This window comes from Papaver somniferum, chromosome 8, assembly GCF_003573695.1.
Source record: "Papaver somniferum cultivar HN1 chromosome 8, ASM357369v1, whole genome shotgun sequence".
NCBI lineage: Eukaryota > Viridiplantae > Streptophyta > Magnoliopsida > Ranunculales > Papaveraceae > Papaver > Papaver somniferum.
This window is the reverse complement of record NC_039365.1, coordinates 169863204-169935292: the sequence shown is the minus strand read 5'-3', so window position 1 is coordinate 169935292 and position 72089 is coordinate 169863204. Positions and strand designations below refer to the sequence as shown.

Below are 72089 nucleotides of genomic sequence, written 5' to 3'. Positions count from 1 at the left end.
TAAACCTGATTGACTTAGAGGATCCTCAGTTATTTAGGTTATTATTATTTTGTGATTCTAAGTTCTTATTTGAGTTTTTCCAGACTCTAGGACCTAATAATTTGGATCCAACCTATGAGGAAATGCATCTGAGGAAAATATTTTATTTAGACCTTTTCATAGAACCTGAACCTAAACCGCAATTAGCGATAGTTTTCAGGAAACTAGGTAAGGGCATGCTATTCTTGTCCATTTTCTTGGTTCACTGTAGTTTCCTATGGTCATCTCTATTTGGTTTTGAAGACCCACAGTTATTTCGACTGTTACTTTATGGTTCGAGTTGACCAATCCTTTTCTAAGTCTGGCTGAAGACTTTAAACTTAGCACTTCTTGGGAGGTATCCCATGCTCATGCAACACGGTAATATCTTTCCTTAACTCTTTCACTCTTTCGCTTCAAATGGTAACAGTTTCTCCTTGTTCATGCTTTTAGTTTCATCTTTAGAACATTGAGGACAATGTTAGATTTAAGTTTGAGGGTATGGGAGAAACTTTTTAGTTGCAATAAATAAACTCCAGAGCCTAGAAATTTATGCGTATTGAGGTAGGCACTAACTAATCTAAGTGGATGGAAGCATGTTGGTTGTAGGAGTTGAGGAACCAATTTGATTATATGGAAACATCTAGAAGAGTCTATTCATAAAAGCACAGAGCTCAGGTGTTAGAAATAACATGATAGTTTCACCATATCTCGTTGAGTCCTTTTCACTTCTGTTTTTATTTTTTCTTTTTAAATATGTTTCTAAGTGATTTGGTGGGTCTCACGATTCAAGTTGTTACCAATGCTAGGGTGAATTAGAGTGATTGAGATACCATGAAAAAAAAAAAAAAAAAGTTGAAAAAAATAAAATAAAAATTGAGACCAGACCATTTGACCAAAAGGAATAAATTCAATAAAGTCGACCACTGGTACCCTTGTATATGCCAGTTGTGTTGACCTAGAGTTAGGTTATCGACCACTGGTACCCTTGTATATGCCAGTGTGTTGATATTAGTCAGACTAGTATCTCAATCCATTAGGATAGGTTCATTTTGGCGGAGGCCTTCAGACAGATATGGGAAACGTCGTTCACTTAGTAAACATCAAAACCATCTATGTTTTTTTATATCCATCTTCTTGATCTATCCATATGATTAGTTTGACTCCGAATATGATGTCCATAGTGCAACTATCTGAGTAGAGCTCTGTCACTTATATATGAATTTTAGTATGCTTGAGTGCAAACTCGTGTACATCAATTGGAATTTCGCATCAGGGTACTTCCTCTTGTAGTCAATAAGTATGCAAACCAAGGAGATTCTTTAGTGCCTTCCAAGGTTCGTTGTAGATAGTTAGGGTCTGGAGTAAAGGTTTTGTGGGTACACCTCTGGTAAACCCTCCGGAGACAACACTCCGCCACTAGGGCCACCTAGGGGTTCAAATGATTTTCCTTTCTAGCATAAATTTGCTCGAGGACTAGAAAATAATAAGTTTGGGGGTATTTGATAGACGCATTTATGTGTCTATTTTGTTCTCAATGTTCTGTATTGTTAGACTCGATTAAGTACTTATTGTGTTATTTTGTGTTTTTGTAGATGTTTTTAGAGAAATAAGCCTTTGCGGCGAAATGAGCTCGAAAAGTAGTGTTTTACACCCCAGGATAATGTACCGGAGGCACCTCAGAAATGCACCGGAAGCGTCCCAGAAATGTACCGGAGGAACCAAGAAAAATTACTATTTCCACCCCAAAATTACTATTTCCACCCCAATTGCTAAAGGGACACCCGTACAGGATTAGGGGGAGGACACTTTTCTTCTCATAATTCAAATTTCATTTTTGGCGGGAAAATATATTCTCTCCCTGGCAGATTTTCAAATTGATTTTCGATGGATTTGTGGAGAGACTAAATGGCTGGAATTAATTGGGTCATATCTATTGAGTATAACAAGATTGTTCTGAGCGTTGGAATGAGTTAAATTTGGCTAGAATCCGCTAACTTTCAATCGAGAGTTAAACAGGGAAGATACGCTCGAGTTCTCTGTGTGAGGAATTTTTGGGAAGTTTTGTGGACTAAATGGGGAAGATATCTGATCTTCTTAAGTGGTTATGCAACTATGGAAGTATTACAGATCATATGCGCAGGCAGAGGGGATGGAGAAGATCATATCTCGGCTGACAGTGAAGAAAATGGAAAAAAATATTTTCCGAGTAATGGAGAATTATATGGAGTGAATGAGCGAGATTCGATGGGTCTGTTGGCTATAAATAGGTTGCTGGGGTTGAGAAGAGGGGGTGTCGAGAGTTTGGGGAAGTTTTGGAGGCTACAGAATGAAGAACTCACGAGTTGCAGAGCTGTCATTTTTCTGCTGCTGCTGCTGATGAAGAACACCAAGAACACGAAGAACGGACCTGCACCAGCAGTCGTTTATCGTGGGTCGTAGGTGTGGGTCTTAGAACTACAGTAACAATAGCACTTCTTCTGTGTCGTTCATTTTGGACGCTTTCTGTGGGTCGCACATTCACTGTTTTATTATTTCATCTCCATTTTCATCCTTGTAAACACCCTTTGAGCAATAAATAAATATTTTGAGCGTGTTTTTATCATGATGAGCTAAACCCAACACTGGGACGACGGAGGAGGTCGAATTTCATCCATGTGGTAATTTCATTAATTCTTTTATTTACTTTTTGCACAAATTTTAATTGAATTAAGATTTTAAATAATTACTTGTGATTTCATTTGATGGAGTATGCTTAGTCCTAGGGATTTTTGATATGCCATGCTTAAGAAATACAAGTAATATTTTATAAAATCTATCTTGGCAATAAACTAGAGTTAATATTTGTTTTGTTTTTGAACTATAATTGCTAGAATTAATTTATGAACCATTTGAAGAAAAAAAAACGGCCGAATCTTTAGTCCCAGTACTCTTGCGCATATTGTTAATATTTTTTGTATATATTTTTATTTTTAAATCTTTACAAGTCCGAGCAACGAACTTTTACTACCACTTTCAACACTATAACAACCGGATTAGTTGGGATGATCCTCAACTTTTTAGACTCTATATATATGATTGGATGTCTACTTTGGGGTACCAACCTCACCTTGTTTGAGACTACATGCTATTGGCAAGTAGGGAAACAAATACATTTCGCTTCATGGGAGTCAACCCATCAGATTTGTTCCCTCTACTCTATCTCTTATTTTTATTATTTATTTTTGTATTTCCCATCTTAATTTCTACGTTTGATGACTCAATTACATTGAGGACAATGTAATATTTAAGTGCGGGGGAGTGGGTAATTATCCATATTTTTGCAGGTTTTCACTTTTCTTAGAATTAAAAAAAAAAATCAATTGCATAATATTTCTGTTTTGCTCGAGGACTAGCAAAATATAAGTGTGGGGGTGTTGATAAGCATGTATATGCTACATTTTATACCCATATTTATATTAGCTATGATACAATATTTTAGTTACTAATACTATTTTAGTGCTTTTGTAGAAAGTACAAGTGAATTCGATCATCCAGCGAATAAACAGCAAAATGTGAGACTTAATGGTGTTTGCGACGAAAATGGAAAAATGTGGTTGGCCTGGTACTTCCATATATCAGCAACCACAATGATGAAATGTGGTTGGCCTGGTATTTCCATGTACCATCAACCACAATGATCAATTATGCTGGCCTGGTATTTCTATATATCAGCAACACTTATTATGCTGGCCTGGTATTTCCATGTATCAGCAGCCGGGTTGGCATGGTGTTTCCATGTATCAGCAACCACAATGATGAAATGGGGTTGGCCTGGTATTTCCATATATCAACAACCACAATGATGAAATGAGGTTGGACTGGTATTTCCATATATCAGCAACCACAATGAAAAAAATGACAAAATATTGCTGGCCTGGTATCTCCATATATATCAGCAGCATAAAATTGTTTCATAGGCGAGGCACAAACGCAGCAAATGATTGAAATCAAAATGGGGTTGGCACATGCAAACTGAAAACGCGAGTATTTTATATTTCTTACTTTATTACAAATATATTCCACAGGGAAAGATAATTTATTTTCCATGTGAAGAATTAATTGAGGAATATTTACACGTGAGATTATTTTGGAAATAAAGTAAATCTTTCTTCATTTGGGAGATTTTGGAAATAAGGAGAGATTATTATTTCATTGGAAGAACGAGGTGGCAATACTATTTGGGGAAAGATACTGATGACGACATCAACTTGCATGCAAGATATTTTCATAGAATAATTTATTTTGATTCTTTGATTAATGAAATAAAAGAACGGTAAGGTTATAATAAGGGGTGTCGACTATTTGAGAGGAGATCCCGGCCACAGGGCCGTAAGTAGAGAAGGGTTTTGAAGTTTTGTTTTCGATTCTTCATTTTTCATTAGCTAGAGTTTGATTTTAATATGTTTATGGCTTTTGAGAAAGCCATGTCTAGCTAGAGTCATTTTAGGGTTTAGGTAGAAACCAATTTAATTATGTAAACTCTACATTTATATGCTCAATAATGATTTGAATGACTAGTAGTTTTTCTTCATATGGCTTGGTATTTTATTGTTCATGTGATTTTCTTGATTATTTATGCTTTTCAATTGATATGGCGTGCTTTGGTTAAGTTTTTTGACGTGATATGCTTTAGGATTGATAGTTAATGCTTTAGAATCACTACCTATGAAGCGAAGAAAATTACAGCGGAGAAACAATATTTGAAAATGCATGGAATATATTTTTAATGACTAGTAGAATTTGCATAATTAATTGGTGGAAACCGAAAATACTAATAACCCGCTCTCATTTTGTTTATTGTTAGAATTATTATTATTTCATTTTGTTCCAAATTTCTGAAAATCGTTCAAACATCATCTTGTCGATTAGTTAGTTTTGATATTGATTAGTAGTAGTATTTCACACTCCTCGTGGGAACGACCTGTACTTGCCATTGTTCTGCTAGTTAGACATTGTGCACTTGCAGTATTTTATTGTAGGTTTCCCAACCTACCATGTACCATGCAGGATTTCAAGCACTCTAAGAATTATACTACAAGTTCTGGCTCCACATAAGAAACTTATGTCTTCTTCTTGCATACATAATTAATAATAGTTAATAGTGATAGTGACAATGTAATAACTCTTCTAGTGGGATGTTAAGAGAAAACCGTCTGAACCTTTTGGTTTACTCTTAGGCATTTAAAATTGCTATTGATTTTTTTGTGTGCAGAATTCTTTTAGATTTTACCTATTGAAGATGGTTTACACTTCTCGTATCTTCTCAGCTGCTCAATGACATGTTTTGCGAATATCAGTAGTTTGAATAGTTCTTAATGTCTTTTTTAAAAGTCCATAAATTAATAGTAAAGCTATTTTAAATGGTCAATGTGGCAAAACTATTTTATGCTCACTGTTATTTTCTCGTTACCCTTGTTTTTCTATTTTATTTCTCTTATATTTTCTTTCATCCCATCTTGCTTGTCATGATTTCTGACATTTTGTTTCTGTAGGTAGCAATATGAAACCGAGCCGCATCTCAAAATAGTAAATTTGGCAAGGTAAAATCTTCACATGTAGATTCCCTAACCATTTATTCCTTGTGAAATCTTTGAAGATAATCTTTTGAAAGGTTAAACACTGGTAAACTATTTATATGCATTAGTTTTCTTGTACTTTCTATACGAGGTGTACTTATTTGTACACCAGTTGTAGGCGGTGTACTTTTTAGTGCACCAGTTTTATCAGACTAGTTATAAGTCGTGCACTTTGTTTCTGCATTGATTATGAACCTGAAACTGTCAAACTTGTATCTTACTCTGTAAGCAGAATGAAACATTTAAAAGGTATTGATTAAGGATCTCCTGGGTTCAGCTTTTGTAGATACATGGTTAATAATTTGAACATTCATGTCATAAAAAATTTTGTTTAGTACAAATAGGATAATGAAGCTTGACACAAATTTCCTCCGACCTCTCGTGTGTCAGTGGAAGCATAGTTTTACACCCGTTGATTGTTAGTGTACACATATTGATTCTTAATGTGTACATAATTATACCCCTGTTGATTTTCAATGTGCACAAAGTTGTACACCTGTCATATAAGTGCACATAGGTATACACCTATTGATCGTAAATGTGTACATAATTGTACACCTATAGATTTTTAATAAACATGGTCGATATGAATTTGATGTATGGGTTGTTTTGTATCCTATTATGGGGAAGTTAGTTGGGAAAATCTACGTGTAATTTGTTCCCCATCTTCTTAAAGGGATTTGTGGTATTGTTATTTGACTCTTTTAGTCAGGAATGATTTGTTTGACGGCTTTGTAGGACTGTGTCAGATTTATCTTTGATTGTTCAAGGGATACAGAATTGGGTGATTAATGGTTGTTTAAGTGATACGGAATTGGGTGATTAATGACTTAGTTAGGAAGATGCAGTTAGATATGTTTAATAAGCTTGTGTTTATGATTATAAATCATTATTGTTTTTGTACGTTTTTATTTAAGATTGATTGTGGTTAAAAGTTTTGTAATTCGACTTTGGGCATTTTATGTGTAGGATAGACTTTACCTAAATTCTATGCCAAGATGTTTTACGGTGTCTCATGTGCAATTCATTTTCATATTATGAGGGTTAATTCTAGAGAGAAGAGAATAGAAGAGAAGGAACCGTGACCCACCTCAATGTTTCAGACGTCGGGTATGCGCTCTGCCCTTACTTCAAAAGTAGCTCATTAGGACTAACTAATTTGATGATGTTTATACCTCTTTATATGTATATTTTTGTGTTAATAACAACGAGTTTGTCATCATACAACAAAGAATTTCTTAGTGTTGCATCATTTAACCAATTGTTATCCATTTTTGTGAGGAGTGGGGTAATCCTTTTTTTTTATGTATAATCTCCATTTTGGTTTCTAGTATCATGCAATATAATGTGCCGTTAATTTTGCTGCAGTGGAATCATTATACCAATTTTATTATTGGTATTCTAAGTTTTAACTGCCAAAGAGTTACATTATTTCAGGCATCCTTGTAACCATTCCTCCGTGGTGTTCATTTTATCCCAATTAACATAAACTGTCGTTATTTATTATACGTGTTTGAAGTAGGTGGCGTCCTATAAATGAAATAACATTTAGTTATCCATGGAGTAGTTTGTGTTACTAGTATTCTAAAGTTGAGTTCATTCATGCTATTATATTCATGTCTGTTTGGTTGATTGATGGTTGAGGGAGACATGGAAAGATGGGATCATTTGTGTATATCTCTTTTGGTTATACATGTGTACATATTTTTACACAAGCTGATTCTTAATATATACATAATTGTACACCTGTTGAACATGTGTATATAGTTGTATACAAGCTGATTCTTAATGTGTTCATAATTGTACACATGTTGATCGTGAATATGCACATAATTATATATACCTGTTGATTGCTAATGAGTGCATATATTGATTCCTAGATTGAATTTTTTTTTTGTAAGCTGAATATTCCATTGTGTGTTTTATGTTTAACATGATTTTTTCATCACATTGGTTGGTATTGATGTTTGTCGTCTTGTTTTCTTTGAAAAGTTACCTCCAAAAGCTTGCAATAATATCCAAGAAGGTGTTTTCAAGGGAAAGGAGAAAGTGGTGCGGATTAAAAACAGTTTTTGATGCAAGGAAGGATTGTACAGAAGTTTCTCGTACAAGGTGAACAAGATGGAAAGATTTGGATGTGGCACGGTGCTTCTTGTGTCCTCGTCTAAATGGGTTCCCACCAGCAATTCATAGACTAGTAATATCTGAAACTGCCCGAGGAAGATATCTTAACTTCAACTAATCAAGTAGTTCCAACAGTTGTTGATGACAGTTTGGAAGCTTGGCAAGAAGGTGAATATAGTAAATATATTTAGGTTCCATCTACTGTGTTTGTGTTATGTTGCCGAGCACTATTCTTGTTAATTTTTTGTTGTGGAACCATCTACTCATACTTGTTTAAATTTTTGATGTACTTTCTTCAAAAAGGTGTGCCTACAATATTGAAATATTTCATAGGCAGTCGGCAGCGACTACAATCATCATTCGTCTTCTAGCTGACCATATAGTCATATGGGTATTCTTTTTGGATTCTCTAGATATAATCAAGTTAGTAAGGGAATGGAAAGACATGCTCCTAGCTGAATATTTCATTGTCTATGGAATTTCTGGATTTTTGTAGATGTGTACATGTTTGTACACCAATGTAAACTAAGTTTTTTAAAAAAATGAGAATTATATAGTCATATAGGTACTCTTTTTGTAGCTCTCGGAAAGAGCTTTCCGAATATACAAAGTTTGCGAATTTTGGACAAACGCTTCGAAAGATAAATTGATTTTAATTTCTTTTTTATATTATTTAAAACTGGTGACGTATCATGAGTCACTTTGGACTAAATTGCAAATATTTAGACTAAAATGTAAATCAGGAAAGTTATTTATGTACTTTCCATAAAAAAGGACTAATTTGTACCTACTTGAATGGGTTAGGACTAACTAGTATATTTGGAGGGGATTTTGGATTAAATCATATTTTCCCAAAAAAAAAACTATTGCCCCTCTAACCATTTGACCACGAGTACAAAAAAAGTTTACACCCTAATCATTTTTGACTTACTAATCAGGTAGGTACATTCTCAATTACTACTGATTGCAACTGCTAGCTGGATCCCTGTAGTATCTAGCTACTCAACATGATTTTTGATCAGAGATCGTTTTAGTAAACTCAAGTTCAAATTTGATGCAGCTACTAATGTCCCTGCTGCTGAGTTATATGGAACTTAGTTGCTCTCATGGAAACTGTGAAACTCCAACCGTCACATGTTATTTTGTATAGTGATGTTCGTGCCTTAGTTGAAATAATCTCGTTGCAAAACTTTGATGATTATTCTCTCACTAATGCACGGTGGATCAAGGATGTCAAATTTGTACTTCTTTCTCCAAACATTGTGTGTCTTAATAAATTAGAATGTATAATTATTTTTCTCATTTTTATTGAGCTAGAACTAACTCTAGATCGATCCATTTTTTAGTCTCTCCCTCCGTTATGGTCGTTTAAATGGTCACTTCGCATTCATTGTAGAATCGAGTAAGGAATTTGGTGTATGGATAAGGAGGATGCAGACCGATCAAGTGGTGAGGGTGGTGCAGTGATTTAGGTGCAACATGAGAAACTAGTTTCATCAAATACCACATACATATCGTGAAATAAAAGCTTTTTTAGTGGAGTTCGTGTACCCCTTATCTATTGGTCTATAACCAAGAAAGATGCATTTGAAAGATTTGGGACTCAACTTGCCATTTCTATATGGACCAAGAAATGGATGACAAGTATATCCAAACAAATTGAGAATTGAAAAATCAGGTTGTTTTTTTTTTAAATAGTACCTCATATGAAGTCTTTTATCCAAGAAAATATGGGTGGAGTTCTATGGACCAAAAAATGTTGCAACTTGAAAAGAGTCATACCAGAAATATTTGGGCATGCAAGCTTGAAAATACATGGTGTTTCCTACCTTAGTAATGTGCATGTATTTCCTCTAAGCAATACCATTAGAAAAGATACACAGACAACAATGCTAGATTGATCCAAGACGTCCTTGAGTTTCCCTTTTACTAGCTCATACTCTCCATCTACTTTAAAAATCTTGATGGGATAAGAAAGAATTTTTTCATTTAGGGTCTTGAAATGCTGAAAAAACACTAGATGATCTCATCTCTTGTTGTGATTGGGAGGATCCAATGAAATTTGGTAAAATCATCTACAAACAAGATGTAAAATTTATGACCCAAAGAAGAAATAGTTGGAGCTGGTCCCCAGATATAACAGTGAATAAACTCAAGAGGTGAACTTGTTGAAGGCTGAAGGAAGCCTTTTGATTTTATCAAGTTTACAAGGTTCACACAGATAATCAGATGTAGCATTTGTAAGCTGGTATTTGAGAGATAGAACATAGCTTCTGAAGTATTATGTTGAAGTGTAACCAAGTCTGCAGTGCCAAGTGGTGGGTGAGGCCTGAAGAGAGACATGAACTTGGACATCTAAATTAGTAAAAGTGATGATAAGATACAAGTTTTTGTCCATTTTACCTTCAACTGGAATTTATTTTGTGTCCAAATCATGAATATGGTAATCCCACAGTAGAAACTCAAACGAACAAGAGTGCTCCTTAGTAAATTTTTCTAAAAAATGAGATTCTTATGCAGAGAAGGAACGCGCATGACATTTAGTAAGAAAAATAAACTAGCATCAATTTGTACATTTGAATTTCCTACCATAGAAATAGGTAAATGAGCACCACTACCTACTCAGACATCGTCGTTACTAGTATAAGGAGATGTACTTTGAAGAACAGAGAAATCATTGTTCATGTGTAAGAAGACTCTTCAGAAATAAGTGAACTATGAACTTGAATACACGTATCTGATTGGGGGGTAATTCTCTTTCTAAGTGGTATATCAGTAGAAGAATTTGTTGGCAGTGTGATCATTCTTCTTACAGATTTGACAAGAATGTTGCTAAAATCAGTGATTTTGAGAGGCACAGAAGTATCCTTGGTAGGTTTATAAGATGTATTAACAGAAGTATCTTTGTTGAATATGAGAAATATCTTCAGAAGATGGTGGGTGAAAAGTGTTATTAATGAAGAATGCAGAGTTCATAAGGAAATCAAGATTCCAAGAAACATCAGTATTTTGAGCAGTTAACCATTGTCCATGTCTGATTAATCTAGATCTAAGAGCACCAAAGGTAAAAGGTAGATTCCCTATTCTGAGTGGAGATAAAAAAGTTATCATATTCTCGACCAAACATATTCAAAGTATACATTATTAAGTCAGATTCAGGGACATGTTCATTGATAGTTGTTAGAGCATTGCTCGGTCGAACTCACAAGTGTTGCTATCTCAAGATCGTTGTCAAATTTAGGTGTCCAAACTATATCTTGATTTCTAGTCTACAATTAATTAAGTCTCGGATTAGGATATAAAATGTAGTTGAGAATCGGACATCACTACGTTCTACCTTTTGAAGTCGAAGATCAATCGAAGCTTTTGGAGAACTTCTTCAACAAAAGGTAAGTGAAGACTGAACCATCTATTTCTCAAGTTATATTCATATTTCTATTTATGAGACGTTGTCGCATAACTAATTAGACTATCATAAGCATATCAAGAATTTCGATTCGAGTTTATCTTGGTAATTAATTCTCGAAATATATATGACTAAGCTTAATGAATACTTGTTCATACTTGATGAATTTAGGTTAAGAACAATTTATTGTTCGTAATATAAATTATGATTCAAGATTATCATTCGAAAATATCCAGGAACAATGATATGTGTCATTGATGTTGTTTGGGAATGTTTCGAAATGATCTAGATAGAAATATAGAACTACTGAAAATCTGGATACAGGAAAGTATGCAAACCAATTTCACAAAATGGGACAACTGTTATAGGTCCGGAGCCGTAATATATGTACCCAGTACACGTACCGGCGTAGCTATAGTTCGGCAGCGACGTAGTGGTACGCATACCCGGTATCCATACCAAAAAAAGCCTGTGAACCTGGAATGGTATGCAAACCTAGTATGCATACCTAAAAAAAACTGTTGGTTTTGAAATTGTGTGGTATCTATTATCCATAACCGATACGCAAACCTGAAAATCCATGTATTTTCCGGAACTTATATTCATCTTAAGGTTACACATACCCGGTACATATACCATAACAAATATAGTCACGAACAAGGTTGAGTACACGTACCTGGTAAACGTACTTGCCTTGTCAAATATTTTCAGATGCACATAAAATTATTTCTGTGAGATAATTAGCATTTGAGTAAATCTCTAAGAACACTATAGAGGCATGATTGATCACATTAGTTGTGATTCAGACTTAAAGGCTTAAGTGTTTATAAATGATTAAGCTTATAGTTCAATCGGCTAGTTTGTGCTAACCGTTTATGAACAATATATTTGTACATTTTTCGGTGACGATTCATCCTAACTGGAGTGTATATCTTGATATGTCAATCACATTCCAAAGATGCATCCAACAGTGGATATTGTTTGCTTGGTTCCAAAGCTATCTTAGCTTAATACTTGTGAGGTGAATAATAATCTAGGCTGCTCTTCTGGAAGCATAAGTACAAATTTTGAGGTTAGCTACACTTTGTCTATTGCTATCGATTTCCAGTCTCACCTTGATCCACGATCAAAAAGAAAATCACCTTATAAGCTTATCTGTGGGAGGAATATTGGTTTACAGTCTTCAATTGAGTTGAAGCAACTCTTAGGCTGTAAAGTACGTCAGCTAAGGGAATCAATTGCGCGGAGTCCTGCTGGTATTCAAGAGGCGTAAGGAAAACGAATGTATCTGAATTGTTGTGAGGGTTTAATTCGATCTCAACTACATTCCAGTCCGAAGTTGATTGGTAGTAGGCTAGTGTCTGTAGTGACTTAATACAGTTTGGTGTTTAATCTGGACTGGGTCCCGAGGTTTTTCTACATTTGTGCGGTTTCCTCGTTAACAAAATTTATGGTGTCTCTGTTATTTCTTTTCCGCATTATATTGTTTATATTTATAATTGAAATATCACAGGTTATACGTTAATCAATCAAAGTAGATACACCCATCCTTGTTTGTCGGATACGACTTGATTGATTCTTGGATATTGATCTTTGGAATCGTCAAAGTACTCTCACACGTAAATCAGGTTCACAGACTTATCTTTGTAAACTTTCTGATTGTGGGAGAAAGTGACATAACTTTAAATATTATTCCTTTATTGAGATTCATTAAGTTGAACTCTCAAAATTATATTTAAGTTTGTCCATATAGGTTTCCTAAGAAAAACATTATGGTGTATTTTGGTACCCCCACATTTTCAATAGCATTCAAAGAATCAGTGATTTCCTTAATACGGTGCAAATATTAGGACAAAAAAGGAGAGTCTCTTTTAATGTTATATATAGTTGGTTCCTAAGCATTGTTTTTCTAGCCGCAAACTGATCTGAGAAGTTTTTGTAGAGAGACCAAGAAAAATAGAAGAAACTTAAGGAGAAAAGGAACCATTGAGGAAACTCATGATATTTCTATCCCATTTTCTCCATTTGATATATGTAGGATTAAAAACCTCTGTTTCTCCAACGCGGATAGATGGTAAAGGAGGTGCAAAACTTCCATTTATAAACCCAAATAGATCCGCATTAATCAAGATAGACTTCATATGGTTTTTCCATAATAAGTAGTTGGTCTCATACAACTTTATATAGTTGGTCTCATCCAGCTTTACAGAGACAAAGTAATGTAATGACCCATCCCTCCAGCGATAATGTCCCCACTTAGCCACTGCGGTTATCCAGCAGTGTGGGGTTTTCAACAGGCATCGCTGAGGTAATCCAGTAGTAACTTCCTAAATGGTCACCCGTCCCTGGATTACTCTCATCCGATCACACTTAACTGCTGAGTTTTCTTCCAACTCTGAAGCCAATTGTGCTGAAAAGGCCTCGGTTTTAGGAAAGGACAAATCATTACTTATATTCCATTTAGCCAGCCACTTCCGAATATCGGGGTATTACAATACCACCACCTTAAATTGGAGCTGTCCTTGGATCCAGAACATATATTCCAGCCTAGATCTCCGTCGTTCCCTCGATTTTTCCCACTGCCGAAAATCGATTTTGATTCACTCGAATCAATTCATGAATATTATAGCCACTATTTGCAAAAGATTGCATTTCTTATTATATAATTGTATTTTTTTCATGAAAAAACCAATTTTAGAACTTAAACCACTCAAGTATGAAAACGGGTACGCATACTATCGTACATGACCAAACTCAGTTGAATTCCCGGACTTGAAATTTTAAGCCGGTACGCATACGGGTATGCATACTAAGTTCCCGGACTTCAATTATCAAACCATTACGCATACGGGTATGCATACTATGGTTCCCGTACTTGGAATAACTTGCAAAAATTAGCATACAAGAACGCATACTGTGTTATATCCAATCAATGGTTAATCGTTCTAAACTCCATGTTAATCATTGAAACATTCTTGGAAGACGGGAATAGCTGTCTCACACAAACTTTTAGCTTCAAAGCAATTTTCAAGTGATCAATAGATCAATATGAAACATTCCGAGTCTACATAAAATGATTGTCTCACACAAATCATGTAAGATGTTAGCATGCAATTTTCTCATGATCATCTTTTGACTTTCGTCAAGAATAAAGATGAAATTGGTTAAATCGAAAGCTTACCAACATTGATGAAGTTCCACAAGCTCCCCCTAGTAGTTCTTCGTCTTCAATCGATGAACGTCGTGAAGTCTAAAGATCAACTAAACATTCTATCCTAATCCGAGACGTAGCTATAAGTAAACTAGAAATCAAGACTTATAGTTTTGGAAACTAAACTTGACAAACAATCTTGAGATAGCAACGCTTGCGAGTTCGACCGATCAGTGCTCTAAAAATCTCCTCATTTGTCAAAATGACAAAACTATCAATACATATGGATAAAAAAATAAATAAATAAATTAGCTTCTCATCCAAATGCCTGATTTCCTTGGTTCTTCAACATTACTCGAAATCTTCGTCACTTCCAAGTACTCTAGTGATTCCGTACGTGTTCAACTCAGCATCATAGTTGTTGAACATCCGTAGCCATAACAATAAGAAAACCATTGTTCTTAATTATTGTTGTACATTGTCATAATATTATTACACAACATCAAAGTTCAATTGTATCACAACTTTGACAATAACACTATGGTGATATGTATCACTTCTCCTTAGTCAATACTTCATCTCACAATGAAAACCACTCCACTTTACATAATGATCTGTAAACCATATGTATTTTTAGTGTACACTACATATTAATTCTCTTCCTTTTTGTCAATATAAATTGGCAAAGTTACGAGTGGGATTATAATGAAATTCTCATATAAATACTTCATGACTAAAAGAGAACATATCAACTTTGTTTTGATGATTTCACATAGTCGAAACTTAGTGTATTCATCAAGGAGTTTATAAAGATACAAGAAAACTACTACAATATTCCACAGCTGCACTCCCCACAACGATTTGACAATTAAGCACAAGTTTAATTAAGAACTCTCCTCCATAAAATGTCATTCCCGAAAGAACAACAAGAGCGACCTTACTTCTGCACGAAAAAAAGGATTTCTTTGGACATTAACAAATTACATGAAAACATGAATTTGTATCCAGAAAACTCAATTAAACTAACCACAAAGGAACCTTACTGATTAATTAAATCGGAAATGCTCAATATAAGAAAACTTACGGAGCCGTACAGTACTTTCACATAGAAGTGGATCAGGAAAAGATCAATACTGCGGAATATTCAAAGATTCATTCTATTTTTCATCAATATTTGCATAATGATATAATAAACTTAATATTTGCAATCCAAAAGTTTATTATATTTTCCATCAATATTTGCATAATGACATAATAGACTTAATTTTTTACATATATGGGACAATCACAGTTCATGGACGTAAACACACATATCCCATAACATTATTTGCAATAAAGATTAATACTGCAAAATCATCTTCCAAATAAACTTTAGAATTTAAATAAATAAATCTAAAAACATTGCAAGATGAAAATCGTTGGCAATAGCTATGTGAAATCACAATAAATGCTATTCCAAACCCTAGTTATCCTTCTTAAAAACACAAGAATAAATTCTCATAAGAAGTTTCCTAGACATCAAGACAAACCCATAATGCACATACAAGCTGATTTGTCCTTAGAGAGTAGAATCAATCTTTTTCGCACGAATTTACACCAAGAATAGCTACCAAAGGCGTATAAAAAGATTTTCTTAACAAAGAAGAACATACAAAGTCATTAAAGACCATACATTCACATAAGATGATTATGAACATTCAAAAATCATATAGCAATGCGTGCTACTGCCCATTCTTGAACTTCCTTTTTTTTGTGATTCACCAACATCATTCTTGTAAAATCTACAAATGATCTTAGAAGAAAATTACTCCAAGAATCCATGTGCCCAAGTCCAAGAGAAGTAGAACAAGTGCGACGAAACGGAGCAAACGACTCAAAATAAGAGACGGGACAAATAACAACCTTAACTCATCCAAATTCAGGAATTACTATCACCATTTTAAATATAATTCAAAGAGTAAGAGAATGCAAAAAGAATTAGGTCATTCCGAGTTCGGATGAAGAAGTTACGTCCAAAACAAGCTTTTTATCAAATACCGAAGACATAAAAAGTTTGCATACGGGTTTGAAAACGGGATTTCGTGAACTGGAGAAGTTTGCAAACTAGTATGCGAACTGAAGTCCCTGGATTTTAATTTTAAATGATGGTATGCATACCTGGTATGTGTACCATGAAGGCCAAATATCCCGAACTACTAATTTTCAAGCCTAAACATTTAAGAACCTTAAACACAAATCAAGTTAGGTAGACATGAACGATACACAAGGTACATGGATCATTATAAGTACTTTAAGAAAATAATAAACGAAAATAAATCTTTCTTAAGTTTATAGACATACATTTTTAGAGGAATTCAATCGGATTCTATGGCCTTACCAAATATTCAAAATCATACTAAACACAATATGTGCGCCCCAATTCTCGTGCTTCCCTCACCATATACATAACAGGGCATTCCTTGGTGAGGATGCACTTACAACACAATAAAGTTGTGTTGAGGTGAACAAGGTCTTGCTCACCACAAGTGACTGAAACAAACTTTTTCGCAACTATGGATTTTTCACCATCAGTAGGTTTTGGCTTATTCCGTTTCACTTTTGGATTATCATGAAAGAGATCGCTTTTAGAACCTTTCACATCCAAATCCATCTTTCCAAAGAAATTTCTAAGTTCCAACATCATGGATATTGCCTTCTCCATAGTCATGGAATTTTCTCGGAGATCATTCCTGTTCACACTCAAAGCATCATTGACTTCCTTTGGTATCCACTTCTGAGTGTGTTTAGGAACAACCGTACCCTTTTTCCGATTACTCTCTTCTAGAATTCTCGGAAGAGAATTGGATTGACTATTCTTTTGCAATTTAGTCTTTCTCCAATTTGGAGCATCAGATCTTGTCTTTGTCTTTACAAAGTTATCCTTTTGATAACTATTACAATTGTGAAAAGGATTCGTATGACGTTTATAGGAAAATCTAGGTTTATCACAGTACTGATTCCTTTGCCTAAAGGTTGGATTACAACCTGTAATGTTAAGAGGATTAGCCTTATCATAAGATCTTGGTTTCACAACTTCTTGTGATGCAAAAACAAGAACATCATGAAATTTCTCATTCCTTATACGAAAACGACATCTCCTTTCCAGGTGACCTTTGTTTCCGCAATAATGACAAATATAAGGAACGTTCTTACCCAGATTCATCTGTGCTGTTTTTGGATGTTGATATACTTTTGTTTTTCGAACCTTAACTGCCAGTGAAGAAATTTCACTTTTGCCATCAGTGAAAACCTTTTGTTGATAAGAAACACTAGCCTTGACAAATTTTACCTCTTTGCTAGTACTTGGAGCATCCATTCCCTTATAGCCCAATACTCGTGTATCACGATGATTTTTACTTGCTCGTTGCATAATGTTAATTTGCTTGAACTAGTATTGAACTTTTTCAAGTCATCTTCCAACATCTTTATTTTACCAAGAGCATCAGCTAAATCAGCCTCAGGGTATTTTTCTCGAGCGAGATAAGCGTTTTCCCTGTCATCAAAACTTGCTTGCTGAGAGTTAATCCTTGTTTCAGTTTTAACAAGTTTCTCCTCCAACAAGAAGTATTTTTGATAAATATTATCACATTCAAGTGACAATATACTCAGGTTTTCCTCAGAATCTTTAAGGATCGATTCGCAAGAGCGATTCAAAACACAAAAACCTCCGTAAATCCTTTTTAATTTCTTGTTTTATCGACAGAGAAGTGTCAGAAGAGGTGTGACATGAAAAGTTCTCATCTTCTTCTTTTCCAACGAATTCAAAACCTTAAAATATTCTGAGACTTCCTCATCAACATCTCTATCAATATCCGAATCACCTTCATCAGAATGTTCATCCAACTGTTCTTCTAGGCGTGTTTCCCAACAACAGTTTCTATATCAAGAGAATGTTTAAATATTGACTTAGATATGAACGTTCTCTCAGGTGAATCCAAGATTTGAAATACATCTGGTAATTTCTGAACCGGTACATTATTAGAGATAGACTCGTCCATAATAATCAGATTCCTACAAACACAGACTTATGAGGTCTTAGCGTGTTTGCCTGCTCTGATATCAATTGAAAAAGCGGGGGGTCTAACAAACACAACCAATATTTCGTTTAGAAAATCTGTATGGATTAACTCCAATATATTTTCTAGAGAATCAACTAGACAGTCAGAATCAATCAAGGAAAATACATCCAAGAGTTACATCTCTATTTCTCAAATCAATCTGCAATCGAACAGATAGGAATGCGTAAGCCGGATCAATATGATAAATAGCTTGAACGGTACCAAAGACCAATTTTCAAGTGTCAATCAATTTATATTAAAAACCAAAGGTTGGATTATCTCATTGATTGAACTACGCACAACCTGTAATATTTCAATTATATAAAAATATAATGCGGAATAAATAACACAGACACCAAAAATTTTGTTAACGAGGAAACCGTAAATGCAGAAAAAACCCGAGACCTAGTCCAGATTTTAACACCAAACTATATTAAGTCGTTACAGACTCTAGCCTACTACAAGTTAACTTCAGACTGGAATGTAGTTGATCCCTAACCAATCTCACGCTGATTAAGGTACAGTCGCGTTCCTTACGCTTCTTGAACCACGCCGGATTCTATGCACTTGATTCCCTTAGCTGATCTCACCCACAACTAAGAGTTTCTACGATCCAAAGTGGAATATTTGATAAAAAAATCTGTCTCACACAGAAAAGTCTATTGAATAGACAACTCTGTCTCCCACAGAAATACCTACAAGTTTTTGTTCCGTCTTTTGATAAATCAAGGTGAACAAGAACCAATTGATACACCGGACTTATATTCCCAAAGAACATCCTAATAATATCAATCGCCTCACAATGATCTTAATCGTATGGTAGCGAAACAAGATATTGTGGAATCACAAATAATGAGACGAAGATGTTTGTGAATACTTTTTATCTTACCTATCGGAGATTAAATCTCGAGCAAATCTTAGAGAAGATAGTACTCAATACGATAGAACAAAGTAATATCAGAACACGCAACTACAGAGAAAATAGTTGAGTCTGGATTCAGAATCCCAATGAAGTCTTCAAGTCGTTAGCCTATAATGGTTTTAGGAAAAATCTAGGTTAAAGGAGAATCGACTCTAGTCGCAACTAGTATCACACAGGAGGTGTCGGGGCTTAGGTTTCCCAGTTGCTAGAGTTCTCCCTTATATAGTCTTCAAATCAAGGTTTGCAATCAATGTTACCTTGGTAACAAAGCATTCAATATTCACCGTTAGATGAAAACCTGATTAGAGTCAAACTAATATGTTTCAAACGTTAGATTGAACTTAGCTTGTTATACACAAATGAAATGTGACTTCATTTAGATATGAGTAACTGTACCTAAACGTGTACACATAGTTGCCTCAACAACAGTTAACCAAAGTTAGCCATATGAACACTTTCATATCAACCTTGTTTATTTTAATCACAACTAGTTCAAATGACTCAAATTAAACTAGTTATATAGTTGTTCAATTGTTTATATTCTCATTGAAGTATACACGACACAATTGAAGCAAAATCGATTTTGATTCACTCGAATCAATTCATGAACATTATAGCCACTATTTTCAAAAGATTGCATTCTTTATTATATAAATGTATTTGTTCATGAACAAACCGATTTTAGAACTTAACTCACTCAAGTATGCAAACGAGTACGCATACCTAAGTATCCTTACTTGGCCTGGGTTCGCCAGTATGCGAACGAGTACGCATACTGTCGTACATGACTAAACTCAGTTAAATTCCCGGACTTGAATTTTAAAGCCGGTACGCATACGGGTATGCATACTAAGTTCCCGGACTTCAACTATCAAACCAGATATACTTGAAAGGCACTCTAGGTTATTGCCTGCAGCTCAAATACTCTAGTATTCTACAACTCCAATTATGTGCACGAATAATAATCTGAGTATTAATGTGAAAACCACAAATTTTAGACTTTTGTGCAGAAGTCTCTTTCATGTATCCAATTATAAAAACATAATCTTATTGGAACGTTCATAATTGTACTTGCTCAATAATATGATAGATATTTCATTATCTTAAATTATCTCTGCTAACAAAAGGATGGCATTTCATCTGAAACGACAGCTTAAGCGAAGCCGCCAATTCAGAAGAATGCTTTTGAAGAAGAAATGTGAGATTCTAAAGGCGGCAAACATAAATGAGCTCCGAAATGCTGAACTCCTACGCCGAATTGAGCTGGATAGACGTCAGATTGAGCTGTTAAAACATCAAATTGAGCTGAAAAAGTGTATTTGCAAGGAACTACGCAATGCTGAACCCCGACGGCAAATCGAGCTGAAAAGAAGATCGAGTGCAAATCATCAAATTGAGCTGAAAAGAAGATACGCGAAGAACAATGTACGAGCAAATAAAGCTAACATTTCCATCTTATCTGAAAACGTTGGCAATTGGTTTCAGATTCTGTTAAAATTTCTAATGTTGTTTTTCATCAGCTTAATTTGGGGTGTTAAGAATAACCAGTGATCCTTCTGGATCAAATAGGTAAGTAGTAACTACTAATTGTAGTAATTATACATATAAATATTATGGCCATGACTAATGGCTTATGTAGTGCAGAGGTTCTTGTTGGAATATCTGTCGACTGCTTATTTAGGTGAACCAAGTCCAAGAATGTAAGAAGTACTAAAATATGAATAATAGTTGAACTGATTCATATGATTAATGTGTTCTTAAACATTTCGTTACAACCCAAAAAACTTGAAAAGTTGCTAGAAGTTTACTGAAAAGAGAGGTTGATAACTCTCTTGTAAATTGTAATGGTTGTTTTATTCATAAGCATTACTTGGTGTAATGGGGTCAGTTTCAAGGACTACCCCGAATATTCTGAGAGGAAAAACAATACAAACTTGCGTTGCGTAAGCCCGAATACAAAAAATTATACGCAATTGTCTTTCTGAATGAAGTATATTCAGTACATTGTGCACAGGCCTATATATGTATCATGAGCATTACTTGATTTTATACAGATAACCAATGCGCTTAGGCTACAAAACACAGTATAACTCGTTACGATAAGTTCATTAGTATCCTATATTCTATGTCAAACTAGCCTTAAAGCAAACCATCTATACCAACTAATCAAATCTATACAACCATGCCTGCTGTGACTTTAGCCAACACGAATTTTTACTAGATTTTTAACAAGGAAATGTTAGAAGTCCTCAGGGTTCATACCTTGTCCCTTTCCTGCAATATCCCTTCACATCAAGCTCAAAGTAATGATGGTATTCCATCTGAAACGACAGCTTAAGCCAAACCACCGCCAATTTCGAAGTATGTTTTCGAAGAAGAAATGTGAGATTCTAAAGGCAAAGATCAAGAAGCTTTGAAATGCTGAACTCCGGCGCCAAATTGAGCAGGCAGAAGAAAAAAATTGAGCTCTTAAAAAGTCAAATTGAGCTGAAAAGATGTATTTGCGAGGAACTACGCAATGCTGAACCCCGATGCCAATTGATCTGAAAAGAAAATTGAGCACATAACGTCATATTGAGCTAAAAACACGATTTGCAAGGAGAAATGATTCTGTTGAGAATTCTAATGTTGTTTTCATCTTAATTTGTAGTTTTGAGAATAACCAGTGATCCTTCTGTGTTCATTACCACTAAAAAACTATGAAAGTTGCTAGAAATTTACTGAAAAGATGTTGATACCCTCCTGTAAATTGTTTTTACTATAAGCAACACCGTAACAGAATGAAAACTCATGTGGTTGTGGGAACTCACACAGTGCATGAATGACCCACTTTTTGTGACTGCATGCTGTTATTTCAATACAAGCAAAATAGATTGCCAAAGTAAAATTGAGATTATCGATCAGTATGCTAATGCCAAACTAAGAAGATACTAATTTGAGGTTTTATTCAATTTTCTTTTTTGCCCAAAAATTTCTGTGACAGCAGAAATAACAATTCCTTGAATCTTATCCATGAAGATCAAAAGTAACCCTCCCAAGGACGTCAGCGGAAATGAAACATGAACAGCATGGCACACTTTTGAATATGTAAGTGATTTTGCTTCATCATAAAGCAAGCAACTTTCATTTACTTGGTGTAATTTCAGTAGTCTATTAGAGAATCAGTTTCAAGGATTAACCCTAAAATTCAGAGAGAAAAGACAATACAAACTAATAACATGTAAGCCAGAATAACAAAAAATCATACGCAAACCACATTGTCCATCAACTAATCCTTCAGAATGAAGTATTTTCAGTGCATTGTGTGTAAGGCTGGAAATGTGTACCATGAGCATTACTTGATTTCTGTAAAGATAACTAATGTGCTTAGGCTACAAATACAATATAACCCGTTACAACATGTTCTTAATATCATATATTCTAGGTCAAACTAGCCTAAAGCAAACCAATTTTCCAACTAATTAAATCTACACAAATATGCCAACAGTGACTTACCCAACACAATTTAAACTTGGTTTTTTAACAAGGAACTATAAGAAGTTCTCAAGGTTCGTACCTTCGTCCCTTTGCTGCAATTTTCAAATTGACCTCAAAGTAACCGTGGAGAACAAAAGTATGTAACCTGATCAAACAAAAGCAAGTGTCTCAATGTACTGATAAGAACTATCCTGGGAAATCTTTTCCCAAGTCAGTGGTGCAAATTTATAAAGATCCTTGAAGCTCATTTCACGTAGATTACAAGAAATAACTTGATCTCGTATCCTCAATACCAACATAAATGATTCTCCTACTTCTTCAACATGCAACACACAAAATCCACCCGACACCACTGGATATGGGAACTCTCGGACATTAACACGAAATTTCTTTATCCATCCCGTGTAGTCAGTCTTCATCTCCAAAATATCATAAATAGATTCCAAAACACAATCTGAAATAAGATGTAATCGACCCCTACACTCCCCAAAGTATTCAACATTCGATCTCTTTTCTGAATAAAGAAGAGAACGGTATGGTGGCATACCAGTTCTTAATTCTTGATCGATGTTGAAACAAATATGATTCTCCAGTTTCGAAGAATCGATCCAGTGCAATGAACCATTACAATACACTCCACTTTTATTCGTAATACTATAAGATACAAAGAAAACATCTCCAGACAGCTTCCAAGAATCAGTTTCAGACGAGTATATCTCAATTTGACAAGCACGAAGCCGAGGAGTAGATTGTTCCAGTGGCATCATCCAAACGCAAATAACTTTGTAATGACGAGACTTGAGCGGTTCATAAGCCAAACTAACACTCAAAGGCATTACGAAACCTTTTTCTTTTGCCATATCAAATCCAAAATCAACAATTCTGCGATATTGCTTCGTCGATGGATTGCAGATGTAATAGGTGCAGTTTCCGTAATCCTCATAGCTAAAGCAACACAACAGACCATTGCAAGATTGTTTTATCTTTATAATAAGATCACTGAAAAAATCTAGGGTTTCAAAGGGGACAAACGATGATGATCCATCTAGGGATACGAATTCGAATTTTGGGTTATTTGTTTCTGTCTCCACCATTACTGAATGTGGGTATTGTCTTTGAGTATGTTTTTTAATAAAAATTGGATCAGATATAACCGAATACCATTGTTTCGATACGGATTTAAATACGAGCAGTGGTTTTACTGATAAACACAACAAAATCTGAGTAAAGATATCAATATCGTTACCTATAACAGTAGACGATGATGAAGAAGAACGAAATAGTGATTTCATCTTGAAATTAATCAGCTCTGTTTCATCATTACCTGAAATTGGATTCAGCTTGCAATTACACAACTCTGTTTCATCACTACCTGAAATCGAATTGAAGCTAATGGATCTCCAAATGAAAAAACTTCTTGATGTTTGGTGAGTACTGAGAAACCCCTATACCTTCATTTTCTCTAAGCCCCAATTTTAAATTTTCTGATTCTATAAATTTTAGCCTGGTTTCATTTTATAAAATGAAGATGTTATGCTCACCCACCCCTGTTGACAATTCCCTAGTCAAAAAGATGCGGAAATGCTATTCCACGCCCTGATGTACTCCCCCTCTGCTCCCTATCTATGACCGGCCTGCATAGTGGCGCACAATTACGTCGCGTTACGGAATTTGTAACCTGGAAGATGGAGCTGCATGATCCGATAATGTAACGCCAAGCATGGCCGAGACAAGAAAGGTTACTTGACATATGCAACATTATGCGATAGTGTTGTATATCCTTATTCAGAGTTAGCCAAGCTCAAGGAAGGAATAAAGGATGAGATGTAAAGTCATGGAATGACTTTGGCATGATCCTAAGCTTTGGCCAAGGCTTGGACTGTGCATGTGCATCAATGGCGATGCCAAACACGCCATTGGTGATTATTGCTCGCCAAACGAGATGCAAGTGATGCTTATGAAGCATGAAGCTGAACTAAGCAAGTCAAGACTCAAGTGGCATGGTATTTGGATGTTGGCATCCAAATAAGCTAAGTATGCAAGTGGCATGTACTTGGCAGACATGGTAGCATGTTGCATTACCAATGCCAAATGCTTGGCAGAGGCCAAGAGTGAGTGAAGCGTAATCAATGTTGAAGGTATGGCAAGAGTGCAAGCTGAGTTGCACGAGCATGCCAAACATTAGCATAGCCAGAGTTGCACGTTGTGATGTTGCGGAACTTGAGCTTAAGTGCCATATGCGAGTGTGGGTGCATCACAAGCATGCCAAAGCGTGTGATCAAGTGTGATAAAGTTAGAGACGGCTACAAAGAGGCTTTGTAACCGAGTTTGGCATGTCCTAACCGTCCAAGACATGTGTGGCGCGTTTTCAGAGTTCCAGGAAAAAAGTTAGCAGTTACCAACTAATCAAATCTGCACAACCATGCCTACTGTGACTTACCCCAACACAATTTGAAGTTTTAAACTAGATTTTTAATAATGAAATGTTAGAAGTCATCAGGGTTCATACCTTGTTCAAAGTAATGATGGGGAACAAAAATAACATAATCAAACAGAAGCGAGTGTCTCAATGTACTGATAAGAACTATCCCGCCGAGGAATCTTTTCCCAAGTCTTTGATGCAAATTTATAAAAATCCGCGAAGCTCCTTTCACGTAGATCATAAGAGATAACTTGATCTTGTATCTTCAATACCAACCTAAATGAGTCTCCAACTTCTTCCGTATGCAATACACAAAATCCACTTAGCAGCACTGGATATGGGAATTCTGGGGTATTAACACGGAAGTTCTTTATCCATCCCGTGTAGTCAGTCTTCATCTCTAAGATGTCAAATAATACATGCAACCTGCGGATGCCCATACCTTGAAATATGATGTAACCGACCTCTACACTCCCCAAAGTATTCGACAACCGAATACGCCGTTGAGTATACAAGAGAACTACACGGCGGCATTCCACTTCTTAATTCTTGATCAACATTGAAACAAATATGATTCTCGTGATCCCAAGTGTCGACCCAATGCAATGAACCATTCCAATATACTCCACTTGTATTGATAATACAAGGAGGTAGGAAAAAAACATCTCCACAGAGCTTCCAAGAATCAGTCTCAGATGAGTATATCTCAATTCGGTACGACCAACGAATACATTGTTCAGGTGACATCTTCCAAACACAAATAGCTTTGTAATTAGGTGATTTGAGCGGATCATAAGCCAAACTGACACTCACAAGCATTTCGAAACCTTTTCCTTTGGCCATATCAACTGTAAAATCAACAATTCTGCGATATTTCTTCGTCGCTGGATTGCAGATGTAATAGGTGAAGATTTCGTTATCTTTATTATGGCTACTGCAACACAACAGGCCATTGCAAGATTGCTGAATCCTTGCTCTAAGAAAATCTAGGGTTCCGAAGGAGACAGATGACGATGATGATCCATCTAGAGATATGAACTCGAATGTTGGGATTTTTGATGCTGTCTGCATCATTAATGAACGTAGGTTCTGTTTTTGAGTATGTTGTTTAATGAAAAGTGGATAAGATATACCCGAAAACCATTGTTTCGATACGGATTTAAATACGAGCAAAGGTTTTACTGGTAAACACAACAGAACCCGTGTAAAGAGATCAACATTGTTGCCTATAATATCCGATGACGATGAAGAAGAACGAGATATTGAATTCATCGTGAAAATTATGCAGCTCTGTTTTAAGTTTTTAACCCCGGTTTCGTTTTGGGGAATATATGTACACCGGTACACGGAAGAAAGTCAAGTGAGTCAACTCAGTAGTCTTCATCCGAGTCATGTAAGGTCAATTACACCCTGATATAAATATACTTATTAGTTTTTGGTCCTCTTAAATGATTTTTGGGGTTTTTAATTCTTCTTCGTCTTAAACCCTTTCTGTAGTGAAACAAAAAAGAAAAAGAAAATGGCTGCTTCAAGGATTTTTCTCTCGAGATTATCACTTCGATCTCCGTCACTCTCATCCAAACTCCAAAATAAACCTTCAATTTCATCATCACCACTGAAAACGGCTTTTTCTTCTGCTTCTAAGTCTCAAATTTCTGATTCCATGAATCGCATCTCTAGAAATTCAAGGTCAAATTTTTATTTATATAGATTTTTTTCAATTTTTTTTCCTCTTTTTTTGGGGCTGTTAAATTTACTTAAATTTGTATTTTATGTAGGTTACCAGTATTAGGGAGCTTAATGTCAATGATGCCATTGCATAGTGCAATTGCTTCAGCTAGATTACAATCAATACTTTCAAGCGAATCTCAGAGCTGGGGGTTGATTCCTCAAGGTATGTTTTATCTTATTTTCTTGAATTTTTTTTTTGATTTTATTGGTCGATTCATGAATGCGGGTAATGGGTTTAAGTGGGATGGGGGTATGTTTATTGGGTTTAGCTTAAAGCACAATAACACACTGTCACACACACTTTGACATCGAGAAAAAGAGGTCTAGTAAGCGTAATTGCCCTGCATGATGTTCATCTTTGCTCCTAAGTCCCGGGGTCTGAAAAATGATATTAGAATAGGTGAATGCCGGTGTCAAACATGCTTCATACTTCAGCAACATAGGTACAAGGAAACGGAGCTGCAGCAAGTAAGGGAAGCTCTGTAGTACATTAGATACATTAGGCTCAGAAACATTATGTTTAGAACTGTATGAATTGTTGACTTTTTTTCGTAATCAAGGACAAGTAGCAAACCTGAAATGCTTCTTTACAGTTTATCTACCAGTTCCTCCTCGATATCAAATGTAGGTTATAGGTTATGTGTAGATCAGACTAGTTTAACAGTATAATGCCTCTGCGTTTCTTCGTCTTTAGTTTGTTGCAAAACTCTATTGTTAGAGGTGGTTTTTGGGTATCAGTAATCGACCTGGACATCTGATTTGTATGAAAGTCTACCAAATGAGAAATGAAGACAAATACCTTACTGTTGTAGGATTAGGAAGCTAAGCTAAGGTTTGATTGCAATTATCATTTTGGGTGCTTTTGCATTGCATGAACAAATGAACTATGTTGCAACCAATTTGCCTTGTGTAGGCTCAACGCAAACAACATTACATTAGTTGGTGGCTAAAAACAACTTTTGATGTGTTTGTATTGCTTGGTCGATGACTCGGATACTGCCTTTTTAAAGCATCTCCATGATAGCTCTTTTCTAGAGAATCTTTGTGTTTAAAGAGCTTTATTCGTTTTCTGATGTCTAAGAGACTAAACGCTAATTGGCCATTTTTTGACTTTTTTATAATTAAGTGTTGATAAACAAATGAATCATTGTTTTAGAAGGATTTCACCTTCCAAATATATTTCAAAAAATTCTATATGAACCGTGGCTTTGGACTACCCCAAAACCGCCCATTCACAAAGATTGGGCCCCAAAGACCCCGCCCCTTTGCAGATCCTGGGAAGCGGGGCCCACTCTTAGTGAGTGGACGGTTTTGGGGTGGTCCAAAACCCCTGTTCATATAGAATTACACAGTATATATTAAAGGAAATAGTTACTGAGATTGACTCTTTATATGTGGACAGACAAGTCCTACTGGCTATTGTATTGAGCCACAGTAATGGCTCTCTTGGAGATCTATTTTCCCCTGTTGACTCTCTACAACGGGTAAGTAACCTATGTAGTGAATCTCTTGGAAATGTTTGTGGGATGGCAAATCTGAAGTTGATTTCCTAGAGATTTTCTACTATGGCTCAATTCAGTAGTGAGTGGGTTTTGTACATGTAGAGACCGGACCTCACTAGCATTCCTAGAGAAGTGTGTGTGAGAGTTGAGAATTTTTCTAAATTTACTTCAATGATTTATCCATTGAACAATGAGAGTGTCGAATGCATATTTGTGTCAAGTATAATAGTTAGTGGGCTCTTAGAAAACAAACAAATTTGCAAACGAAGACAAATAGCTTAACGTTGTATGAACTAGTAAGCTAAGCTTTGATTGCAGTTCTCATTTTGGGTGCTTTTGCATTCCATGAACAAATGAAGCATATAGCACCTGTCTTGCCTTGCCTTGTATTTGTAGGCTCAATGCAAACTACATGTGTTTGTATCGATTACTTGGATCCTGACTTCTAAGAGCATCGCCATGATGTCTCCTTTCTAGAGTATCTTTGTTTCTCAAGAGCTTTATTCATTTTTTTAGGTCCAGGAGACTATTTAGGTCTAAGAGCTTTATCCATAAAACGATAACTAGCATTTCTGACTTTTTCTATAATAAAATCCTGATAATCCCTTGGATGATTGATTACGAAGGTTTTCACCTTCCAAATATACATTCAAGAAATAAAAAATAATTACTGAGATTGATTCTCCATATGTGGAGAGACAAGTCCTACTGGCTATTCCATTCAGCCACGGTAGAGGGTCTCTTGGAGATCCATTTTTCCTTGTTGACTATCTACAAGGGGTAAGTACCCAATCAATTGAATCTCTTGGAAATGTTTGTGGATGGTAAACCCGGAGTTGATTTCCTAAAGACTTTTTGGCTTTTTAATTTTTACATGTAGAGAGCCGATATCACTAGCTATTCCTTGAGAAGTGTCTGTGGAAAGTTACTAAACATTCATCACTTCAATGATTTACCCTGTAATTATAAAAATTGCAAAAAAATAATACTTAATATCAATTGCATATTTGTGTCAAGTAGAATAGCTTGCGAGCTCTTAGACAACAAACAAACTTGCTCACTACCAATGCTGTCTACTCTAGAAAGACACTATCTAGATTACACAGCTTTCCTGGAGATGTTCTTGGTAAGCAATACCCTGGTCCTTGCTTTTTTAAGGCATAGCATCGATGTTGTACTTGTACATGAATATTCAACGTTCTTCTGGAATAGATGCACATACTGCTATATGTTCCCGTGAATTAGTGATTAGTGGGTTTTTCTTGACATGTTAGATCATTAGTAGTGAAGGGCAGTGGTCCAGTTCGATCCTGTATCCATAAAATGAGGGTCTGAAATTCTGAATACCGTTTCTTATAAGAGTCATAACATGCTTAGTAAAAACTGGTTTATTTTGTTGTAGGCTGTTAATTGTTGTTATTGGCTATTGCATTTGAAACATTTAAAGAGAAAACCCCAAAAAGGTGACTAGTTGAGTATGAGCTATCTGTTGCTATAATTTTATGCTATCTTCTAATCTATGTCTCTTTACCCTGTTGCAGGCAACTCAATGCCTTTATGACGGCATTACATATCTATTGGTCTCGAACCTCGCAGACTTTTCTGTTTCCGCGAAAGACTTTCAGTTTAGGACCCTGGCTGACTTTTGTCTTGATGGATGTTTTTTAATACTTTTGAATGCAAAGTTTTCATAAATTTTTACTGGGAGTCTGTGATTCCTTCCAAGTATTTCTGTATTTGTTTTGAATCTGCCAGTGACAAGAGGTTCTAGATTTTTTTGTGGCACAGTATGTGAAAGCTGCTTCAGAATGAAATCTATTAACAATCAGGTAAATCATTTTTATGATGCAAAATAATAAAAAATAACAAATGACAAGCTCCACTATCCATCAAACAATCCTGAAATATTGAACTAGATAAAAATCTCTTCTACTGAATTTAGAGAATCATAAAAAGAAAACACTGCCGACTTATTTGGTGGTGTTTCTTTAAATAAGTACGGTATATTACGAAGAGAAGGCGACTTCTTATATTCCTTGATCAATCCATCTCTTGTATTTCTATCGATAGTCGACGCCATTGCTAAGGTTTTTAAAGAATTCTTTTGTGAGTACATTGTATAATAGCATAACATGATTGTTTTGTTCATTACGCAACCTCCAATCAAGAATTACCTGGTCAGAAAAACACATAATATTACGACACCCAGCAATGATAGTAGTACTGCCAAATTCTGAAGAAATATTGAAGTTGACGGTTTCCCTGAACCAAACATGTTTAATTGCGTCTTTAAGTATATGTAGATCAACCTTACCATTAAAAGGATCGAACTGCTTCATGATTGCACAACAGAAACATCCTTTATACTCCAAATGATAGAAATCGCCCTCATCCAAATACCCAACAAATTCTTCACTTGGAGGTTTAATCTCTTGAAACTGCTCATCAGTAAGATCAAACGATACCAAAACACGGGTTTTTTCCTCCACATTTTCTTCTTTTATCATACAATAAAAGAGAGTTCCATTACAGGAGATGGGCCGGCACGCCCACTCGCCACTCAAAACATCATAAATCGGACGATGTTTTAGCCATGGGTTTTTAATCTTTCTCCATGGTTGAGTACTTCCCACTGTATAGATTAAGTACTCATATTCATCCTTATAATTCGCGATACACATCACCTTATACTCACTGTTCAATATGTTGTATCCAAACTGAAACCCACATATATCATAATGAACTTGAATACGAGACGCAATGATTAATTTTTCTAGCCTACTAGGGTTACAAATCTCTAGTGAAAAATAAGTCCACGGAGAAGATGGAGTATAAGTAAATAAATCCTTGCCTCGAAGGTAACAAACTAAACCATTAGAATGCCCAATGGTATGATTACATCGCATGTTTTCTAGAGTTGTTATTTTTCGTAGGCAACCATGTTGTTTCTCCAAGAAGTACTTGGTACCACAGGGGTCTAGAAAATTAAAAACAAGAATTGGTTTCTTCTGTGATTCAACAAAGTGAAATTTGTAGAATTGTTGATCTTTATTGATTAAATTAAACCATACCTTAGATACACAGCTGAACTTGATCAAAGACTTAACGGGTAGTCTGTAGAGTATCCGTAGATCTTAGAATCTAGATATGGTTATGAATAGTCTCACAATTGTGTAGACTCTATGATCTTTCATTGAGTATTTACAATAACAATTTTACAGAGAATGAGGAAGAATGCAACAGAAACAAACTAGATTACAGGGTTGTTTATCGTAAGACTCGATCCTAGCTGAAGACTGGCAACAATATAGACGACTGTGTCTTGGTCACAGCTTTATTGGTGACTTTGTCTTGGTCACGGCTGTACCACTGGCGTGGTACATTGTGTGGATCCGTCATATCATGGATACATATCCAATACCCCCACTCAAGTTAGAGCGGGAGGAGTGTGAGGCCGAATGCCTAATTTGCCTGCAAGACATTTAAAATGATCCACTCCAAGTGGTTTCGTGAAGAGGTCAGCTAATTGAGCTGCTGATGGAATATGAGTTGGTTTGATGAGACCAGAGAGAAGATTTTCTCGAACAAAATAGCAGTCAATTTCGATGTGTTTAGTCCGTTCATGAAACACTGGATTTTCAGAAATGTGAATCGCAGCCTGATTATCACAATAAACTGGAATGGGCTGAGGAAGACAAATACGAAGATCAGTAAATAAGTAATGGAGCCATTGTAGCTCAGAAGTTAGTCTGGCTAATGCTCTGTATTCTGCTTCAGCAGAGGAAAGTGAGATTGTGGGTTGTTTCTTGGATTTCCAAGAGATAGGACTATCTCCAAGCATTGTGAAATAGCCAGTCGTGGAACGCCGAGTAGTTGGGCAACCTTCCCAATCCGAGTCAGTATAACCAACAAGAGTGAGAGAGCTACTGGCGGAGAGAAAAATACCATGACTGACGGTGCCCTTAAGATAACGGACAACGCGATGTGCAGCTTCCAAATGAGTAGAACGGGGTTGCTGCATAAACTGGCATAGATAATTCACAGAGTAAGTGATATCAGGTCGAGTGACCTGTAGGTAGAGAAGCCGGACAATAAGGCGACGATAGACACTAGGATCAGGGAGAAGATCACCTGAAGTTGGCAGAAGCTTAAGATGTTGTTCCATTGGAGAAGGATAAACCTTAGCACCTAAAAGGCCAGAATCATTAACAATATCAAGAATGTATTTGCGTTGACAAAGAAAGAGACCCTTGGGAGAACGGGAAACTTCAATGCCTAAAAAATATTGCAGACGACCAAGATCTTTAAGTGAAAATTGAGATGCAAGCTTTTGCTTCATGTTGTGAATAGCAGAATCATTATTACCTGTGATGATAATATCATCAACGTAGACTAAAACATAAACAGAAGTGGTAACTGAATGATAGGTGAAGAGGGAGTAATCAGCTCGAGATTGAATAAAACCTTCATGAAGTAAGAATGTAGAGAACTTAGCAAACCACTGACGAGATGCTTGCTTAAGTCCGTAAAGAGATTTATTGAGCTTATAGACATGAGTATCTCCCTTTTTCTGAAATCCAGGAGGGAGTTTCATGTAGATGTCTTCATTAAGATCACCTTGTAAGAAGGCATTATTGACATCCAGTTGATGCAAATACCAATGGTGAATAACAGCAATAGATAATAAGACACGTACTGTGACGAGTTTAGCAACAGGAGCAAAAGTATCATGGAAATCAATGCCCTCCTGTTGTGTGTACCCTTTAGCAACAAGTCGTGCTTTATGACGTTTGATTGTGCCATCTGGACGATATTTGAGTTTAAAAACCCATTTACAGCCGATGGCATATTTTCCAGGCGGAAGAGTAGTGATGGTGAAAGTGTTAGTATCCAAGAGCGCAGTGTGTTCTTTAACGATGGCATCACGCCATTCTGGAAGTTTGATGGCCTCCGTAAATGTACGTGGTTCCTCATTGGTAATGACAGATGAGAGGAAAGCACGATGTTGCGGGGTGAATTTGTCAAAAGAAATATAATTGGTAATAGGATAAAGCGTATTGGAAATACCTGGTTTAACTGAGCAAATATAATCTCGCAGATGAGCTGGAGGGTGAGATTGTCTAGTGGATCGTCGTGGTAAGTGCTCTGCATCAGACACAGTAGGGGGTACAAAATCTGTATGACTAGAAGGCGGGATGGAGGATGAACTGGAAGGAGAACTGGTAGAAGATATGGGAGTAGCAGCATTAGTATGAGGAGAATGAGTTGATATAGGGGGAAATCCCGTCGTGGTAGGAGATGTTGTGGGTAAATCATCATAGTAAACCTCTTATGGTGGAGAAGATTGTAAAAAATCATTAGAAGGAAGCTGTGCATCTTTAAAAGGAAAATATTGTTCATGAAAAACGACATCTCTGGAAACAAAAAGAGATTTGGTTTCAAGGTTTAAGAGAATGTAGCCTTTATGGTTACGTGGGTAACCCATAAATACACCAGGAATTGCCCTGGGATCAAATTTGGAGGAAACGTTTGTATTCCTGGAAAAACACAAGCAACCAAATACTCTCAAGTGACGATAAGTGGGTAACTTGCCAAGTAGAATTTCGTAAGGATTTTTGTGTGAAAGAATTGGAGTAGGCATTTTGTTAATCAAATAGGCAGCCGTTAAAACACATTCTCCCCAATAATCAATGGGAAGATGTGCTTGAAAACGAAGGGCTCTAGCCACATTGAGTAAATGGCGATGTTTACGTTCAACAACTCCATTTTGTTGAGGAGTGGACACACAACTGCGTTGGAGATGAATGCCCCGATCAGCAAACCAAGTCTGGATAGCCTGAGATAAAAACTCAGTCCCATTGTCTGACTGGAAACGTTGCAACAGAGGCAAGTAGGGTACTGTGGTACCAGTGGAGATGTGGGAAATATGATGTGCATATTGGGTTGCAACAAAGTTAGTAAATAATTTGATGAAAGTAAGAGTTTCAGACTTTGTTTGCATGAGAAAAACCGATGTGCAACGAGAAAAATCATCTACAATGGTTAAGAAATAACGTGCACCATTAGAATAGGGTGTCGAAAAAGGTCCCCAGATATCACAATGAATTAACTCAAAACAACGTTTGGAAGAAATTTTATTCTTAGGAAAAGATAATCGACTTTGTTTGGCCATGGGAAAAACATCACATAAGGAAGAATTACTTGAATGAATATAATCAAAATTACGACAAAGAAATTTAAAACGTTCTAGGCTAGGATGACCTAGCCGACAGTGCCAGACATCTAAGGTGGCTTTATTACATAAGGCAGTAGGCGATGTTTGCTGCTGTTGATGAAATTGAAGATGATATAATCCAGAGATGAGACTAGCCCGACCAATCACTCTCAGTGTGACTCGGTCCTGAAATAAACAAATGTGTTCAAAGAAATAAGCAACACAGTTGGATTGACGAGTCAATTGACTGATAGAAATAAGATTAAACTTGAAACTTGGAATATGGTGCACATTGGAAAGTTTTAGCGTAGGGGAAAAACCACCTCACCAATGTGCTTAACCACAGAGAAGGAACCATCTGGTAATTGCATTTGAATTAAGGAAGTGACAGGCATATAAGAAGTAAAAAACTTTAAAGAATTGCAAATATGGTGTGTAGCACCACTGTCTACAAACCAGGGATCAAGAAAAGATTTTGTCAGAATTGTACCTGCAAAATTGGCACGATGCTCCAGCTGAGAAAGATCCGTTGGAGGATTGATGAGTGCTAAGAGCCTAGCATATTGATCAGCAGATAAGGATGGAAGAGCTGGGTGAATAGTAGTCGAGTCAGACGGCATGGCTGCAGCAGCAGCAACTGGAGGATTAGGGATCGAAGCAGGAAAACCATGCAGCTTATAGCATTTGTCTCTAACATGACCATGTCTGTTACAATAATCACAATGGGGCCTCTGGCGCTTGTGCTGACTAGTAGGGAGACGAGAGGAAGAAGGAAAATGTCGATTGGTGTTGAAGGCAGCAGATTCGACAACAGGCATAGGAAGGGAAGTGATATTTTGTTGTTCCTCCTCCTGCTGGACGAGATTAAAAATCCTCAAGGCAGTAGGGAATGGTTCCATTGTCAGAATCTGGCTGCGAAGATTGGAGAATCTGTCATGGAGGCCTTGGAGAAACTCCATTGCACGATCTCGTTCCAATCGTTCAAGCATGGATTTGCCAGAACCACAGATGCAAGCTTCTGTGCTGGGTACCAATGAGTCATACTGATCCCAGAGAGTTTTTATTTTCGTGTAATAAAATGAGACTGGCATTGATTCCTGACGAATGCTAGCAATGGCAGATTTAAGACGAAAAAGGATTGGTGCATTGGAAATACAGAACCTTACTTGTAAGTCTTTCCAGATTGCATGGGAGGATGCAGCATACAGGCAACTGGCTCGAATGTCTGGATGCACAGAGTTAAGTAACCAGCTGCCTACCAAGTCATCACATCGTTTCCAACATCGGTGAGTTAGATCATCAGTAGGTGGAGGTAACGATCCATCAACAAAGCCTAATTTTCCTTTAGCATTCAGTGCTTTGGTAATACCTCGTACCCATGAACCATAGTTATCTCCTTGAAGAAGTGGAGAAAACAAAACAGTGGCAGGGTTATCACTGGGGTGAATAATGTAAGGGTCTAGGACAAGTCTAGTGTTTCCATTGGATTGATTATCCAGAGGTTGATGAGTTGGAGAAACAGGAGGAGATTCAACCATGATGAAGGTTGCAGAGATTGAGCGGAAGTAAAAAAAAAAACTAGGGTTCCTAGGATCTTTTACAAGGAAGATACCATCTTAGAATCTAGATATGGTTATGAATAGTCTCACAATTGTGTAGACTCTATGATCTTTCATTGAGTATTTATAATAACAATTTTACAGAGAATGAGGAAGAATGCAACAGAAACAAACTAGATTACAGGGTTGTTTATCGTAAGACTCGATCCTACCTGAAGACTGACAACAATATAGACGACTGTGTCTTGGTCACAGCTTTATTGGTGACTTTGTCTTGGTCACGGCTGTACCACTGGCGTGGTACATTGTGTGGATCCGTCGTATCATGGATACATATCCAATAGTAGAAGTACGTCATCAGGAACATAATAAAAAACCGTACTACTAAACTTCACTTTCTTCCGATGATTATCATCACAAGCACTAGATTTCACCTTCTTCTTCTTTTTTGCTATTCGGTCCGGATAGTTTCACCATCTTTTACTTCTTCCTTTATACCTACACCTTAAACTGCATGCTTTCGCGGGTGATCAAATAAAAAGTAGGGTTTATGATATTTATTCAACTAGCCTTGCGCTTTATTTTTATTTTTTTTCTAAGGGTCGTGGGTTTGGTACCCATCAGACTTATAGGGTAAGTTGTCGGTTCATGATTATATGTAAAGAGTAGAACGCTAAAGTAGCTCCAAACATACCAATTTGGGTTAGCTCCATTGACCAGACAAACTAAATTTTTGGGTGGATGAAGTCAAAGGTTTGACTTATCATTTAAATTTAAATTTGCTCATCTTTTTTGATAAACCTAAACGCTATTCCTTGAGAAGTGTGTACAAAGTTAAGAACTTCCTAAACATTCATCACGATTGAACATAAGTTGCATTTGATACGTAGACATTTGATGAGAGTAATCCCCAAGAGGGTGATTAGTTGTGTATGAGCAATCTATTGGTATGAATTAGCTCGCTTATATTAGACATATCTTCTAGTCTTTGTCTCTTTACCATGTTGCAGGAAACTTAATGCCTTTACGGCACTATGTATCTCTTGGTCTCGAACACTATTATGTTTCGGTTTTAGACTTCCAGTTTAGGACCCTTGCTGACATAAAATGCCTTATACTAGACTTGCATGATTTTGTGAACAGCAATCTGGGAAGCTCGAGTCTAAATTGGTCTCTAGTGACTGGGTGCAAATTAAGGTTTTGTTGGACCCCCAAGTGAATTATGCGCCACTGGTGTTAATAAAACTTGGTGTGCAGTTTGAAATCTGCAATTCAGGAGCAGGCTCACAAATGCCATGATGGATATTCAAGTTCGTTGACCATGAATGGGAACTTTACAGTCAACTCTACCTATAACAAACTATTAGAACCTTCATTTCAGTATAACCTTCCTGAACAGCGGCAATGGCTAAAGATGTGGCATTTGAACATTCCTCCAAAACTTAAGATCTTTTTGTGGAAATTCCTTCACCAGATTTTATCCATTAAACCTTACTTAGCAAGATTCATGTATACTGAAAATCTACTCTGCCCGTTGTGTGCTTCTGGTCCAGAAACTATGGACCATCTTTTCATGCAATGCCCTTATGCACGAGCAATATGGTTCGCTGTTGCTCCAGAAGCTATCCAACTTTATCAGTATTACAATGATCTCAAATCATGGATTCTCGCGTGGTTCAACTCCTCATCATCCGCCCGTTCAGATTCATATCTCAAATTCTCTGCCATTCTTTGGCATTTGTGGAAAGTTAGATGTACTGCACATTTTGAACAAATGGTTCAGACACCCTAGTCTCTTATCACCCAAATACATGTCTTCCTTAGCTCCACATCTTCTTCCCAAAGAACTCATCAGACATTATCTAATCACCCGCTTGTAGCATCAGCCACTTTAACTCATTTATCCAATTTCCATAACTATGATGATTACCATATAATATTTGTAGATGCGGCTTTGCCTAAACGTTCGAGCTTTGCAGGTGGAGGAGCGGTTATCTATGACAGGTCAAGAACTTTTGCAGGAGCCAACTGCTGGACTTACTCAGCCACTTCCATAATTCAAGCAGAAGCAGTAGCTCTAATATTAGCCATTCAATGGAGCTTGCAACTAAATCTTCAAAAGGTTCTTTTTGTGTCAGATAATTTAAACCTAGTGAATGCAATTAATGGCCATATGGATGGCTGTAGATGGGAAGATCACAACCTTATACAAGACTGTACTTTGCTCTTAGCTAGACTTTCCATGTCGGCTTGTAAGTATGTAAAAAGAAATGTAAATATGCCTCTAAGCATCACGTTTGTAAGTGCTGGATGTACCAGCCTCCAAGTTTTCTCTTGAGAAAACTTAATTTTGGTTGTACTGTGTAAGTTTCCTTTGTTTTAAATAAATTGCTATGTTCAAAAAAAAAGGTAAGGAAAACTTTGCTGCATAGACAATTAACAATCAAGTAAATCAATTAACAATCAAGTAAATCATTTTTAAATAATAACTAACAAAAATAACAAATGACAATTTCCACCATCGTAAATCAATCAGTCTTTTGAACTCGCAACTAAGTAAAAATCTCTTCGACGGAATTTAGAGAATCATAAAAGGAAAACACTGCCAAATTGTTTGGTGGTGTTTCTGTAAACGAATACGGTAGAGAAAGCCACTTCTACTTATGTTCATTGATCAACGCATCTCTTGTATTTTCATCCATAGTCGACGTTGTTGCTAAGGTTTTCAAAGAAAAAAATTCTCGACGTGACTAGAAATATAGCAATATGTATCATCAACTTCACTAGGAAGTGTTACTAACTTCAATTCTTCCTTGAGTACATTGTATAGTCTAGTAACGTGACTGTTTTCTTCAACACATAAAGTACTCCAGTAAAGAAACAGCTGGTCGGAAAAACACATAATACGAGTACCAGTAGTAGCAATAGCAATAAGATTGCCTAGTTGTGTCGAACGATGAAAGTTGATAGTTTCCTTAACCCAAACATGTTTAACTGTGTCTTTAAGTATATGTAGATCAACCTTACCGTCACTACGAGGATCCAATTTCTCCATGCTTGCAATACAGAAACATCCTTTATACTCCAAATAGTAAAACTTATCCTTGTTCAAGTTACGAACAAATTCGTCATTTGGAGGTTTAATCTCTTGAAACTGCTCATCGCTAAGATCAAACGCTACCAAAATGCGGGTGTTTTTCCCTACACGATAAAAGAAAGTCCCATTACAAGAAATGGATCGGTTCCCGCAAATCGTGTCACGGTTAAAAGTCATCCGACGCTCTTTCGGTCATGGGTTTTTAAGCTTTCTCCATGGCTTAGGACTGCCCACTGTATAGATTAGGTATTCATATTCACCCTTATAAGTTGTGACACACATCACCTTATACTCACTGTTCAAGATATTGTATCCAAATAAGAATCCCCGTATACCATCATGAACTTGAATACAAGATGCAATGACTAACTTTTCAAGCCTACTAGGGTTACAAATCTCTAGTGAAAAATAAGCCCATTGATGCAAAGAAACCCAAGACGAAAATAATTCGGTATCACGTATATAACAAGGGGAAATTAGGCTCAGGCCCAACCCACGGATAACCCATAATATGAGGCCCTTAATTAAAAAAAGTTTAAATCTAGGCCCCGAGTTTTTAAAAGACTTTGATACCCTTATGCATATTGTCAAGCCCATAATTAAATAAAATTTAAATCTAGGCCCAAGATTATTAAATCTAGGCCCGAAATTATTAAAATACAGTGCGAAGGTGTAAACAGAAGTTACACATGCATATGGCATGTGTAACCAGAAGTTACACATCCTTATGATATGTGTAATGCAAAGTTACACTTGTATATATATGCAAAAAAAATAGACATCAAAAAAAACACACACAAAAAAAAAATACAGTTATTACTTTAATATTCATTTACAATAATTTCTTAGCATGTGTAACTAGAAGTTACACACACATCTGTTTAGTGTAATTGAGAGTTACATATGTGTCTATCTAGTGTAACTGAGAGTTACACATGCATCTGACTTGTGTATTCAGCGTCAACTCCAGTTCCAGCGAGACCATTACCACGTTTAAGCAATTATCTTTTATGAAGTTATCTAAAACCTGAAATATAACAACAAGCAATCAGTATTTATACGATTAAAATGAACAGTACATAAAACAATGTATATTTCAGTTTCACAAGCATTTGACTAGTGTAGCTAGCGGTTACATATGCATCTGAATTGTGTAACTAAGAGTTACACATGCATATAACATGTGTAACTAGGAGATACACATTCATCTGGCTAGTGTAGCTAGAAGTTATACATGCATATGACTAGTGTAACTAGGAGTTACATATGCATATTGGTATGTGTACCCAAAATCAGTATGTGTAAGTAAAAGTTACACATCTAATTAGCATGTGTAACTTGCAGATACACATGCATCTGAATTATGTAATTAGGAGTTACACATGCATCAGACTTGGATATGTCAACATAAAATCAGCAAATCCATCTCTAAATGAATAACACTAGCAAAAACGAGAGGTGACTATCAAGCAATTACCAGTCATAAATAATACAGTTAACCTTGCAAGTGAATGAGAAGCTCTTAATTAAGATACGACTGCTTCAGCAGAAAGACGTTGTTAGCACTGTATTAACAGAAAGACGTTTTACAACGCTAGTCTAGATGTACCTAAGCCATTTTCATATTATCGATGACGACGGACATTTTAAGAAACAGAAAGTAAAACGTCAGAGTTACACGTGCATATATCATGTGTAATTAACAGCTGCACATGCTTATGACTCGTGTACCCGACATGTACACTATGTTAAAATCACTAATGAAAAAAGGCTACAACTATTCAGAAATTATTGTCATAAAAATATTTAAGTTGTCATAGGCTAAACATTCCAGAAAACAAAACATGTGTAATCAGCTGGTATACTACAAAACGCATGTGTAATTGGGAGTTACACATGCATATGGCATGTGTAACTTGGAGTTACACATGCATATGGCATGTGTAACTTGGAGTTACATATGCATATGGTATGTGTAATTGTGAGTTACACATCCACCCGTAATAGTTCGAAATATTGAAATATATGATGGAATTCAGCAATTACCCGTTCAAACAAGAAATCGTTTTTTGCTGGAGCGTCACCTGCACAAAAACAAGGGGAAACAAATAAAAATCTTGATTCAGTGCAGAAAACATAAATCCTATACTGAATAATCTGGTGGTCAGCTTTACAGGTCTCATTTTTTCTCTAAATATGTGGGGTAAAAGTTAACAAGAAAAAAAAACTTTTCAAGGTCTGGATAATTAAGCACACAAGAGATTGTATCCACCATAATACGGTACCTTTTAAGTCACTGAAGTGGAACCATAAGCCATTACCCTGTAGAATTTAGAAAACAATGACAGAAATCATCAAATTGCAAATGAACAATCATCAAATTATTATCATTGAATGCAATAGCTTACTGAGGTCCTCCATGTTTGGAATAGTAGCTGAAACAGCAATGAACCGAACATGAGCCAGAGCACCTGATTCCATTTTGGGGATGTGAGCAAGCATTTTAAAAGAAGTAAAAACAGCTAAAAAACTGGAAAAAGTTCATACACAAGCAAACTGTACTACAAGAATTGGCAGTATAACTCAAGCATATGTAACTAGCATTCAATTAACTACAAAAAGTATATAACGAAGGCATATGGAGGCGGTCAAACTTCAAAATCCGTTACCAATTAGAATATGTAACTAGCAGTTACACATCCAATTGGCATGTATACATCGCAGTTACACATCCAATTGGCATGTGTAACTAGTAGCTGCATACCCAATTAGCTTGCATACTTTGAGTTACACATGCATATGTCATGTGTAACTTGGAGTTACACATGCACCCGTAATAGTTCGAAATATGGAAATATATGTGTAATTGTGAGTTACACAAAAATCAAGCTTCAACGGCAATAAATGAATTTAATGCTCTAACCAAGTGTATTAGAGAGGGAATACAAACCTCAAGAGCCTTTGATGAGCAGAATGGACACCTTCTTGTTGATATTTTTACACATTAATAAGGGAATATCAACAAGTGTATTAGAAAGTTATATTTTTACACAATAACAATATACTTCTTGCATACGTACTATGAGTATCTCAGTATCCAGCTTCTCAACAGATTGCTTTGCATGGTGATGTCCGAAATGCTGCTCATCCTGCTGCCTTACTAGATTGCACCTGAACTTTGTAACTGCAACCTAAGCATACATCTAATATCACCACCAAGTTCATTCTGCAGCTTCAATTGCAGCAGCAATGTTAAAGTAATATGTCGATTGAAACTATTTCAATCAACTAATAACGGATAGAAGTTTCATATTAGGTTACATATGCATATCCCAACAAATTAGCATAGTTACACATCTATTTTGCATGTGTAACTAATATATACACATCAATTTAGCTTGTGTAACTAGAAGTTACACATCTAATTAGCATGTGTAACTACTAGTTACACATCCATAGTCTACCAATACTATGCTGGTAAAAAAGCCTTACACTGTGAAGTGGGAAACCTGGTAAAAGTTCATACACAAGAAAACTGTACTACATGTAATCGGCAGTTACACATTCATATATCATGTGTAATTCGCAGTTACATATATCATAAGCATATGTAATAGGAAGTTACACATGCATATGGCATGTGTAAGCCGCAGTTACACTTCGGTGTTTTTTAAAGCCATCTTACCATTGGGAGAATAGATACTGAGATGAATTGGATCGGTAGAGATAGATTTGGAGCGTCATGTCCCTTTATTTGTTTCATCTGTGATCTCCTATCTCAGAGCAGCTACATAAATATAACAGATAAGCATGTTAGATGAAATTTATCAAATTGGGTCAGTTGTACAAATTATACTTAAATTTCAGAGAATCAAATGCTTAACGAGGACACCTTTGTATATCAAACAACAAAATTAGTTACAATGATGACCAAAATTTGCAGAGTAACCAAAACAGACCTAGGACCACGTAAAAAACAGATTAAACATACTTCCAACATTTGCATAGTAACCAAAACATTTGCAGCATGACATAGGAAAATGAAGTACCTAACAACCAAATAACTAAGACACAACCAGTGAGAAACAACCAAAAAATTTACCTCAAGAGCAAAACATTGGCAGCATGGCATCTGAAATGAAGTACCTATAATCATCTTTATCAGTTGACTTCTACTTCTCAGCAATGCTTTCTTTCATATATGTCAACACATATGAGCCTGGTGATAAGGATGAATCAGAGCTTTCTAATTTCTCAGAAAAGTACAACAATTGAGCAATCAAACTCTTTTGTGATTCAAGAGTGTTTTCTGTTGTTTCATATAGCCACTTGGATAAACAAACCAACCAATGAAGCAGTTCTCATTCAATTTATCAATTCTGATATCACCAGTGCCTCCTCATCCTCCTAAAGAACCCCTACCTGCACCACCAACATCACCAGACCAGTTCATATGAGTGGATGAAAAATCAAATCAAATCTATGGGTAACAGAGACAATGATTCTTTGATACTGAATCTCAAAACATTATTTTAGATCGTAGCTACAAATTAAGATTTACGACGAATAGATATGGATTTTTTGTTCAAGTTTTTTCAAAAAATCTAAATCAAAACAACCAGAGTGAGTAGAAAATTGTAGATCTATGCTTCGATTTCAATTAGGATAGGTTAATTAAAAAAAAAATGAAGATATAGGTTCTGAAAACCCTAAAATCCTTAAGACAAGATGATACTTATACGCAAAATCATGCTCATCTTTCCCATGATTAAGGATCTAAACTCTAATTACGGATCAGATAATGAAATCAAATTAATTTTCATTTTTTTTTCAAAATCATTAAAATCAAACCACGAGAAATTTGATTTCAACTCGAAATCGATTAATGAAAGCTTTAAAGGAAGATTAACTTACCTTTCAATTCGTTTTTCCTGATGTTTCTCTTCGATTTCTTTGGTTAATTATCAGACTAAACAAATCATCTGCATCTTCCGTAAGATCTATCTTTTGATCAGATTCAATCGATCTTTGACATAAATGAAACTACAGAGGCATAAAAGGAGAAGATGCAATCAATCGTTGTTGTTGCAGTCGAAGATTTGATGAAGACGAAGAAGATTTGATGCAGTCGAAAATGAATCTAAGGAACCCTAGAAACCATTGTTCTACAACAGAGAGAGATAAAGATGAAAGAGAAAGAGAATAGAGAAATGAAAAGAAGCTTCTGGGATTCCCTTGTATAAATACTAAAGGGCAATGTTGCCATTATTAAAGTTCGGAATAATTAATTATGGGCCTGATCTAAAGATAATTTGATTTTTCGGGCCTAGTAATATCATTTTATGAAAGTGTGGAGTTGAGGGTGGAGGATCCATTTTATGGGGCTTCTATATGTTTGAACCCATATAGTAGGGGGTTCTAGTATTTTTCACATATAACAAACTAAACCATTAGAATGCCCAATGGCACGCTTATATTGCATGTTTTCTAGAGCTGTTATTTTTTGAAGGCAACCACCATGTTGTTTCTCCAAATAGTAATCCTTGGTATTTTTATAAGGGTCAGTAAACATGAAATGATTTTTGTAGAACTGTCGATCCTTATTGATCAAGTGAAACCATACCTTCGATACACAGCTGGATTTGATCAGTGACTTTACAGGAAGTCTGTAGAGTATTTGTAGAAGTACGTCTTCAGGAACATAATAGAAAAACGGTACCACTAAACTTAACCTTCTTATGATGATCATCATCACAAGCCCTATTCAGCATCTTTTTTCTTCTTCCTCTGCGTAGATCCTAAATATAAGCTATTAAAAAAAAAGCAAGAAGGACTCCCTGTGTTTATTGAAAGGTAGGGTTAATAATTATGATCCAACGATATTCCTTCGGTCGTGCTATCAAGTGCATAACAACACAATGAGCATGCATTTTTTGGTTGCCAAATTTAACATCCTGTATAGCGTAAATCTGACGAGCTAAAAATATTGCTCAGCACTCATGCACCGGGTAATGCGCGGAGTACACATACCCATAGTTGTAATTTGAGATTTCCTTGCACAAGAGTCGTAGGTTCAAAAAATTTGACCCCGACCCTATCACACACAAAAATAAAAAAATAAAAAAATAAAAACATAAAACAAAAAAACTCGAGTGGCATCGATTTTTCTTTGTTAGCCTTCAGTTTGGGTTTTGATGGAGATCAGGGATTAGTAAATAATAGACCAATAATTTCAAATTAATCTGTAACTGGAGCTCTACACCTAAAATGTTTTTATTAACCGATCAAAAGAAACAAAAAAGAATTGCAATCTGGAAAGCTCAAGTCTAAATCGTCTCCGGATGCGAATTGAGGTTTCGTTGACCTTAATATAAAGTCTGCAGTATAGGAACAGGATGACAAATGCCATGATATGGATATTCCAGGTCGCACTTGTGTAATTTAAAGTGAAGAAAAACTTTTTACCGCATGGAGACTTGGCATGAAAAGTAAATAATCACTACCAAATACTCCCTCCGTTCCATTTTAGACGATGTTTTTGGAGTTTTTACGCAGATTAAGAAATAGAGAGATATAAAAAAATACTATTTATGTCCTTGAAAAAAGTCTTCAAACATTAATTGCTATTTGTGTGTTTAAAAATAAACTTATGGTTCCAAGACAAAATATGAGGGTATTGATGGTAGTTTTGTGGGAAAAATATGAAAACAATCAAGTAATGTGGAACAAAAAAATAACCCTAAACACTCATCTAAAATGGAACGGAGGGAGTATAAAAAATCACAAGTTCCACCATTCTAAATTAAACTATCCAGAAATTTTAAACTCCGTCTAAGATTCTAAATAACAATTTCTTCTATCGAATTTAAAGAGTCATAAAAGGAAAACACTGCCAAATAATGAACGCGCAATTGGGGGATATGGAAACTAATTGAGGGGTATGAATTACTTCCCTCAACCAAAGGTGTCTGCTAAGGGGTGTTTTTTGGACCGAAAATACTAACACACCCCTAGATTAATTAAAAACATTATGAAAAGACTGTTATACCCTTTCAACTAAAACATAAAATCAAAAACCAAATCATTTATCTCCCATTCTATACTATCAGTTCCGGCACTTATTCGGTTAGGGTTTCGATTTTTTTTCTTCATCTTCTTCATCGTTCACACCATCGTCGTCGATTAATCGTTAATTCAAAAATTTCTTCGTCCATTAAAACCAACCCATAAAAATTCCTCCAAGAAAGAAATCAGATGCCCAATCGAAATCAAAATCGATTGCTCAACAGAAATTAAAGAAAAGGCTTGCTTTGATTGCTCAAGAGCAAGAACACGAAGAACAAGAGTTATCGGACGATCAACTGCTTAGAAATATGGCTTCTGTGAGAAGGTAAGTCATTTAAATTTGTTTAATTAGTGTTTCAATCGATTTCTAGCTATGGGTTTAGGTCAAAATCGCGAAACCCTAACTGAAACAGTTGAGTTTCAGTAGTTTCGGCACTCAATTTCGTATGAATATCACACCGGAAATAAGTACCGGCATTCAATCTAGGATGAAGACCACACCGGTAGTCAGTTCCGACATCTAATTTAGGTTGAAGACCGCACCGGAACTTAGTTTCATCATTGTATTTAGGTTGAACACCACTTCTGAACCTAGTACCGGCATTGATTTGAACTTTTACGAGTACGCCGGAGTAAGCTTTTAATAAACAGAAAACCCTAGGATTTTGTTATTTGTACCGGCGTACATTTTAGGTTAGATTCCATGCCGGTACTTGAGTTTTGGTATCCAGAAACTTTAGAACTAGTACCGGCATCCTCGACAATTTCTTTTCAATGCCGGTACTGTGTTCCGGCATTTGTTTTTATTTTACATAGCTGCCGGTACTGGTGTTTTCTTATCCAGGAATTTGCTAGTGTACCGGCATCAACACATTTTTGTGATTGCAAATCAATCACCAACTACCGATTTCAGAGAATTTTTATATGAAAAAAAGTATCCACTCCGATAGGGAATCAATCATCATCCACCACCAACTCAATTCCCATGATACTAGAAAAACTTAGAAGGAAGGAGCAAACCACCAAGTCACTTGCCGCAATGGAAGAAGACCGGGAATTTATCTGGTTGATTTTTATGTTTCACCATTATTGTCGAAGAGAAGGTTCAGTTTCTAGTTTAATGGAGGAGATGAAGATGGAGAAAGAGTTGCAGAAAAGAAAAGGTGAGAGTGAGATGAGTTTAGGATAACTAAGGGAGAGGTGATAGAAGAGGCAGGTTTGTTTCTAGAAGGAATCATAGAAACTAGTATCCACGTCAGACTTGTGGGACCATAGAAACAAGTTCCTTTGGCAGGCTTAATAGAAATCCATGTGGAAACTTATTATATTACCTAAATTGTCCCCTTGTATTAAGACTGCTACTAGAACTCGATTTACTTTTGTAATCAAAAAGACTATCTTTGGAAGCCTATATACAAAGAAAGCCCGGGGAAGTCATATTTCTAAAGCTCAAACAGACTTAAAAAATCCATGTTCCACTAGTGTATGTGATTAATGTTGTTTTTTTCCTTAAGTTTTTTTCCAGTACCGGCATTGAAAAAGAACCAAATACTATACTGTTACAAGTGTCGTATTGTAGACACAATTTAAACTTATTGTCAGAATGCCGGTATAGAATTGTACCATATGTCCATGCCGAAATTATGACTTTTACAAACCCAATTTATGTGGCAGTTACAAACCCCTTAATTCCACTTATGAAAGTTCAACAACTAATTCTAACTCCTTATTCTTCTCCATTGTAACTGTCGCACCAATTATCCCCCATTGTAACCGTTACAAACTCCCTCATTCCATTAATGTGACGGTTACAAACTCCATTATTACATAAAATTGATGGTTATAAAATGGAAACGGTTCCATCTTTCAATTTCTTTGTTTTCACTTCGCAATTCCAAAAGAACTTCCAAAACCAATAAACTCTGAAATTTGGTTTCATCCTCTGAACCAAATTCATTCAATTCTTCAAACCCAAAAAAGAATGGGTCCTTGCAAACCTCCTGAAAAACTAAAACCTAATCCTGGTGGTAAATCGAAATCAGAAGCATCTATTAACAAGATGTTGAGGAGGAAATAACAGAGATGATGAGGTAAGTGATGTCTATGTTTATTGAAGCATTCTTAGAGTTTATTTCATAGTATAAAAAAAAAATGAAACTTGCATGTTTATTGTTTGTACTAGGTAAAAGGAAATTTGCAATTTGCAATTTAGTGAATTTGAAATTGAATTTAGTGAATTTAAATTCGAATTTAGTTTTGGCGTACCATTAAATTTGAATGCAGTACCGGTTTATATGTCCTTTATCCCCCTTTTATTGCATGTAAGTTATTAAAATACCGGCATACAAACCTTACAAATTTCAACGCCGGCACCCCTGCCGGCAGTATCGTAATGTTCACTATCCATGCCGGTTTTGATCACCTTATTTTGTTAAACTCTGTAGACAATTCCCATATTACCTGCATAGGATTTTATTTACATACAATGACGGTACCTAAAAACCGGCATAACATCCTTTCAGATTACAATGTCGGAACATTTGCCGGCAGTATAGTTATGTTCACCGGCCATGCCGGCTCTGATTTTCTTATTTTGTTAAATCTCATTTTGTACGTAGGTCCATAGCTGCAAAAACGAAGAAAAGAAAGGGAAAAGATGTTGATGAAGGAAAACCTAAGTCTTCTCGGCCTCGACGTAGTCGAGATGATCCGGAACGTGGTAAGGTCATGATTCGGGAGATTCCCCTGGAGACAGACACAAGCAGCAATGACGATGCTCAGTGGGAGAAATTTGTACCTCCTGATCCAGCAGGTGGTTCATCCTCACATGGCTTAGGACAACCTGAAGTTGAATCCGGTGAGAAAAAGGAAAAGGACCCACCAAAGCACCTCCCAAAAACATATGACATGATTCCAGAACGCAATGATGACAAACATTAGGGTCAACCGAGAGATCCGAAACTCTTATTTGAATACAAGGACTCTTGGGCTCATTGTATCTATTCAACTTATGTAATACGTTTGCATCTTGTTATTATATTATTAATATATGATTAGGTGAATTGAAGTTTGTTTGGTGTGTTTTTATAGGACCACAAGAAATCCTTCCGTTGTTTGCCGACATCAACAAATGGATACATGAGATTTGGAAGGGGGGGGGGGTGTGGGGATGTTCAAGCGGCAGTAAGAGCATCTGGGTTGTATCCCGCGGTAGAAAACTATGTGGCCACTGATCAAGTGACGGCGAATTGCTTCTTGCAGAGATTTTTTGCTTCAACTGATACCATGCATTTTCCTTTTGGTGAGATGACCATTATCCCTGAAGATGTCCAATGAATATTAGGTCTAGGGATCCTTGGAAAAGCCGTTAAGAAAGAAGATCACGGTAAGACCCTAAAATGGTCCAAGATCTATGAGATGACTAAAAAGTTTTTTAGTTGGGACGAGGCAACGACTAAAGAAAATATGTACGCGTCAAAGAATACCATGACAAAGACAATTAAAGTAGTCAAGCTTAGAGATTTGTTTGGGAATACGATGAGCAAGGAATTCAATGTCGAACAAATTCAGCAAACTATCGCTGCTTATCTGTTGTTCCTCTTGGGCATCGCAATATTACCTAACTCTAATGGTAACAGGGTGCATATGAACCACTTACAATAATTGGATCCCTTGGAGGAGGTTCATGAGTATTCATTGGGCACTGCTTTCTTGGCACATTTTTTGGCGGAGATGCGTAGATCTTCTAAGGCGCCAGCTTAATGGGAATTTCACTGTATTACAGGTAATGTGAACTAGTTATTTTGTTTTCCAATTAGTTCTTTTCTTATACATTTCATTGGAACAGTCTTTCATTGGCGTATGTGTGCGCTTATGAACACTTCCCAACATTGTTCAAGGAGTACAAATATTTGGAGTCGTCAACATATGGTTTGGCATCACACATTCCTGTAGCTAAGAAATACTTTTTCAAAAATAAACCGAATCCCAATAACAGAACTTGGTTACTCGCCATGAGAGAGGCTTTGGACTCTATCGATATCGAATATGTAGTGTTTGACCCATGTAAGAACGAAAGAGGGGTTCACTTTGCAAGGCATGACAATATAACATTTTACAACGGACCATTGTTTCATCCAAAAGGATTTGTTATGCATAACCATCACCGTGTGATGCGCCAACTTGGGTACAAACAGAAAAAACTTACGGGTAAATCTGATGCCAAATTCTCTCATGACTTTCCTCAATGTCTATCAGATGAACAGCATACGCTGGTAGTTTACAAACCAACTCATGTACTTGTACATTGGAATGAAAGGGAAGAACAACAACTACTGCTGGATAGGGTTGGTTGGGAATTGAAGGAAAACGGTTACGAGTCGGAACCAAGATTCCTCAAAGGTCATTTGAGGTACTCCCATCCTTGTATTGTACGCCCGGCCACCGAAACAGTGTCTCCACAAGCATAACCTCCCTCCACAACTGCTGAAAAACTTACTATACCCGTACTTATAAAGACCCTCACGTTGGTGGTACGTAATTCTTGTTCACTTCCTATTATTAGAATTATATCTATAAACTGATAAAAGTGAACATACTAATGAAATAATATGACAACAGTGTTCGCGGCTAAGAAAATTGGTAAACTGGTTTAAATGCAAGAACAAGGAAGTAGAGGTGCTAACCCCGGCAGAAATGAAGACAGTCGAGGAAAAGATAGATAAAGTTGAAGATCCAGATGCAAAGGACTTGTGGAAGGAAACGAAGAAGAGGGTTAACAAGAAGCCAAGGACCAAGTGATCTAAGATGTTTGTTAATGTTTCTTTTATACTATTAGTTATGTCTTTGAACAATCTACTGTCGGTTTATGTTTTTTGTGTGTCTTGCTAAACTTTGAACATCTTTGTTTCATTTGTTTTTGGTTTGGAACATCTTAACTTTATGTATGGTTTGTTAAACAATCTATTCTTTGCTTGTGTTATTTTGTGTGTCTTGCTAAACTTTGGAGATGTTGATTTCATTTTTTTTTTGCCTTAGAACATTTTATATTGGTAAATCTATGTCAAACATTGCAATTTTTATGTTTTTTTTCAGAACCGGCATGGTCGAAATTGTAAGAACAATGCCGACATGCAAATAGTATGAATATCATGCCGGTTTTGGGAGTTCCGGCGTAGTATTCATACTACGTGTATGCCGGCATCAAGCTTTTTTAGAGGAAAAAATTGCGGTTTCAAAAAAAAATTCAAATTTTCGACCTCTTTGAAGCATTACCTGTGTGTTGGGGTTGCTTGTATGTTTAACATGTTTACTTTCTTGGGTTGGTTCTTCAAAAAACACTTGATGCTCACGAAAATCATGATCCAAAGGTGTTGGTTCATCATATAACTCCAACTGTGAGTTGTTATCATTAACCGAAGATTGAAGATATGATTGTTATTGTAGTTGAGCTAAAGATGCAGCAGCTGCAATTCTCTCCTCACAATCATCTTCCACTTTCAAAAAAAAATTCCACCCAAAAATAAATTTCCCTCCTTCTACTCTCACCTCACTCACACAAATTCAAAATAAAAATACACACTAATCTATTCCCAAATACTTAAGATTTTACTAATTATTATTAACCACTAAACGTGATTAATGAGGGCTAGATTAGGAATTTAAAAAATAATTACATAAGGGGTGACCCAGATTTGATATTAGGATCCCTATTTTGTCATGTAATTATATCCCCCAATTGCGCGTTCCAAATAATGTGTTGGTGTTCTTTTAAATAAGTTTGTTATACCGTTAAGAGAAGGCCACGGCTTCTTATGTTCCCTGATCAATGCATCTCTTGTATATCCATTAACAGTCGAGGCTGTTGCTAAGGTTTTCAAAGAAAGAAAATTCTCGACGTGACTAGAACAATAGTCAATAACAGTATATATCACCAACTTCATTAGGAAGCTCTATGACCTTCGAACATTCTTTTGTATGTACATTGTATAATAGTATAGAACAACTATTCTTTTTACCACTCAACTTCCGGTTCTTTGGACCACTCAACTTCCAGTAAAGAATTACCTGGTCAGAATGACACATAATACGAGAACCAGTAGTACAGCCTTGCTCTGTTGAAAGATGGAAGTTGACAGTTTCCTTAACCCAAACATATTTATTTGTGTCCTTAAGTATATGCAGATCAACCTTACTATTACAAAGATCGATTCTCTCCATGCTTGCACAACAGAAACATCCTTTATACTCAAAATAATAAAATTTATCCCCACTGAAGTTCCGAACAAATTCTTCACTTGGAGGTTTAATCTCTTGAAACTGCTCATCACTAAGATCAAATTATACCAAAACACGGGTTTTCCCACCATTTCCACAATATTTTCTTCTTTTATTATCATAAAATAACTTGGCTAAATTAGGGCTTATACCACTTAATTGGGGCCTATAGCTATATGATAAAAAAGGACACTAGAAATCACTTCACACCACCCCTTATCAAAATAATTATCAAACTATCTATTTTACCCTCGATTAATTAGCACCAATTAATCGTATTAGGGGTTGATTTTGTTTTGGATGTGAGATTAACTAATGTTAGAGAGTTCATCAAAACATCAACATTTTGATTTTTTTTTCGTAAAAATTACTCAGAATCGGTTTACGTTAATTCACTTGTAAACTGATTCTGGATTGGTGTTTAGAATTACCAGAAGACATCCAGAATCGGTTAACACTGACATGTTTTATAATCCGATTATGAAAATCGGATTTTACTTGTGACATATATAAACCGACTTTTCCTTTCATTACCGTTTTCATTCATTGCATTATTATTGTAGGATGCATTTAGCACATGCATCAAGCCTTTAAACCCCTAGGAGACCCTAGTGGACGAGTTATAGTCTCGTGAGGGTTTACATAGAGGTCTACCCACAAAACCTTTACAAAAACTTCTAAAGCCATCAAGCTTCCTCCGACGAAGACGATACCGCATCCAAGTAGTCCGGGTTATCCTACGGGATTCTATCTGCCAAGAAGTGATATCTTGCATCAAAGGAGAATGCTTCCCCCTTTACTTCCAAGTAGCGCGCTTTCACGACAAAAACACAAAAACAAGCTTACATTTATTAGTGGTGTTTCGTTGGAAGATAACACAACATGGGGTACGTAAAAAAACCACAAAATTACTTATAAATTGTGCAACGGACAAGGTGAAGGGGCGAGCGTTAAAAATCGGAGGTTGGAGATCTAAAAAAGCAAGTATCGCATTTTTGATGACTAGGTGCCTTTCATGGATGTCTTGAACACTTCTTGCGTTAGGATTTCCAAATACTTGGATAAATTTGTTGTGTACTTTAACCCAAAAGGTTGTTGAATCCTCCCTTTCGGCGGATTGACGTCTAAGCCAATTTTCCGCATACCATGCTTTCGTGATTGCCAAATCTTCTGCGGAGTCGAATGATGTCATTTCTTGTATGTATATGTATGAAATGATTAGTTGTGGAGTATATGGAGTGAGGGGGAATAAAATGATCAATTTTGAGGCAAATGGGGTCCAAGAGTGAGGTCTCTATTTATAGAGAAAGTCCAAAACGGTTTTTTTTTTGAAAAACGTGAAATAATTTGAAATAGTCGGTCTTTTAGAAAGACAATAAAAACCGATTGTGTTTATATTCCACAAGAATCGGTCTTTCTTGCGACAAAAGTAAACCGATTAAAGTCATTTTAAATTTTGAATTTTCACTGACACTAATCGGTTTATATATTTCCAAATGTGATTCGGTTCCAAAACATCCAGAAAGATTGGCTTGCACAATCGGTTTATAATGACATATCGAGTAAACCGATTCTTGGCATGTGAGGGTAGAATTATAGAGCAACACATAATTATAATTACAGCTTCAAGTTCATCAAGTTCAATACAGATATCATCCAAAATAAAAACCTTAAAAGAGTGTTAAGAACTTAAAATAACCACAAGTCTTAAAAACCTAAACTTTTAATATCTAAAACTTAAACATAAGAACTTAAACAGCAGGAGCACCGGCATCAGCAACATCAGCACCACCGGGAGCAGTTGCAGCACAGAACCAGCATCACCACCATCATGAGCAGCAACTTGTGCTTCAGCCATTAGTTCCCACATACCTTCCATTTCTGCATGGAGCTCCCTCCCAGATGAAATCAGGTTTCTCCTCATCCTGGCGAAGGTGATGACCTCAATAAGCTCTTCAAGTGAAAGCTTATCAATCAATGTGAGGGCTTGTTCAAGACGGGTTTCAGCTCCGTATGCAAACTTGTATAGGCTCCTTACTGGCACTCTTTGTGGTTGCCTCAGGATATCCTCCACGGTTAAATCGCGATTGTAGAATGGTAGGTGTCCGAAGTCCATTCGACACAAAAAATAAAAAAAAATCAAGTTAAAAATTTGTATATAAAGAAAACTATGTAACCCGATTATGAAAGAAAGATGAAAATATTATATTAATCGGATTATACATATTACATATATAAACCGATTTTGGCGATGTATTTTCATATTTCATTTCTAAGCCAGAATCGGTTGATGTTAATCTTTATGTAAACCGATTATTGTGCATGCTCTTCATGTCGGAAACAAAACCCAGAATCGGTTTATTCGATAGGTCAATAAAAACCGATTCTGGGAGTAATCAGAATTTTGATTTGTCAAAAACGATGATTTAAAGATGTAAATCAATAAGATAAGAAGATGGGTTGATGGAGATTTACCTTCTTCTTGGTTGGATCGAAGATCGTCGGAGTAGAGGATGAAAAAAAATTGATTAGGGTTTTGAGAATTTGGAAAGTTTATGATAAAAATAGAAAGATATTTTAGGTTTAAGTTTTTTTGATTTTGGATTTACTGAAAATAGAAAGATTTGAATTTATATGAGTGAGTTTTAGAAATTAATGCGGGGGTAAATTAATATTTTTTATAAGGTTTGGGTGCCTAGAGTAATTTGGGGGTGTGAGAAGGAAAAACCTGTAAGCCCCAATTAAGTGGTATAGGCCCCAATTTAACCGGGTAAAATAAATGAGATTTCCATTACAGGAGATAGGTGGGTGCGCGCACTCGCTAGTCACGTCATGATTTTAAGTCATATAAGTCATCCGACGTTGTTTCACCCATGGGTTTTTAATATTTCTCCATGGTTGAGTACTACCCAATGTGTAGATTAAGTACACAGATTCATCCTTATAAATCGTTATACACATAACCTTATACTCATTGTTCAAGATGTTGTATCCGAACAAGAATCCCCTTACATCATAATGAACTTGAATACGAGTCGCAATGATTAATTTTTCAAGCCTACTAGGGTTACAAATCTCTAGTGAAAAATAATGCCATCCATCCAAATAAAATCGACAACAAGAGAATAAATTATTAGATCGAATATTACAAACTAAACCATTAGAATGCCCAATGGTAAACTTATTACGCGTGTTTTCTATAGTTGTTATTTTTGAAGGAAACCATGTTGTTTCTCCAAATAGTACACGTCCTTGTTCCTATAGGGTTCTCAGAAAGTAAATATGAGAACTGGTTTCTTTTGAGATTCAACAAAGTGAAATTTGTATAATTTTTGATCTTTATTGATCAAGTTAAACTATACCTTAGATACACAGCTGAACTTGATCAACGACTTAACGGGTAGTATGTGGAGTATCTGTAGAAGTACGTCGTCAGGAACAAATTGACTACTAAACTCAACCTTCTTCTGATGATTATCATCAGAAGAAGTAAATAGTTTCAGCATCTTTTTTCTGCTTCCTTTGCGTATACCCTAAATTGCATGCATGAAATCAAAGAAAGTAAAAAGGGCTCTCGCGTTGTTAAAAAGTAGGGTTTATTTTTCCAAGACGTGCTATAAAAGCAAAAAATAGGGTTTATTTTGCCAGCACCTGCACCAGTTAGACTCACATGAAAAGTTTTAACATCGAAGGTACATTATGGGTCGGAAGGGCCAATTATTAGGAAAGCAAAACAAATCCAAGTTATTGATGTCAAAACCTTTGCAAGGAAAGAAAAAAAGGTTATTCTCTATATAAAATCAGAGTTTTTTCGAGCGACGTGGTTAATCATAGCTTCTGGTTGATTCTGGCCCCACCATAATATCTTTTTTTGGTATTTTTATAATATTTTTGGTTCACAATATATGTTCCACCAATCACAACAAACAAACAAATTACCTGAAATAACCGAATATAATAAAATCTAACACATTGCCAAAAATACTTAAAAAATAAACATTTAATCCTAACAACAATTAAAATAACAAAAGAAATAAACAAAAAAATAATTTACAAACAAAATTAAAATAAAATCACATCAAAAAAAATGATGTTGATCGCGATCTCATCAAAAAATTAAATCAATCACAAAATTATTAAAGAAAATGTTTAATGTCCAATTACAGTTTTTGATAATTAAACTGATCCTAATTATAACTTTAAGCTATTGATTAATACTCCCTTTGTTTCTGAAAGTCCGTCCTCTATTCCTTTTTCGTCAGTTTCAAAATTGTGTCCAGCTTCTGTTTATAGTCATACTTTTTCAATGAAGTCTCTAATATACCCTTGAATTCTTTATATTCATAAATCTATTTTTAACGTGACCCAATCTAAAATATTAAAGAAATTAGTATAATTGAGGAAACAAATATATCCTTCATTCCTTTTAAATAAACAAACATTTAACTCTAAAAATTAGATTCCTTGTAAATTTTATACTTCTTAAATTCAATATCCTTTAAATTTTCCTTTTATATTTCGTATTTATAATTCTCACACCAATTTTGGATAGTCTTTATTGCTAGCATTTTTATTAAAATAAAATAGGTAAGCAACTAAAGGTAGTCAAGTAAAATAGTATGGTCTCCTTAATATTTTGAGAAAGTCAAAGCGGACTGTCTTTGTGAAATGGAGGGAGTATTAAAACTAATCCTAACTGCGATTACATTTACAATTCGAAAGAAGTAAAAATACTTTGATCTAAGTTTATAAATCAATATAAATAGAGTCGTGAATGCTTACCTGACCGAAACGTGATACCTGTTCCGCAAAAAAAAACGATCGGTTATCCTGTCCAATAGTTCAAAATATAAAACCGTCAAAAAAGCATGTAAGTAGCATAACATGATTTAAACAAAACTAAAAATGAGGAACCACAAAACCTCAATAAAAAAGTATAATCAACAAAAATGAATATTGGTTCAACATTATTTTTCTTAATAATGTTCATTTCACAGAAAATAAAAAAAACATTATTTTTCTTAATATTGTTCATTTCATAAAAAAAATTAAATATAGTTTCCTTTTTCAGATATGGAGAAGATACTCAATATCTTTTTTGGAAAAATAACTCAACAAACAAATATAGTTGTCCAAAAATAATATTTATTTATTTATTTATTTATTTATCTTACAGGTAAATATGCAAAAAAATGTTGTCTAAGAAAATATATCACTTTATTTACCAAAATAACATTGTTTCCACACCTTTTTCTATTTTTAGCAATGTTATTAATATTTTCAGAAAATAATTTTATTTTGGTAATATAAAAAAATTTAAAGAAAAGAATTTGTGGCCCACAATATATATTTTGGCCAATCAAAAAAGATTACATAAAATAAATAAATATAACAAAATCTTATGAATTCTAAAAAGTCTTAATGCTTTTCTGAAAAGTAAATATTGTTCACTCCATAAAAAAAATACAATAAAAATATGCCCTATATTTTTTTTTGGAAGGAAACACAACAAGTAAATATGTCGATCTAAAAATATAGGATATCCCAAATTATAAAAATATATTATATAAATTTAGAGATATCGAGATTAATATTATTTCCTAAGAAAGAAAATCTATATCGAGGTCGATATTATTTCCTAAGCAAGAAAATTTATTATAGAAATTATGGGTTTGGTTACTCAATATATAAACACTCGAGCGAGATCCAAACCACATTGTTTTCTGGTTGTTTTTTACTTGTAGGGTTTTTCTCTTTTTTTTCCTTATTTTTTGCGATTTGGGCCTTGATTGTCTAACCTTTTTATTTATTTCATGTATTATAGCATCAGTTGGGGTTTGTTTGTCTAACCTTTTTATTTATTTCATGTATTATAGCAGCAGCAACGGGGAATGCATGAATGTTGACTTGCATTTGTCATAGTCGCAACAATGTGGATCTCAAGAGTACCGACATCAGAGGTGATGAAATTAATTTTGATGTTTGTGTTTTTGTTTTCTGGGGTTTCTTTGATTTTTATAGAAAAATCTATATATTGACTTTTGGTGAATCCAAGGTGGTGATATTTGTCTTTCTTTCTGTGATGACGTAAGGTGAACATTAAAAGCGCAAGAGTGTTTTGTTAACTTTTTGTTTATCTAGATTGCTTTGGATATCGATTGATTATTGCATGGATTTACATATACCCAATGGAGTTAAGCTTCTATAAAGTTTTAAACTAGATTGAAAGGTTTTTTTAGAGTCTTACAGGGGAGTTAAAGTTATTTTTATCGCTCTCCATACTTTTTTTGTTTTTGGTCATACATGGAGCAAGTAATTGTAGAGATTCTTTACTCATCAGGTGACGGATTTAGCAGAGGACCTCTTTTATACATTCACGCACTATGAATCCATCATAACTGCACCGAAGCAGTGATTCCGAGAGAAAAAAAGTGAAGCAGTGATTGCTCTCGACATGAAATTTGGTATGCTAATTGACACACCACATTGAATTTATATAGTTTCGGTCGTGATTTCAAATACAGGTCCATTTTTTCATTTTTGCTATTTTTGAAATGTCTGTATGAACTATTTTGTTAAACAAATTTTTCTGCTTGAATGAAAATGAAATAGATGAAAAAACCATGGTATTGTTCTTATGAAACCATTCAGAGCCTGCGGTTTCTATATTTGCATGAATTCCACGATCTTTCCAAATCACGTTCACATATAATCGTGTGCAACTAGCATATAAAATATCTATGTTGTCAAAGTGATATTCAAGAGTAACCGAAACATCTTATACTATTTGTTTTTGTGCATATTCAGCAATAATTGGATTCAATTCGGCGACTGATTGCAATGTTGCGTGGTTGATGATCATATAATGTTTATTATGATTTTTATTATGGTCATATAATGTTAAATGGAAAGTCTGAAAGTTTGGGAGAGTTGTGCCTTGTGATGTTGTCTATGCAAGTGCAGTTGAGTCTTACATGTGTAGCAAAGAACATACATATTTATTTGATGTAACCTTAGTTTTTCGTGCTGCTACTCTTAACGTAAGAGAAGTTAAACTAACATTCTTGAAATATTACAGGCAAAGGGCTTAAAAAGAGTAGGTGTTCGTTCTTGCTTTCGTTCACTTGATTTTATCGTTTTTTTTTTGCAGCGGAATAGACTGCAGTCTCAAGTATAAGAGTTGGCGGGTCTGGTTCTTCTTTTGGTAAAATAAGGTTCTAATTAATCTCTTCTTGATCGGCTCATTTTCTGTCTTATTTTTCAAGTATACGATTTATATTCCTCACATGATGGGAAAATCAAAATAGTCAATCAAGTACTTCAAGCAAACAAAAAATGTGGTCTCAGTACATGATTCTTTAGTTATACTGTTTACTTCATGTGTTTATGCAGCTTTATTATTGTGCTTGAGTGACTTGGAAGGTTTTTTTTTTTTGGAATTAGACATAAATCTACGAGTTCGAAATCTAAATACATTTTATAGCCTCTAAAGGTCTTGTTGCATAATTATGTAGGGATGGACCTGGATTGTAAGTACACATACACCAACACGTTGAATATATTCATGAGAAATTTTCTAAGTAGCATTATTTTATTGCTTAGTGTACACTTTCGAGTTCAGTACAACTCAACAACCGATATCCATCTTGATCCCTTAATCATGAACACTTTTTTTTTTCTTTTTGTTAAAGTTGAACTTAATGTCGTACATTGTAACATAGAGTACGTACTCACAGTATAGGTGTTGTTGGTAAAAAAATAACTTCGCAACTGATAAAGTTCCTCCACCCAGTAAGGTACTCTGTGTAAGATGCTTGAAAGACACATAATGTTAAACTGTAAGGTACTCCAAATACCGTACATTACAAACGTTGGCGTGTTCAAAGTACACTTCTAGATAATGGACTTTGGGTGAAGGATCGCTTTTTTTCCCATGCAGGATCGAAATATTTGTGCCAAGATAACAAAATTATTAGACATACATTATATTTTTCAGTCCTTTTAAATTAATAAGACTAATAGATAAACTTATGCATGTGTAAACCGGATTTAGAATTGCATGATGATTCTTGAATTGGAACAATTATTAATATTGAACCAGATGTGGAGGTTCTACTCAATAATAACGCGAAAGTTTCAAAGCTTATGCGAATCAGCACGCTCATGGAGAGTGGTATAAAAACTTAATTACCAATAATCTACGGTAAGTTTGAATAAGAACTAATTAGTCGCATGATAAACTGGCATAAAACATTCCTGAAACAGTGGAAATTTAAGGAATCATATGTGCATATGATTGATAAATTGTTGGTGGGGAATTATATATTTGGTTACAGGAGCCATGTCATGCAACGCATTTATCATCTAATCATGAATAAGATAAAAATATCACTATGAAAGACTACTAGAATTAGATACCGATAAAGAACATAGAGATAAAACATATCCTAGCACAACCATCATTCAATAAGAAAGTTGTGCAATATCATGATTGGCCCACCGCCCACGAACTTCATTGAAATCTATGAGCCAGTTGTGCGTCAGAGAATCAATATTTGATATAGCGCAATGACTGTTTAAAGTAGATGAATTGTTTGCTAAGAATCACTACTTGATGCTCATATACTAGAGAGAACATCGATCTCTGAAAAGTGAAGTCATATAGTTATTATTAGGTGAATCGAAAGAGATAAAAATATATAAGAAAAAAGAACACGAGCTTCAGAGAATATTAAAATTCAAATTTGAAAAAGAACTGCAACACTATAACTTTTAATCAATTTATGAAGCTTGAATATAGGTTTTCTTCTTTAGATTTCACAATCACGAGCTTATTAATTTTTTTATTAGTTTTTAATAATATTATGTATTTTAACAAAACTAATTTTAAAATATACATTCAATATGTGTAAGCGAGATAGCACGTGTGACCAACTAGTTTGTACAAGTAAAAAAGAAAAATTTTGCACAAAGATCAATTATCGTAGTAATCAAAAACAAATTCAAGCGAATCAAGCCTACTGACTTTTTTTGTTCTTTTACTTTTTTCCTTCTCTCTACAGGGAATGTACACAAATATGAACGCCAAAACAAAGACTAAAAGAAAGGGTAAAAATATATATCGAAAACAGTGTTAAAATAAGAGAAAAAAAAGGAATATCTTCATCATAAAAAAATTAAGTAAAAAAGAGAAAAAAAGTGTTTCTACTCAACTAGTGGAATTCTTAGCTTTGAATTTTGACATGTCCACTAGGTCTCCAAACAACTTATCTTCTGGCTTGGACTGTTTCATGGGTGATTTATATGAAGAATAGGAAGTAGCAGAGCTCCTCAATGAACTGTTATCTTGCCCACCACCACCATACATCATCGCTCTTTGTTGCTCATAGAGCTGAGTCATGTGCTGCCCACTCTGTTGCATCATATGAGGATTATTCACAGAACTAAAATTGCCACCTCCATAACCGTGCATTGTCTGAGGAGGGATCATTCCCCCCATCATTTGACCTCCTCCATGCATTGTCTGAGGAACCATTCCCCCCATCATCTGACTTCCACCGTACATTGTCTGAGGAGGAACCATTCCCCCCATCATTTGACCTCCGTGCATTTGCTGCTGATTAGGCATACCCATATTGCTCTGGATTGGATGGTTTTGTAGTGATGTTAGCTGGCCACTGGTGATTGGTTGAACGTACATACCCACAACTTGTTCGTTCCCCATTGGCTGTCCATATGGGCCATTTTGTGCTGGTTGGGTGTGTGTGACCACTACCTGAGTCATCTGCATTGGTGGTTGATGGGGATTTGTGTTTGTTGCCTGAACCTCCCAGGGTGGTGGTGGGAAGGCCTCACTGCTGCTTTGAGGACCTACAACAGTAAAAGATCAATAGTCATTGACCGATCCGAAAAACCAAGAAAGATAACTGTTCAATATTACACTGGAAAATATGAATTAATAGAGAACAAGGTGGATACATACTGTAAGGAGACTGGGGCTGCTGTTGATTCAAGCCCTGAGCAACTTGCCCATTCCACGAAGGATTAGGTTGTTGGCCGAATGGTGATTCATATGACGGTGGGGCACTGCCATTTGTATAAAATGTTTGTTGTTGCTGAGGCTGAAATTGCGATGTTGGAGGGTAAGTTTGTCCAGCTCCATAAGTTGGCTGAGAAGCTGAGTTTATGTTACTCTGTGAAAACATATCGGTAAGCGCAAGGATGTTGTTCTGCTGAGATGATACAGGTGTGGTGGGCTGTGGTGCATCAACAGGAACAAGAGCTAGTGAATTGTCAAAATCTTCACCGCTGAGAAGGTCCATTTTTGGATCAACCTTTACTGAAGGGGGAGTGACCGAACCATTGGATGTAGGTACAGGTACCAGCAACGGAACAGGCTGGCTTGTACTTGCACCTGAACTGGCCCTGCATTGGAAAACCAAATTATACTTGGTCCTTACTGCAGCAATATGCAGATTAAATTCGAATCTGTGTCGCATGCTTTTAGTTTACTAATGCATATAACAAATGTAAACAGCAAATGTGGTCTGTTCCAGAAATAAGTCACAACCATTCCAGTAGCTATAACAAAATGCACAGACGCTATAGAAAACAAAGAAGAATGAGAAAATCTCTTTACCTCCCATCAGGATGTGCGGTATCATCTTTAGTCCCAACAGCATCATCGATATCCACTAATGACTGAAGAGTTTTTGGTTTCTCTACGGTAACAGAGGTTCTGGATTTCTCAAGGCCAGCAGAACCTGATGCGATTGATTCATGTTTGGCAAGTACACGCTGCAAATCATCATTCAGTGCTAGACCTTGACAGAGAAGCTCTTCATCCCTAATAAAAAGTTCAGCATTGCATAACTGTACAATTCAAAGAGAAAAGAAGATCCCCAAATCCTTGTAAACAAGCACAAGGGTCTAACAACACAAACTTTGAAAATTTGAAACTAAATAAATCATGCATTTATCTTCTCCACTGATAATCGGAAAATAAAATAAAAATGAGAATTCAGATCATCGCAGGGGGTAAGCCTTGAACTGTCCATATAGCAGGCACCATTTGGAAGTTGGAAAATTAACAAGACAAACTTTGAAATGTCCGGTTAGATCAACTCTATGGATGGTTCTAGTTTAATCATAGTTAAGTGTCACTGAAACCTAAATTAACAGTTTTGACAATTGATAACAAAGAATGTAGAAAAGGTCTTACGAAGTCGTGTTAACAAGGTGTACCACCCTCTGCTTGTATGTGCGGCACTGATCAACTAGGTCAACGATCACCTCTTGTCTAAGACCCTGCCAAATGGCATTATGACGATTCAGTAAAGTATACATATATATTATATTTTTATTTAATAAAATACAATATGCTAGAGTGGACCTTATACCTCTCTGTTCCCTGGATCAAGAGCACTTAGCATTTCAGCAAGGACATCCATGATACCACGCGCATTCTGAACCTCTGTCACACTGAAAAGCAGATATAGATCAAATACACGGGAGGGCAACCAAATTACTGATACACAGGAGACCATTCACAAATACACTGAGCAGAACAGTCCACAGAAAATAAAGTTCTGTAACCACAACTTGTGTTAGGAGAAATTAGCGAAAGAAGTAATAATAGTAAGGTATACCTCAAAGTTGGAAGATCAGAAACCCCAGAGGACTCAGGCGCATCTGGCTGGTGATCGGCATTGCGTATATTTTGAGGATAAGAGGGCAGAGGTTGTGTCTGTGGTGGTGTGAAAATTGGTGCCCTCTCAGATCTCTGAGGAAATACTGCTCCAGCACGCTGACAATGACGAGTAAATCAGCTCAAACAGTACAAAATAATATTTAAATAACATTAGAAACTAGTAACAATTACTAAAATCACAGTCAATGTTATAAGTTATAATCCAATGTTGTTTTAGGATGAGTAGCATTAGTAGCATATTCTTAAATTTTCGTTTATGTCCAAGAATCATGAGTACCAAATTCAAAGCATACCAGCAACTCTTGGTAAGCAGCGTAGTATTGAGGATATCTTGCCCTTGGTCCTCCGAAAGCTTCTTGCCAGGTATCTATTAGAATCAAAATCTTTTCCTTAACACGAAAATCAGGCTGCAGGTGCACATGGAACAAGATTATATAACTGTGTCACCAGTCAATAATTGAGACACCAATGCAACAACGAAAGCATGACATACCTTCTTCTTTACTATCCTAACCATCTCATGAAGAACGTCTTTTTCTGCAACATGCATATGAACAATATCCCCACAATTCTTGATTACAGTCTCCAACAACTAAACGAGGAAGCAAAATTGATGAAGAAGTTAGCACTTCATAGTAATGAACAAGGTGTTCATAACAATGTGAGAACAGGAACAAGCTAAACAATGGAAATTTTAGTTTCTTCCGGTGCTTACTGTGAGAGCCAGAAGTTGAACTTTTGAATTTCGACTACCAATGCGCTTCTTAAGACCTTTGACAACATCTCTTGCTTGCCTGATTAAGAAACCAGTTTGATAATTATAAAATTTAAGTGAAAAAAAAGTATCTAAAAAGGTAGCAGATATCAGACAAACACGACATGGAACAAAGCATGTAATTGAAGCGGATGTATATCATGATAGTGTGCAGATTACGAACGGACTACAGACCATCTACTATACCATGTTCCTGAACATATAGATGTCCTCAAGTTTTGCAAGTAGCTGTCTCATTTTATCATATTTTTCCTTATAAGTTATCTCTTGTTAAATCCTCTTACTGATACAAAGGAGGGAGCAAGCATATAAGTAGTACTATTACAAAAGACCAGCCAATAAGAGATGCCTGGTCACCACATATTCTGATCAGATGCAGTGGAGATAAATGAGCAAGTCGGATATCACAAACATGCTTAGATGAAAAAGCAATTCACCATTACAAGAAGACTCTTCCTTCTTGTTACTTCATTCTCAACGAAAAACGCCCAGTTGCCGAACCAATATGGATATTCACTGTTTAGGTTGATAGTAAGGTGTCAAACACAGGGCAGAAATCAACCTTTTAATCGAGCATTTATGAATGGCTAATGCATTGCCCTGTTGCAAGAGCAGTGCAGAACAAGGTGTGCTTTTAATGGAATTCATCACGTGGACAACGAAGTATGATTTGTTATGGAATTCATTGCTAATTTAGTACTATCCTAGAAGTCCGGGTGAGTTATCACCTATCGGAAGTGTGGCAAGAGTGCAGATGAAACTGACTACAAGCAGATTTTAAATCCTAGTTCCATGTCATTTCTTGCATCTTACAGAGTCTTACAGAATCTTCTAAACGAGGCTATCTTATGAGTCTAGATCCTAAATCACTTTACCGCCCACACTTTAACCCCAAGAACTTAAGAGTCTCCCATTTTAATCGACTCAAGTCCACTACTACTACTACAACTATACAGAATCCAACATATGAACTGTTGGATTAGTCTATGAACTATAGAATTCAGTTTCTTGTACAAATTAGTTCGTAGTATGTGAATTAGGTTAACTGTAAACCTATGACGTGAACTAAACAGTATAAACAAATAACTAAAATTCAACAACTAAAAAACAAACACACTTTGGATACAACGAAACAAAAACAAAAAAACAAGAAAAGTCAAGAGAATTTGAGTTGTATTTCGATAACAGATCCAATACGATTCCGATCCACAAATAAACAGATCGAAAACAAAAAACCTAACTAATAACAAGAAATTGAAATACAGAAATTGATAAAAGGAAAAGGGGGATAATGATGAAAATTACCCGGGATCATGATTAAGAATATCACAGATCTCAATATTCATAGCCCAATCAGGACCAATTAACTGATCACTCGTAGCTCTATCCACCAACGATGAACTCACCATTATTCCCAACTATATCACTACAGTAGTTCAAATTCTGAAAAGAAAAAAATTCCCTCAAAAATTCTTTAATCTGATCAAAACTGATGAAAAATCACAACGAATTTCAACGGAAATTTCCAGTAAATATTTAGGAAATTTGTTTCAGGTGGTAAGTGAGAAGAAGAAGTAGAAGAAAAGAATTAGGTCAAATTTTAGAAAGAGAGAATAAAGATTGGCTAAATTCTAGAGGGAGAGAGAGACAAAGAGGGGCGGATTTGATTTAGTTGGATTTCAACTTTCGACCGAAATCCTCGTAGACGATCCTCCGTTTTAATTATTTCTCATATATCATCTTCTTTCTTCTTCTTCTTCTGGATTTCTTCGCTGTTTCTCTCTCCCCGATTTTTTCTTTAATGGACTCTTCTTGCTCTCCTTTAAAACTGGACCCTGAGCAAATTACGTGTTATTGGAGTGGCGCACTCGTGTGCTGTACATGTGTGTAGATGTCTCTATCGATGGCACCGACCACCAAAAAAAAGAATGGCCTAGGTCGTAACTGTATTTTTTACTAGTGGCACACTAGACGTGCATCGTTAAACTTTATGGAAAATGATTTTCTTTATCGATAAAGAATGGTATCGATGCATTTCGAACTCAGGTTAGTGATATCATATTATAGTGACATTAACATGGGAAATGATTTTTAAAACTGAAAATGGATCATTTGTCCAAATATTTTTAAAACATGGTTCAAATGGACGAGTAAAAATTAGTATGGATGAAATGGACAACAACAAAAATCGCAAGGATGAAACTGGATTCATCCTGACTTAAACTTAAATAATAGCAAAGATGAAACTGGATGCATCCTGATGTAAATTAAAAATAAGAAAAGTATTTGAAAATGGGTAGGATTAAATTGTTTACATCCTAGCTATTTTTACACTCTCGTCCATTTAAACAGTATCAATTTCTAAATGTCTTTTTCACCCAGAAATTGCTGATTTTGGTCTTTTTAACCAATTTTGTGTTTTTAAAAACAATTGGAAAGAACAATAACTAGGTGGGGAGGACTCATGTAGAAAATCCCACCACAACAAGGCAACATATGTGATCGTTGGCGGTGAAAGGCTGGAGGCTAGTGCATATAATTTTCGCAACCAACTTGGAATATTTGGGAGAAATTTTGTATAGTAAATAACCACGTAAAAAACCGTCTATGATGTCATACTAATTGTTTTGGTACTTGTAGATACCAAAAACATGATTCGCCACGTGGACGAAGAAGAAGACACAAGTCATTTAAGGGGATCCTGCCGAAAGATCTTACACCATCCCCGAAAATCCCCGTCAGTGACTTGTCAAATCAAGTCAAGATCGTCATTATTAAATGATTGACGAAGTAAAAACTAGGCGTGAGATATCATATTGAGGCGAGGTAACTCGCTTGAAGAGTCTAAGTTGCGAGGGATCAATTAGAGTACCCAGCAAGATACCAATCACGAAATAAATGTTGGCGAAATAAGGTTGCTTGGACGAAAAGATAATAGGCGAAGTCAGTAAATTATGGAGCAAGAAAAGAGACAGCTTTCCCGACAAACATCCAAAGTTGTCGGCGAAAGGAAGGGGAAAACTTTATGGAAAACGATCCGGGAGAAGTAAAAAGCATATCCACGAGATACTCACGAAGTAAAATGAGTTGTACACCATTAGGGTCGATTGGCCTATAAATAGAGGTCCTTGGGTAATGTAAAGCAAGTCGGATTTCAAGTGGGAGAGAGTACTTTGCTTAGGGTGACAGAATAGGGTTTCCTTGTACTTGAGAACTTGTAACTTTCACTACTTGGAGTGATTAATTAATAAATAATTTCTCATCCGTAATCTTGATCATATCTTAGACCTGTATCTCTTCTTACTTGGGTGTACTACTGGATTTCCGGTAGTTACATTTTGGCATCCAGAAACAGGGACTTAGATCGGGGATTCATCCTCATCTAATATTTTGAGAAAGATTGAAACTGTTAGGAGATTAGAGATTTTGGCGAGCTGTTTTAAGGTTAGGGTTTTATAGATCTTAAACGATCTGTCAGTGGTTAAGACTAGAAATCTAGGAGAGAAAGTAATCCTTGGTTGTTGCATCGGAAGATTGAAGGCAAGAAATTTTTCGGAAGATATCAAACCAAGGATCAGTCGATTGCAAGGACACCATATCGGGCGAAACACGTGATGGCAACAAAGAGGAGCAAGCGGCTGAGGCACGGAGAGAAGAAACTAAAGTAAAGGCCTCGGTTGAAGATGGAGAAGGCACCGTAAACCGGCGGAAAGGCAATGCGGAGGAAAACACTGAACTTATGGAGGAACCTGTCCAAATTATGAAAGCTAGGGCTATCGCGAGAAATGGAACAACCCGGAAGAAAAGAGGAAAGGATATTTACGAGAGCATGACGCTGGAAGAATCGAATAACGTACACCATCGGGAGAAAGGGCGAATAAGGTACAAATCCGAGAAGCAAGCGGGAACGGTGAAGCAAGGAGGTCAGGTGATGCGACAAGATTACTGGCGCGGCAATGAAGTGAAGATGGGAAATTTGCGAGAACAAGATACTAGTTCAGAAGAGGTAACAGCCTCGTCCCGAATGAAGATTCCACAACGAGAAACACAACCCATGGGAAGATCGCGAGGAAGATGGGAAAAGTACAGAAAGAAGAACGCAGAAAAGGAAGCTGCAGGAAGGATATGATCTGGAAAGAGACCTGAGGAGACTATTGTTGGAGGCCAGGTGCGAAAATCAAAAACTAAAATACGAAGAGGAAAGAAGGCACGAGGACGAGAATAAGCGAAATAAGAGCGAAAGAGGCATTTACGAAGTAAGAGGAAGAACTTTAGATCAGGAGATCTTACGGGATCTGCAAGATATGAGAATGAAGATGGGGAGCTCACGAAGGGATAGGAAAACGCGGTGGATGTGGGAAGACGTGTCAACCAAACTGAGTCATACAGAATTGGAAACAATACCAGAGAGATAACTGAAGTGAGATGGTCAAAACACAAGGCAAGGGGAGTCGCAGTAAGGAAAACAAAGGCCATGAGGTGATAAGGCAAAGGCGTCATGAGGCGAAGAGTATGAATATAGAGAAGCAAGGATCGAACGCGTTAGCATGGACCGAGTTGAAACTCCCAGGAATGAATACAACTGTAGAAAAGATATGGGAGGAAGCATTGACTGAAGAAATCCCACCACCACCACCCCCCCCCCCCCAAACGTGGGAAAGGAACCACAACCGGGGAAGAAGAATCAGGAGTTTTGTCGATATCATCGCTTTCACTGGCACCATACGAACAATTGTAGGAACGTCAGAAGGATTATACTTCTCCTCATTGAGAAATGAAAGATCGCGCACTACATGGAGGATCAAATGCTTCCATCTCCACCACAACGTGACTACATGGGGCATCAGATCAAAATAAGAAAGGGAGTGTGAAGATCCAGCTGTAATTTTATAGTCATTCGAGGGAAGACATCCAAAATTTTCACGACAACGTGCTCTCAAGAGTATAAAAAAGGGATTACGAAGGAAATGAGATAATACCTGTGGTGAAGAGGGAACCTCTAGAGGAATGGCAAAAAGGAATATATCGTTCTCGGCGCAAGATGCACCAATGGAAGGATCGCACACAAACTCATTGGTCATCACCCTGGATATTGGCGAACACTCACGGGGAAAAGAGGATCGAATAAGTAAGGAAAAGATATGGGCTATGGATAAGGTCTTAGTAGATATAGGAAGCTCGGTGGACATCCTTTACTATCCTACATTTAAAGCTTTGGGATATGAAGATTCCGACATGGTACCTTCATCATTCAATATGTACGGATTCAATGGAGTGGCAATAAAACCAAAGGGTGAAATGTGTGTTAAGATCTTCGCGGGAGAGCTAGAGACGGAAGTTACAGTCTGTGTGGTGGACATAGAATCACCATATAATGCCATCATGGGCAGACCTTGGATTCATGGGATAAAGGGGGTTGCATCGACTTACCACCAAGCGGTACGATTGCCAATGCCGAGCAGGATTGGCGAGATAAAAGGAGATTGGGAAGACGTGAAGGGATGCAGCGAGAAGGATATTGAAAACTACGAAGAGAGATCGAAAAGGAGGAAGAGTGCATTGGATTCAAAGAAGGAAAGGGAACTAATGGTATGCATGACCAAGGCAAAGGAAGGATGGGCGATACCCAGTGAACTACCCGAAAAGGAGGGTGACCCGATACTAAAATTGAAGGAACCAACCGCGCTAAACGATCCAATCATGAATTTTTCAGCTGTAAAAACAACGAAGGATATAAATTTGGGTACTGGCGAAGAGCCGAAAATAGTAAAAATCGGGACGAAGATGTAAGCTGACAAAGAAGCAAGGTTAATCCAGTTGCTAAGTGACAATCGCGAAGTATTCGCTTGGGGCATGGACGAAATGCCGGTAATTGACCCACGAGTAGCCTGTCATAAGTTGGCTCTGGATCCAGCAATTAAACCAGTAAGGCAACGAATAAGGAAGATCGCGACCACCTATCATGAGAAAATTGAAAAGGAACTTCAGAAGATGATGGATGCGGGTATCATAAGACCAGCAAAATATCCGGAATGGATCGCAAATATGGTGATAGTACCAAAGAAGAATAATGGGATAAGGATATGTATTGATTTTAGTGATTTAAACACTGCATTCCCAAATGACAGCTTCCCTTTACCCAATATCCCGCAAATGGTGGAATCAGCGGCAGGATATAAAATACTTTCCTCAATGGATGGCTACTCAGGATAAAACCAGATACCTCTAAATGAAGAAAATCAACAACATACAACATTCTTCGCTCCAAGGGGGCTGTATTGTTACATGAGAATGCCATTCAGATTAAAAAATGCGGGAGCCACATACCAACGGATGGTAGAGAATTTTTTTTCCAAATGGGTGCATACAACGTTGGAGGTATATGTGGATGACATGCTCGTAAAAACTAAGGACTCAGGGGATCATGTAGAAGACTTAAAGGAAATATTTGAGCAAATGAATAAATACAAAATAAAGATAAATCCGGCGAAGTGTCTCTTCGGAGTTGAATCTGCGAAGTTCTTGGGCCATATAGTTTCGAGGAAAGGAATTGAGGTGGACCCAGCTAAAGTACAAGCCATACTAGAAATGCCGTCATCTGCCACTATAAAAGATGTGCAGAAACAAAATGGGTAGTTAGAAGCTTTAGAAAGGTTTATCTCGAGATCTTCAGATAAATGTAAACATTTCTTGACATTTTAAAAAAGGGGGAAAATTTTTCCTGGACACAAGAATGTGAGCAAGCGCTGCAAAACATTAAAGAATACTTAATCAACTTGTCAATACTGCAAAAGACAGAGCCAGGGGAAGAATTACTCATTTGTCTCGCAGCAACACCCAATGCCCTTAGTGCATTACTACTTCGAACAGATGAAGGGGTGGAGAAGCCGATATTTTACGTAAGCAAAACGTTCAACTCAGCAGA

At 36.1% G+C, this 72089-nt stretch overlaps 5 protein-coding genes across 7 annotated transcripts; 1 reads left to right on the top strand and 4 right to left on the bottom strand.

Moving 5' to 3' along the window:
• Nucleotides 1-20319: 20319 nt before the first annotated feature.
• LOC113303935 (F-box protein At5g07610-like) lies at nucleotides 20320-24270 on the bottom strand. 3 transcript variants are annotated; one of them, XM_026553015.1, is made up of 4 exons: nucleotides 23107-24270; nucleotides 22893-22958; nucleotides 21599-21879; nucleotides 20320-20698 (listed from the first exon to the last, which is right to left on the bottom strand). In XM_026553015.1, the coding sequence occupies exons 1-2, from the start codon at nucleotides 24103-24105 to the stop codon at nucleotides 22926-22928; spliced, it is 1032 nt and encodes a 343-aa protein (XP_026408800.1). In that variant the 5' UTR covers nucleotides 24106-24270; the 3' UTR covers nucleotides 20320-20698; nucleotides 21599-21879; nucleotides 22893-22925. The 3 variants fall into 3 exon arrangements, with proteins under 3 accessions (XP_026408800.1, XP_026408799.1, XP_026408798.1); XM_026553014.1 differs by having other exon boundaries at nucleotides 22832-24270; XM_026553013.1 differs by having other exon boundaries at nucleotides 20323-20698; nucleotides 22893-24270.
• Nucleotides 24271-25643: 1373 nt separating this feature from the next.
• On the bottom strand, nucleotides 25644-26507 carry LOC113306445 (F-box protein At5g07610-like). The gene has a single exon (XM_026555382.1). It carries the CDS (start codon nucleotides 26505-26507, stop codon nucleotides 25644-25646), a length of 864 nt encoding a protein of 287 aa, XP_026411167.1.
• Nucleotides 26508-26741: 234 nt separating this feature from the next.
• Nucleotides 26742-30296, top strand: LOC113301135. The gene is made up of 3 exons (XM_026549901.1): nucleotides 26742-26924; nucleotides 27014-27129; nucleotides 30010-30296. The coding sequence occupies exons 1-3, from the start codon at nucleotides 26755-26757 to the stop codon at nucleotides 30027-30029; spliced, it is 306 nt and encodes a 101-aa protein (XP_026405686.1). The 5' UTR covers nucleotides 26742-26754; the 3' UTR covers nucleotides 30030-30296.
• Nucleotides 30297-30528: 232 nt separating this feature from the next.
• Nucleotides 30529-31374, bottom strand: LOC113306444. Its single transcript, XM_026555381.1, has one exon. The coding sequence runs from the start codon at nucleotides 31372-31374 to the stop codon at nucleotides 30529-30531; it is 846 nt and encodes a 281-aa protein (XP_026411166.1).
• Nucleotides 31375-61640: 30266 nt separating this feature from the next.
• On the bottom strand, nucleotides 61641-66970 carry LOC113303934 (TOM1-like protein 9). Its single transcript, XM_026553012.1, has 10 exons — nucleotides 66470-66970; nucleotides 65105-65183; nucleotides 64883-64981; nucleotides 64683-64796; nucleotides 64328-64485; nucleotides 64079-64160; nucleotides 63901-63986; nucleotides 63319-63525; nucleotides 62662-63104; nucleotides 61641-62549 (listed from the first exon to the last, which is right to left on the bottom strand). The coding sequence occupies exons 1-10, from the start codon at nucleotides 66571-66573 to the stop codon at nucleotides 61888-61890; spliced, it is 2034 nt and encodes a 677-aa protein (XP_026408797.1). The 5' UTR covers nucleotides 66574-66970; the 3' UTR covers nucleotides 61641-61887.
• Between the last annotated feature and the right edge of the window lie 5119 nt (nucleotides 66971-72089).

Bases quoted from the DNA above. Each gene is read 5' to 3' on its own strand.
- LOC113306444 (XM_026555381.1), bottom strand. From the start codon at position 31,374: ATGCGATGTAATCATACCATTGGGCATTCTAATGGTTTAGTTTGTTAC.
- LOC113306445 (XM_026555382.1), bottom strand. From the start codon at position 26,507: ATGAATTCAATATCTCGTTCTTCTTCATCGTCATCGGATATTATAGGC.
- LOC113303935 (XM_026553014.1), bottom strand. From the start codon at position 24,105: ATGAAATCACTATTTCGTTCTTCTTCATCATCGTCTACTGTTATAGGT.
- LOC113303934 (XM_026553012.1), bottom strand. From the start codon at position 66,573: ATGGTGAGTTCATCGTTGGTGGATAGAGCTACGAGTGATCAGTTAATT. The intron at 64,982-65,104 runs GTAAGCACCGGA...TTCCTCGTTTAG, and splicing joins TTCAACTTCTGGCTCTCACA to TTGTTGGAGACTGTAATCAA. The intron at 63,105-63,318 runs GTAAAGAGATTT...TTTCCAATGCAG, and splicing joins ACCGCACATCCTGATGGGAG to GGCCAGTTCAGGTGCAAGTA.
- LOC113301135 (XM_026549901.1), top strand. From the start codon at position 26,755: ATGGCTGCTTCAAGGATTTTTCTCTCGAGATTATCACTTCGATCTCCG. The intron at 26,925-27,013 runs GTCAAATTTTTA...TATTTTATGTAG, and splicing joins CGCATCTCTAGAAATTCAAG to GTTACCAGTATTAGGGAGCT. The intron at 27,130-30,009 runs GTATGTTTTATC...ACCCTGTTGCAG, and splicing joins CTGGGGGTTGATTCCTCAAG to GCAACTCAATGCCTTTATGA.